General features: G+C 36.0%; 2 protein-coding genes across 7 annotated transcripts; one reads left to right on the top strand and one right to left on the bottom strand.

Moving 5' to 3' along the window:
* Positions 1-12294: 12294 nt before the first annotated feature.
* Positions 12295-21624, top strand: LOC133297900 (ABC transporter A family member 7-like). Of its 6 annotated transcripts, XM_061497132.1 has the most exons (19): positions 12295-12433; positions 12533-12802; positions 12845-12914; positions 13174-13253; positions 13427-13571; positions 14412-14531; positions 14608-14732; positions 16041-16199; positions 16466-16628; positions 16724-16849; positions 16965-17048; positions 17552-17913; positions 18372-18572; positions 18936-19045; positions 19144-19228; positions 19658-19786; positions 20166-20271; positions 20772-20860; positions 21157-21624. In XM_061497132.1, exons 1-19 carry the CDS (start codon positions 12350-12352, stop codon positions 21454-21456), a joined length of 2808 nt encoding a protein of 935 aa, XP_061353116.1. In that variant the 5' UTR covers positions 12295-12349; the 3' UTR covers positions 21457-21624. The 6 variants fall into 6 exon arrangements, with proteins under 6 accessions (XP_061353116.1, XP_061353118.1, XP_061353115.1 ...); XM_061497134.1 differs by having other exon boundaries at positions 12533-12914; positions 16466-16565; positions 16965-17031; positions 17550-17913; positions 18390-18572; XM_061497131.1 differs by having other exon boundaries at positions 12533-12914.
* Positions 21625-26279: 4655 nt separating this feature from the next.
* On the bottom strand, positions 26280-27867 carry LOC133297903 (uncharacterized). Its single transcript, XM_061497142.1, has 5 exons — positions 27696-27867; positions 27501-27550; positions 27284-27407; positions 27004-27102; positions 26280-26899 (listed from the first exon to the last, which is right to left on the bottom strand). Exons 1-5 carry the CDS (start codon positions 27865-27867, stop codon positions 26280-26282), a joined length of 1065 nt encoding a protein of 354 aa, XP_061353126.1.
* Positions 27868-65400: the final 37533 nt, after the last annotated feature.

The raw sequence follows: 65400 nt of genomic DNA, 5'->3' as shown, positions 1-65400 counted from the left end.
AATATTGATGTTTATAATTAAGTATTTACTATTTTTATATTTCTTTAGGTTATATTCTTTATAGTTTGTACTCATTAAATTAGTAATTCTTATTTTCTGCGAAGAAATGATTTTATAATTTTAATTATTAAAATATTGATTCTTAAATAACCAAATTTAAATAAGTATTAGTATTTAAAATAATAAAACTGAAAGATTAAAATTTAAAATTTAAAATGAACATGAAATTATAAAGCTTAATCATTTAATTTAAACACCTTACTTTTAACCATTTATTCACCTTGTTTATATTACTACATATTATAAACTTGTTTAAATTGTTGTCTTTTAAAGTAAAAAAATATTAATAAAAAAAATTTCTTAAAAAAATTACTTTTATCAAAATGTATTCTCAAACATGCTAATATACTATAGTCATTTGCCACTTTGATAAGATTTTTTCTTTGTTTGGTGTACCTCTGTCAAAAATATTAAATAAACCTAAAAAGGTTATTAATAAAGTTGTATTATTATTAACTCCAAAAAAAATTTTGATGAATGAATTTTTTTTTTTGATGAATGATTATTAACTCCAATTTATCATAAATATTATACACGAAAATATGTTTAATCATTTTTTAAATTATTTAAAATTATAAATCTATATATATATATATATATATATATATATATATATATATATATATATATATATATACTCCCTTCTTTTTTTAAAAAAAACTTTACACTTGGTATTAATAAGCGGGATAATAATAAATAATTTAGACATTTTAGCAAAGGAGAGTTTAATTTAATAAACTTATTTTTAGTGAAATCGAATATTTAATTATCCTTCACTTATGTTTAACAACATTAAAATATTTAAAAAATAAAGAAAGAAAAGGAGTGTTATAAGATTCAAGCTAGAAATATGTCAAGGGTACCACTCATCATAAACTAAATTAACATGTTAAAATAAAACTTATTGTTGATATTTAAATTCTTTTTATTCCATTTATTTTTTCAAATTAATAGTTTGATAATTACGTAAAATATGTATATCTCCTTTTTAGTTAACAATATCTTCTTTTTCAATTAATATATTTTTTATTTTGTTGTCAATTTTTGTCTTCTTAACACGACTAAGACACGCAGAGACAATTTGATTGCATGCTCTACAAAAGGACATTTTGGTCATTAGAACAGAAACGATGAAGGGCAAGTTAGTCACTCGAAGGCTAATAGGATTAGGACATTGGAAGTGCTGTGCTAACCAATCATGTTCCAATAATGCATGGGTTTTATTAGCATCATGTTACATAATCTAATAAAACTTTCTACACACATAATTAAGAGGTGGGGTCCATATGTTTTTTTTTTCTCTTTCATCATTTCACTTTTTCTCTCTTCTTTATTGTGAGAGTAGGAAACTTTTCTTATATCCTACAACATTATACTCATAAAATCCATAATATATATATGGGAGATGTAGCTCTCATGTCATTTGCAGATGGGAAAAAGTGCAGCAACATTTATTTTTCTCAGGATACGCGTGCGGATCCTGAATTTTTTTTTTTTAGGCCAGGATATGATCACGTATCCTAGTGTTAAAAATTTGCTGCAACTTTTCTCATCAGCAGTGAAAGGAGAACCGACGAACCCTATATATATATATATATATATATATATATATATATATATATATATATATATAGAGAGAGAGAGAGAGAACAATATCTATTCTTTAAAGGATTTAAGTTTGTATCATTTTAGATCATAACCGTTGATTTTTGTCTATCAACGGTTATAATTTATTCGGCCAAACTAAATGGCCAAATTTATTATTAATTAATTAATAATTTTAATCCAATAAATTATAACCGTTGATGGACAAAAATCAACGGTTAGAATCGAAAAGGATATAAGTTTATATCTTTTAAAAGGATAGATGTTATTCTCATATATATATATATATATATATATATATATATATATATATATATAGTCAATTTGTCCATGAATTCCAAAAACAAAAAACAAATATTAAAGTCAAAGATTTTGCGCGTTATTTACGGTGACGCGTTGTTCGATTGTTCAGATACTCCTCATACTGCTTAAAAATGCACATGCTCTGCTTACTTGCATCTTAAGCAAGTAATTGGATTTTACAAATGTTTAAATATTATATCGGTGGATAGATTTTAATAATTTTATAATAGAAACATATTTTCTCCTACTAATCACTTTTGGCATAAGTAAGTCTCACATTGAATTTTTTTTCTTTTTACTATTTTGTATATCCCACTTATGTCATGCTTTATTATTAGGAGAAAACAAATTTTCTTTAAAAGAAGAAAATGGTTGCCCTTTTATAATTTATCAAATAAGTACATATACTTTTATCATAATATCACTCGTTGACTTTTTAATTTAAAACTATAATTCTGTATTTTATCTTTTAAAATATACTTCTCATCCAGACAAATCTTTTAATGCATGTGTTAAGATATGTAGCTTAATTACTTTAATTACTTAGACAATATAAATAATAGGAATAGTATTTCTTATGTAGCAGATATTTATCTCCTACACAAATATTAAAGTATTTGGGATTATGTTTTCTTTTCACATTACTTCATGTAGGTTCTACATATTTTTATATATGTGTGGAGAATATTATATTTATAAATTTTTACAAATTATAATATGTTCTCTGGGGAGTATATTCCCAAGTGAGTTTACAAACTCTGTTTATAATTCTACGTCATTCCCATCTGTGGTGGATCAAAAAAATTTATTTATGTACACATATTTAGTAATAGGAATTCGGAAAAAATGTCACCAATTTCTTTTTTAACATAGAACGATTACAAAGAATAGGTCCACTAACAAATAATCATCATCTCTTTTTCAAAAGTTTATGTCCACACTTGTGGTCACTTACGCAAGTGCATGTTTGCCGTTGAGTCCCATGGTTAATAAAAAGTTCTCCGTATCGTTTCTTGAAGTATAGTAGCATGATTCAGAGAAAGATGTGTACTAATTTCAATATATTACTTAATGGCATTGGGATTTTTTTGCAAGTTCCAGGAAACGCAGCAGTTTTCTAAGTTTAAGGAGATTCTGTTATTTTCAAAACATTACTTATAAATAAATAAATCGAGTCAAGGGTCACGATTCGCATGTTTTCAAAATTTGAGACAATTTCCCCTAGGAGTACGGAAGTTGCGTGGCCTTTTCCATTCTTCCAAGATTATTACTTTTTTTATTTGCAATTATAGCCGATGTTTGAATTAGTTTATACCCAGGCAATTCATTTAGCTCCTTAATTAATTGATTAAAAGTAACTTATCAACTAAGATTTGATAATCTAAAAAAAAATAGTTAAGACTTTAAAAACTTGATAAAATTAGAATTCCATCTATGATTCTATTGTATATTCAGATTTACACCGGTCAAAATCACTTTGTGCATTTGAAGATCTTCAAAATGTGATGATGCACAGGCCAGAATTTTGATATATACTAAGTTAATAGATAAATAAGGCGAAGCATGAAAGACAGAAAGATACATATCAGTGTTGTTGATATCTGGACCGCACATTATGGGTCAAATTCACATCCCAAAAGGGGAAAAAGTTTGTAATTTTAAAGAATACAAGTTGTATTATTTTAATTTTCAACATCTAATATATAGTTATATTATGATTTTTTTTTTCGTCTTCTCAGTCATTTCAGCTGATGCGGAGAAATTTTTTTTTTCTTCATATTATAACTATATAATACCTATAATACATAGGATTTGGTGTTTGTCATTTTAAATGACATAAGTTATGTCATTTTAGGAGAGAGATAGACACAGAAAAATAAAAATCATGGGAGAGAGAAAGTGGATGATTTTTTTTAATTTAAAATTTAAATAATTTTTTTTCTGTGTCTGTCTCTCTTTTAAAAGGACAGAGTGTTATGACTTTTAAAATGACAAACATTTTTCCCAAATACATAATGTTAAAAACTAAACTGACACAATTTGTGTATTTTAAAAGAACATACACTTTTCACCAAAAAAAAAAACGAACATACACTTAACCCAAAAAAATATGATTTAGTTGATTCGATCAACTTATTTTTCCATGTAAATCATATATATAAAGTATAAACACACAATTTAAGGCAGTAAGAACTCTTCCCGTCACATATCTCGTGTTGCTTTTTAAAATAATTTTTTAAACTTTAAGCCACAATTACTACTATGAGCACGTTTCACGTGTTTTTATTAAGTTAAAAAATTTAAAAAAATAAAGTTACAAGTTATTTGATGATTATATTAAATTTTTAATTTAAAATTATTTTAAATCTCAAGTTAAAAATAAATTATTTGATAAAATAATTTTCATAAGTTCTGTTTCTAATTAAAATTATCATAAATTAAAGGATATTAAAAATCTCTATTACTTAGATAAACACAAATAAGTTAAGAAATAAAAGATGAAGGTTTTAAAGAAAATAAATTTAAGAACTCCACTCATAGTTTTTTTGTGGTGGAGACAGCAAAGAGGAAATAGATGGTGGAGAAACCTATCGTAACATCGCAGGCGCTGACGAGAGCGGGAGTGATCGTCGGTGCGAAATGGCATGGATAAGGAGCGGCTCCTGGCAGACTTCTAGGGACGGGAGTACATGAATGAATCGAATCAACATCCGAAAGAGAGAGATTTCAGACTGTGCTGGCATGAGACGGTACAATTGGGAATAACTTATAAGAATTAATTGGTACTATCTATACTAACAAGATGCATTTACTTTTCGGTAGCCCGAGACGGAAGAACTCTATAGTTAAGCGTGCTTGACTTAGGACAATTCTGGTATGGGTGGCCTCCTGAGAAGTTTTCCCGAGAAGTGTGCGAGTGAGGACAAAACACGCTGAAAAAATCTCATGTTAATGTGTGAGTACAATCGTTGATCATTGTAAGTTGCCAGACATTACACCAATTCTTTGGTGCACGTAAATTTTTGGAAACTCCACTTAGTTGCTTGTTTAATATAAATTATAATCTAAAAGACATATAAAAGATGAACCAAAAACAATCTAGCATGCAAAATATTCCTACGGGACGAACATTCTCTTAGGTAGTGTTTAGTTGGGGAGAAATTTTTTAATACTAGGAAAATGTAAATACTAGGTATCTGCAGGAAAAGTGAGTTAGATATGAAAGTTTTAAAAAAGTTGTTTGGTTGAGCAAAATTTTATCAGGAAAATTGAATTAAATTTCTGAATGTGTGTTTGGTTGAAGATAAATTATTGATGGGAAAACTTAATGAAATTACAAAACTATCCTTGTAAAAACACCTTGGTTTTATTACAACATTCGATAATGTGTCTCTGTCTTCATTTATCCGATTTCTCAGAGCAATCCCACCTGTTCAAGCGGCTCTCTCAACAGTGCAGAAACCAGTTTTTTGCTTGCCTTCATGATTTGCTAGGCAAAGCTCTTTGATGGGAAAATCTATCCAAAAGCTTCAACCAAACGTGGTTTCATCAGATACCCACATGCACTTAGCCAGCAAAATTTTGACTTCTCCCAAACCAAACACTACCTTAGTGACGTTCTCAACATTTTGGAGGGGAGGAAAAGTTCGAATGATTATCATTAGAGTAAAGGATAAAATTTGTAAATATAAATTTAGAATAAAAGTACGAGGAAGGCTATACTTACGATCTTTTTTTTTTTTACAATCTCTTACAACCATATCTTAACACCGTTAATTTTCGACAATCAACGGTTATGATTTTTGTAAATTAAACTCATTAATTAATTATTAATTCACAATGAATGATAATCGTTGATTGACAGAAATCAACGATATTAAGATATAGTTGTAAGAGATTGTAAAAAAAAAAGTCGTAAGTATAACTTTTTTCTAAAAATATAGCTGAAAAATAAATACGAGGATTCTGAAGAAGTTATTGTACATTAAAAAACAGTTCCTCACCTACCAAAAAAAAAACAGTTACTCCAAGAAACTTGGTCTAGTTGCGTTTTCAAAAAGATGTTCGTTTTCATTTCCGGCTTGACTAGTTGCGTTTTAAGTTCGTTATACGGTTCTGGAATTTAGTGCATAGCATGATTAATGGGACAATGAAAGTGTGTTTTTCTGGGAATTTTCTAGCCCCTTGGGAAAATAAGAAAATTGTGGATGTTTTCTCATAGCAAATAACTGTCATTCGATGCTTGAAAGCAACTCATATAGTTGACAAATTGCCTTGTGAAACAATAACTGCCACAAGTAAGACTAATAATGAATTCACTCTACTGGGTGAAAGTAGATTAAATTCGGGTCGTAGAGAGAACATACATGATGGAATTTGAGTCCGAAAACGGAACAACAACAAAAACAATTAGTAATCTAACTATTTATAATTTTTACTCATAATAAAATAAGGATAAAATGGGGGTCAAAGGTGAAAGTCGCCTTTTGTAGGCCATGAACATAAAAGAGAAAAAAATAAAATAAAAATTTGTGCGGAAGAAGCAATCGTTGCCCACCCTCTAACATGTTCAACACATGAATCATGCAATACACATATTAGGAGTTTCAAGTTGATATCTTTATTCGGATAAGTGTTCCTGATCAGATGTGTTCTTGATAAATTATTCAGACTTGAATAACACGAGTCCTCCGATGGAAATTCACACCACCTTGTTATCTTGCCCAATGTCCTTCAATGGAGGTTGTTAGACTTAACAGAAAAATAGAGTGAGTGGCGCCTTTGGTTATTCTAAGAGAGGGAGAGATAGTCGCCACATTGATGTGTGTTTTAGTGAAAAAAATTAGAGAAGAAGAGTTACGAAAAATAAGGAATAAGAGGATTATATATGTGGTGCCTCATTAACCTAAAACTAGGTCAAATCAGCGCTCTCATCAAATCTCAATCTTATTGGGTAATTTTCTTAATTTTATCCAATCAATGCAATTGATTGAATTCACCAATTTCAGCCAATTAATTTAATTAACTGGTTTCTTTTATTTTCTCCATCTTAATTAAATTAATTAGGTTACATCATGGATCAAGTCTAACTTAGCTCATAATGCCATCTACCTTCTCTTGGCTCAATATGTGGGCTTTACCAACTTAGGCTCATTATCACTTATTGGGCTCAAACTACATAAGCTAGAATTCAAGACAACTTAAAGATGTTTTTGTGTGTCCCATCAGGCCCAACATAGCCACTAGCATTAATGGGCTTGGGCTTATTAGGCTCAATCCATCTAATGACAACACAGAGCACTAGCAATACTTTGTTGTCCCAGAGCTAGTTGAGTTCATCGAATGACCCATGTGAATTGTCCTTTCATCTTGGTTATCTGTCCCATTGACCTAGGGCAAGGAAAACGTATCAACCCCTACGGTCTAGGGTTAGCTTTTTTTGAAACAGGGAATCCTCATTTACAGACTCTAAAGAGCGGGCCATTTCATTATTCCTTTACTATGCATAGATTTTCGAGTCCCGTAAATGTCATCCCGGTTTCACCGATCTATGAATAACCTAATCTCTCATAGAGATTGACGAATTCCTTCAGCTTGTCACACTAGCCCTGAGTCCTTAATGCATGCCCAAGAGTATACCTACTAGTCTCCATGTTTCAGGCAGACAAGGTATACAATCAAAGCAAGTCTTCCAGAGCACAGGGCTATATGACAACGTCAGGTTTAAGGAAAGACACACCTAAATAATAAGAGACATTACCTATTGATACTATCTGTGAGATTTCTTTGTAGTGTCTCTTTGTGGGTCAATTCAGTGCGAGCTATTCTCCAATAGGTCCTCCACGTGTCAACTAAGACATCTCCATGTCTGTAGCTCACGAGGATTCTACCTTGCATCTCCATACAAGTAGCTGAGTTGTAACGCCCGGCCGCTTCAAGAATCAACGACTATCCCCACATACTAACACGAGACTTTTCAGTGTGCTTTTTTCCTCACTTGCTCACTTCCCGGGAAAACTTTCCAGGAGGTCACCCATCCCAGAATTGCTCCAAGTCAAGCACGCTTAACTGTGGAGTTCTTCCGTTCCGGGCTACCGAAAAGCAGATGTATCTTGTTAGTATAGGTAGTACCAATTAATTCTTATAAGCTATCCCAAACTGTGCAATCTCATACCTGCACAGTCTTTGGAATCACTCTCTTTCCGGTGTCGATTCAATTCATTCATGCATGTAACCCCCCGCTGGAAGCCTGTTAGGAGTCGCTCCATGTCCGTGCCTCTTTACACCGGCGATCACTCCCCGCCCTCGTCAGCGCTCGGGATGTTACATGCCCACCAGCTTCCGCCTGGTTCGTCCTTGAACCACACCTTACTGGAAGAGAGGCCCTGCTCTGATACCACTTATAACGCCCGGCCGCTTCAAGAATCAACGACTATCCCCACGTACTAACACGAGACTTTTCAGTGTGCTTTTTTCCTCACTTGCACACTTCGCGAGAAAACTTCTCAGGAGGTCATCCATCCCAGAATTGCTCCAAGTCAAGCACGCTTCACTGTTTTGTTCTTCCGTTCCGGGCTACCGAAAAGCAGATGCATCTTGTTAGTATAGGTAGTACCAATTAATTCTTATAAGCTATCCCAAACTGTGCAGTCTCATACCTGCACAGTCTCTGGAATCACTCTCTTTCCAGTGTCGATTCAATTCATTCATGTAACCCCCCGCTGGAAGCCTGTCAGGAGCCGCTCCTTGTCTGTGCCTCTTTTGCACCGGCGATCACTCCCTGCCCTCGTCAGCGCTCAGGATGTTACATGAGTCGTGCTAGTCTTACCCGAGATCTCCAATGCTCATTCTCGGTATCTCTAGACTAGGAACATATTTCTGATAATGGACGTGTGGTGTCATTGAGCCCTCATGATCGTGATCACTATCACAGATCCTCAATGTGACACCCGTTTCATTCCAAGGGCTTTATCCAATTACTCATATTCAATATTTGAGACATGCAATATGAAATAAAGTAAAAAATGCTTTTATTCATAAAATTTATTTATAACAATAAAGAAATACATATTACACAGGTTCACCTGAGTCTCAAATTGTTTCTAGAATACCTATATAGCGAGCTAAGGGATACCATTGAAATTTACTAGGTGACAAACTAACAATGGATCAAATTCTGGACGTTAGAAGAATATTGTATTTGTGTCATAGCAATAAAGAAAAAGACAAAAAAATAAAAAATAATAATTTAATCACTTCGTTGGTTTTTACTAACAATGCCTTATGGACAAAATAATGGTCCTAGAAATTGCATTGTATGCGAGTCCCAAAGAGAAATAAGAAATAAAATAAAAATAAATAAATAAATAATAGTACAATTTATGTGAGTCCTAAAAAGAGATAAGAAAGACAAAATAAAAAAAATAAAAGTAACAATAATTTAATTATTTTATTCGTTTATTAACAATAACCTAAGGACAAAACAGGGTTAGAGAGGTGCTGTGGGATGCCATTGTACATTACTAAGTGACAATGGATCAAATTAGTGACATTATAAAAACAAATTTAATTAGTTTATTGGTTTTTACTTCACTTAAGGAATGTCATTGAATGCTTCACTTGATGCGTGTGTAAAAATCTTGTTCCTTATTTTTCTCTAATAATTTTACTTCACTTAATGTGTGTAGTAAAAAAATGAAGGGTGCAAATTTCCTGCAACGATTGCACAACTTTAGGCGCAGCAGACACAAGCAAGTGAGTCTCACTTGTTTTTTATTTTTTTAAAAAAAAATCAGAATTCGAAACCTATCCTAATGTTGCTGTAGAAGTTTTTTTTTTTTTTTTTGCAGTGACAAAAGAGCTATAAAACTCCAAAATAAAATATGTCAGATAATAATTTTATTTATTTATGTAAGAATTATAGTACTTAAATTCTTCACATAAATATTTCATTTTTGATACAATTTACTTTTGTTGTCAAAAAAAGAAGTATAATACATGAATATATTTATAATTGATATATATATATATATATATATATATATATATATATATATATATGTGGGTTTATCATCTATCATTTAACATGACCACAAAAAGTTTCCTACACACACAATATTTTGTGGGGTCCGCAGCAAAAAAAAAAAAAAACTTCAGTACGCAAAACGAACCTTTATAACATAACACAATCACTTTTCCTACAACATAACTCTTATAAAACCCTATATATATATATATATATATATATATATATATATATATATATATATATATATAAATACATGAATATATTTAATAACTATAATAAATAAATATTCATTTAAGCCCTTTGGTATGCATGCATGTGCGAGGTATCTACTATTATTTTAAAGTTTTATCATATATAGTTTTTTTTTTTTAAATAAAAAATTATTGAAGATGTGGAATTGATGTATCCTAAGCTTTGATGCACCAAAATATCAAGATCTCATTAGACCGTCATAATCCATCATTCCATTGGTCATGTAAGATGAGTAGATGAGGATATTATGATAAACAATGAATGAAATGACAAATGATTTCGCCGATTGATTTCGGGGTCGAACTGAAGGGGCCTAGGGACTGGGGTGCGCATTCGCCCCGTTTTTTAATTTGAGCTTTGATACATATTTTATGTGATAAGTATATTTTTTAAATTATGTATAGTATTATCCCTTGAAACAAAAATTGCTTTTATTTACAATTTTTTTTCTTTTATTTTAATGATTAATTTTAAAATATAAATAATTCTGTCCCACTTAACGATTGCCACTGATTGATTTAAATATTTTTATAGGATCTATATTAAAAATAAATATCAGGTACCAAAAGTTTGATTCAATTTATTTTTTATTTCATTAAACAACGGTGGCTACTCGTTATTACCAAATCGCTTATTTTATGTTCAAAATTTCCACATCGTTTACATAAGACATTTTGTTTTTGGTCAACAGATTTTAGGGTGATATTTATGTTTACGTGGTTAAGGAAAACACGCGGCAAGTAAAAATCAATGAGTTGACTTTTGGGCAAAATGGGAAAAACAGTCTTTTACGCCATTGATTATATTTTATTTATTTTTAACTGTTTTGTAGAATAATTAATAAAAAAAATATTTTTTTGTGAATTTTTCTATTTTAAAAGTTAAAAATCAAAAAATAAAGCAGAAATAACTGAAATATATTTTCTAATTTGATTCTAAAAATTAGAAAAAAGTTAAATTTTTTTGAATTATTTTCATAAAACAAGTATTATCAAAAAGAATTTTTTTTATTTTTGAAAATATAAAAAGATTGTTTTTAAAACAAGTATTGAAAAAAGATATTTATAAAACTGTTTTTAATCACGCCCTTAGTTATTGCTTTTTCGTGGAATGTTTCGTAAACTTTGTCGTCCGATTCAGGCATATCCACGCCGGCGTGAAAAATGGCACTATGGCAGGCAGTGTTTGAAATGAACTTTGGATAAAGTTAACAATTAAGGGCATTAATGGTATAAGACTTGATAGTATAAAGTCTGATTATAAATTTTAATACTATTTAATATTTGGCACAGTATTGTATAAAATAATATATTGTATATGATAATATCATCTAGTATTTGATAATGCATTGTATAATACTATATATGATAAAAATAAATATTTTTAATAAAAATATCCTTTAAAAAAATTTATATAATTCTACAAAAAATATCATATGATATTAATTTTTATAAAAATTTATTGATCAGTGTATCTAAAATTAAATCTAAAATATAAATTAATTTTTATAATTATAAATATTTAATATTTTAAATTTAATATATTTAAAAATTAATTTTTATTTTAATAGATTAATATTAAAATAATATATTAATTTTTGAGAATTACATTGGTCAACGATGTTAATACATCAATATCTTATCAGCCTTTATCCCTTACCCTTAGGCCGGATTAAGTTATACATCGTTCTGATGTATTAAGGGATTATGCTGTATAAGCTTATACTATACAATGGTCACACCAAATAACTGAAAATATCATAACGTATAGTATAAGCTTATACTCTCGTGCCTTATATGTCACACGAAAGAGGCTCTAACATCAACCTGAGAGAGGGGTATTATAGTCACTTGACCAGGGGCATAATCGGGAGACAAAATTTCAGCAACTTTGCCCAGTTAAGCTTAAGCCAAGTTCGCATTCACACCTGACAATCTCACCAATAATACCATTCTCGAAAATAAGTGGAAGTTGAGGGATGATTTGGTCACACCATAAAACACGTATATAAACACTGCACAGTTCCAAGTTTCAGAGAGGTGTATGTTATGTTAGTTAAGGTTGGAGCAGAGTGAGAAAAAGAATAAAAACACACAAGACATGGAAAATGGAAACACGCCCAATGAACCCGCTAGTTTCTGGACTCAAGCAAACGCTCTCCTTAGGAAGAATTTAACCTTCCAGGTAACTTTCATTCAACATTATTGAGTAAACATGTTTCTAATTTCTCATGCTTTGTGTGATGTATATTATTTATTTATATATGTATGATATTGTTTTCAGAAACGAAATGTGAAGACAACGATTAGGCTAATCATGTACCCGTTCTTGCTGTGTCTGTTGCTGGTTCTAATCCAAAAGCTGCTAGATATTCAATTGGACAAGGCTAAAAACAAGTGTGGATGCATTTGTAGCAAGACACAAGGGGACAATTGTATTGAGAAAGTGTGTGGTATTCAGTATTCGGATTTGGATCAAGTTGGAACATGTCCAATTCCTAACCCTCCTGAATGGCCTCCTCTGTTGCAAGTGCCTGCTCCACAATATCGTGCTGTGAGAACGGATTTTCTTCCCTTTTCTGATTTGCCAAACCAGTCTTGCAGGAACAATGGCTCGTGTCCTGTTACTATGTTCTTCACCGGCACTAACCAATCTTTTGGAGAAAGTATATAAATAAATATATTACCCTGCCCCTTAAATTAAAATGGTTAATGTTTCTCTTATTGTATTCTATACACAGAGTAGAGTAAGTGGGGCTCATGTGAGTCTTTTTCTCTCTTCTCTCTCACATGGACCCCGTACATTTTTATGTGTGTAGTAAATAAATTTTTTCTATAATAGGAGAAATATTAAATCCTAAATTAAACTGCTTCTTTTCATTTTTCTAATTTCTTACTTAACTGACATGTTTTCCTCTTTTACAGTTTTATCTGGGAATATGATCCCAAGTACCTTTACCATAAATAATTCCGATGTTATGGGTAGTCTGGCAACAAATGTCGTGGTGAGTTAATATTATTTAAATTATTTATCTCTTGTAAATGCCAGTGGCAATAATTTATTTATTTTTAATTTAATTTCGTTTTTTGGATATCAAAATATGACTCTGAAAATATTGTCTTACTCTATCGTATCTCTGTTAACTTGGATGGTGGTGCAACGATCAAAATGATATAGGGATCATCATCAAAGACACAGTACGACAATTTTCTGGAACCTGCTTTCTTTTCGGATCTTCCCATTTATTATCTACAAAGTCAGTGTACACAGAACTCTACATTCTCCATTCCTGTTCAGATATCAACCATTAGCAGCCAGCAAGGTATGGGACATCCTTGTATTGACAATGTTTCTTCTATGATGCTTATAGCTATTTTATAATGAAAGTTGACAATCAGTTTTGCAATTTCTATCTATTAATCAAGACGGCAATGTATTATTAAAATAATCAGATAACGAACTTGCATGCTTTGGATTTTTGTTTTCGATTTGTGTTTTGCTTTTGGATGGAATATGTAATTAAAACTAAATGACAACAAAATCAGAAGCACAAGATTGACTAGCAGTTACTCAGAATTGGCCTCCTCTGGATTAAGTCAAACACTGAGGCAAAGTTGTTTTCATTGTGTGTGCATTTGTTTTTTGTTTAGGGGGGAGGGGGGATACCATGAACTGAACTTTCTAGATTCACATGGCTATAGCCTATATGTCCTTATGGCTGTGCAAGATGGGTGCATGCTTGATGATGACAAGTTGACTAGTCATAGATGTTTTACTTTTTAAGTGAGGAGGTTTAGCTATAGGATCATTGTATTTTTCTAAATTAAACTGTTTGCCATGTTATTCATTAAGTGATACAAAACTTGGAACCATCAAAAGGGAGTATAAAAAAGTAAAAAACGTTATGCATAAGATTCTCTTGTTTACTTTGTCAAAAGGACATAATTGCGACCTTTTTTAAGCATTTGAAACACTTTAACAATGATAATAATCTTATGGCCATAAGTGCACCCACAAGTTAATTTGAATATGTTTGCATGGAGTAACCGGTCTTTTATGTACTGTTATGTTGTTGTTCTCTAGGTAGGTTGTGCTCAAGGCTTGCATATGATGTCTAAAATTTTTGTTACTAATTCAAGTTTTTGTTTTCCACCGGATCTAGAGGTAACATGTGCTCAGGGTTTACGTTTATGGCGTAATAGTTCTTCTGAGGTAAACAATGAGCTGTTTAAAGGTTATAGAAGGGGTAACACAGAGAAACAGATCGATGAGATAGCTGCAGGTAGATATATCATTATATTTCAATTTATATGAAGAGTGGAAGGAAATACTTATTGTATATATTATTCTTTTGACAGGTTATGATTTTCTAAATTCAAATGGAAATAGATATAATGTCAGCATATGGTACAACTCAACCTACAAAAATGACACAGGCTTTGCATCTATTGCGTTGGCGCGTATTCCTCGTTCTGTAAATCTGGTATACATCTAAACTTTGTTTTTAAATTGTGCTTCCTCCATGCCATTTCTCTAATAATTGATATAAACGTCGTGAAACAGGAAACTCTCAGTATAGAAAATAACTACATGCTACTTGCTTAGCCTGTGTTGTGAATATATAAAAAGAAGAAAAATAAAGTAAAATAAAATTATTTTGTTGAAATACTAAGTTGAAAGTCAAAAGACATGTTTATCAAAAAAAAAAAAAAAAAAAAAGTCAAAAGACATACATGAGTTGTTAGTGTTGGAATAGATTTTGAAGTAAATATTAATTTTTGGAGAAGAACGTGCTTAATCATTACTATGCGTAATTTGAACGAAAGAAGTGGAATTATAATCATGATGCCCATGTAGCATTTAATTGCTGTATTTTATACTTCAAAACTAATACTGTCATGTGGGTCCAGGAGGAAGCCCGTGGCAGGGGGCCACCACCAATGGGTGGGTGGATCAAATACACTAAGTGGGTCCGACACCACATCTCAACCCAAAATCTTAAAGCATTGGGTTTATGGATCCTTCCTCTTATATACTTTTCAATTAGCCCATTACTAACCAATGTGGGACTCATCACACTTGAGTATCTCAACAATCTCCCCCTCAAGTGTGAAACCCAACATTAATATGCTCCCCTCAACCGAGTACCCTAGGGCTCAAGTACTCAACCCGCCTCCTAACCAATCACCAGGCTAGCTCGAACCCAACTCGGCTTTGATACCATGTAAAGAACCAATTCAACCCAAAACCTTAAGGTTTTGGGTTGAATTGGTTTATTTACATGGTATCAGAGCTTCAATGACCACAAGATCACGGGTTCGATCCTCATCGCCCTCCACTTGTGGAATTAAATAAGCATAAAGTAAACCAAAAATTGGGCCTATGCAATAATCCTCGCTTCAAGCCAAAGGGCTCTTGTGAGATTATATTATTTTCTAACACACCCCCTCACATGAGAGCCCGCTGGACTTGGAACAATGCACAGATCCACCTCCCTGTGCTAAGAAACTCCACAAGACTTAATTGATTATTAATTAAATGGGGTGGTGAAGATCGAACCCGTGACACCAGAGCATCTGATCTGATACCATACAAAGAACTAATTCAACCGAAAAACTTAGGCTATTAAGTGAAAGGCTCTTTAGTGGTTTTATATTTTTCTAACACTAAGCTGATAAACGGTAGCAATTTCCCTTTATATACATATTCCCACTTTTCTTAATAAAATTTGGGTCTCTATTTTTGTGTACCTTATAATAGGGACTGACATCTATAGTCTATATGCTTGCAGGTATCTAATGCCTACCTTCAGTTTCTGCTGGGACCTGGTACCCAAATGTTGTTTGAGTTTGTAAAGGAAATGCCGAAACCTGAGACCCCAATTAAATTTGATTTGGCTTCTCTACTGGGGCCTCTCTTCTTTACATGGGTCATCCTGCAACTTTTCCCTGTAAGTATATAATATGTGAAGAAATATATTTGCAATGACTAAGTTGTTTTAGCAATAGAATTTAGTAGAAATGAGAGGAAAATAGTGACATTGATGAATGGGTTTGTGTTGGCTAAATTGTTATCACATGTAAACACTCTTTCTGGCTCACAGAACAATACATGATTCAAAATCAAAGGTCAACAATTTTATCTAATATCTATTGTGTCAACACAGAGGAATTTATTTTCTACATGTTTTTTGAACACGTGTGTTTATTGATGTAGATTATCCTGACATCGCTTGTTTATGAGAAGCAACAAAAATTAAGAATCATGATGAAAATGCATGGTCTTGGTGATGGGCCGTATTGGATGATTTCTTATGGTTATTTTCTTGCCTTATCTATTGTCTACATGCTGTGTTTTGTGATATTTGGCTCAGTCATAGGTAAGAATAAAAACCAGTGAACTGTTTTCTTTCTTCCTTGTTTTTTTTTGGCACTTTCCATCGTTTCTCTTTATTGTAACTGCTTTTTTCTTCAGGGTTAAAATTCTTCACAATGAATGACTACAGCATCCAATCCGTGTTTTATTTCATCTATATAAATTTACAAATATCGCTGGCATTTCTGTTGGCTTCCCTGTTTTCAAATGTTAAGACAGCAACAGGTTTGATGATAGCTGCCTCTATGTTGTCCATAATAATGGGTGTATCAACATTTTCTTTCTCGAATCTGATTACTTACGTGTTTTTTTTTTTGTTTTTTTGTTTTGTTTATTACAGTAGTTGCATATATAGGTGTGTTTGGAACTGGGCTCTTAGCTGGCTTTCTTTTCCAATTTTTTGTTCAAGATACATCGTTTCCAAGTAAGTCAAATGACTAAGAAATGATAACCATCCTGGGTCCTTCATATTGTTTTCCATATATGATTTGATCTGATTATTTTAAAGTACTATTACACAATTAGATAATTTTCTGCATCGATAGAATTGTTGTTGATGCTAATAACTATTGCAATAGTCATTAGAATAGTTTTTTCTGTTCTCAATAAATTTTTGCACATAGGACACTCACTTGGTACTTTATTAGCAATGTGGTGTTTCTCTGAATTGATACATAAGGATTAATGATATGAGTTGGCATTTAAGGTTGCATCAATAATTGAAGGGAATTCTGATGTATCACTATCAGATTCAGCAATTATTTGATTCTCTCTACTAACTGAAGAACGTACTAATATGATCATTGTGATTAGAATTTGTATCTACTTAGATTTCATTTCAGTAATCTTTATGTTTCATGTGCCAACATTTTTGCACTTTCTAACCTTTTCCTTCCTGCCTTTTGTTTGCCTATGAAATTTCATTAGGAGGGTGGATCATTGTTATGGAGTTGTATCCTGGGTTTGCTTTATATCGTGGGTTATATGAGTTTTCACAATCTTCATTCAATGGGAATGCTTTGGGGACTAATGGAATGCGGTGGAAAGATCTAAGTAATAGCACGAATGGCATGAAAGATGTCTTAATTATCATGTTCGTGGAGTGGGTATTGGTGCTTTTTTTGGCATATTACATGGATCAAGTTTTGTCATCTGGAAGTGGGAAAAGTCCTCTCTTTTTCTTGAAAGGATTTCAGAAAAAGCCTAGTTCATCTTTTAGGAAGCCTAGTATCCAAAGGCAGGGATCTAAAGTTTTTGTTCAGATGGAGAAACCAGATGTCAATCAAGAGGTGAATTTTTGTTGTATTGAATACATGTACTCATTATTATCTATCCGTCTACTGGTTTTAAAAATTAATGTCCATGGATAGGTTGATATCACCGACTGATTTTAGAAAATGATGTAATGATGCTGCCTCAGTAAGGATATAGAGAATGCTTGAATAACTTGGAACAGTTAGGTGACATTTTAATTAGGAATGGATTTCAATAGACAAACAAAAAAATTTCTTAGTCACAATCTTTTATTCTAAAACACTATGTATTGTTTCTAGGGAAAGAATGCATGATGAAGGTAAACTAAAAGTCAGACTTCCCTAGTTTGTACCTGTAGCATAAATCTAAACAGTATATTTTTTCTGGAAGACCTCTATGTTGCAAGGTTTTTTTTTGCAAATGTTGTTGTACTTAATGACGACTCGTAGTTGCAAGTATGATGTATTACTTTTTTTCTTCTTTTTCTCTTCAGAGAGAGAAGGTGGAACAGCTGCTACTTGAACCAACTATTAATCATGCAATTGTATGTGACAACCTGAGAAAGGTCTATCCGGGGAGGGATGGTAACCCAGAGAAATTTGCAGTGAAAGGGTTGTCCCTTGCTTTGCCTCAAGGGGAATGCTTTGGTATGCTTGGTCCCAATGGTGCTGGGAAGACTTCTTTTATCAACATGGTCAGTGAAAGTTGATTTTAATCAGCAATATATATTTTTGGAAAATTCCTTGCATTTCTTCCCCCACCCCTTCCTTTCCCCTAACAAAAATATAAGTAGGATCTGAAGTATCCATTCAGTTGCTCGCTCTCACATAAGAGGAAATAATGATTTCTAAAATTCCTTTAAATCTTACTTTTATCAATGAAAATTTGCAATTTGTTAATGCTTATTATAGATGTATGAATTTAACTAGTATGGACCTCTGATTGATTTACTTCACCGCGTTATGAAATTCTTTTAGAATTCCATGAAAATCTTGTGTTTTCTTTGACCGGTTTTATTTTCAATTCTTAAACCTTACCAGCTTGTATATGGTTACAGATGATTGGTCTCACAAAGCCAACCTCTGGTACAGCATATGTTCAAGGTCTTGACATAAGAACTGATATGGATGGAATATATACTAGCATGGGTGTATGCCCACAGCATGAGTAAGCTAGAATTTCCTCCAATTTTTATGTTTTTTCTATCTAATGTTAAATTCAAAAAACAGAAATTTTATATATATTTTTTTCTTCTATTATTTTAGCTTGCTGTGGGAAACCCTATCAGGAAGAGAGCACCTTCTCTTTTATGGCAGACTTAAAAATCTTAAGGGTTCAGCCTTAACACAAGTAAGTTAATTTGAGATTATAGCTGGAGAGAAGGTTTGGACCTGGAAAGTCTTGCATATTAGTGGTATCAATCAGAAAAATAGATTAGTAGCCAGTCTTATACCTACTTGTTTCTCCAATTGTTACTCTTTAGTGACAAATGCATTGGACAGTTGAAACTTTGACAATTACTATTTTAAAAAAGAAATTAGCATTGAACTATGTGTATGTCATTGTTAAAGGAAAATAAACAGCCTTTCCATGTCATAGAACATGATTATTCTCTTTCCCCGCTTAATTATTTATGGCATATTCTTCTGTTAAGAGGGTATGGATCTTTAGATGATAAGATGACAGTGTAGATAGAAATTAAACAACTTTCTCTCTAGCATTTACTTAGCAGACAGGAAAAGATTTTAGCAAAATTTAGCTCTCAATCTATTGCTGCAGGCAGTGGAAGAATCTTTGAAAAGTGTAAACCTTTTTCATGGAGGAGTTGCTGATAAAAAAACTGGAAAATACAGTGGAGGAATGAAGAGGAGGCTTAGTGTTGCTATTTCATTGATTGGAGATCCTCGAGTATGTTTTCTTCTCAAATCTATTTTTTTTCAAAAAAATTTCCTTATAATTCATGTTATGTTTTCTTATTCTTTATAAAGAACTAATTCAACCTAAAAGTTTAAGCTGTTAAGTGAGGGTTTTTTTAATGGTTTATATTATTCTCTAACATACTTCCTTATGCAAGAGCCATTTGGGCTTGAACCGTTGATAATGGACAGACCCAATTTTTTGTTTTACCTTTGTTTATTTAATTCCACTAGAAAGTGGGGAGGGGGAGGGTGAGGATCGAACTTGTGACTTCGTGGTCACTGAAGCTCTGATACCATGTAAAGGGTGAGAGTCTTTTTAATAGTTTATATTTTTCTCTAACATTCTGCAAGCGCTAAATTTTGGTAAGGTTGTTTATATGGATGAGCCAAGTACTGGATTAGACCCTGCTTCAAGAAACAACTTATGGAATGTTGTTAAGCGTGCAAAACAAGATCGTGCAATCATTCTCACCAGTACTCTCTCATTCTCTCCTATTATTTTGAAGCACATGTACATGTTATTGAATTAATTCATGAGTAAAGTACTTTTTGGATCCTCAACAAAAATCACAGGCTCATTTTAATCCTTTAAAAAAAAAAAGTTATCTCGTGGTCCATCCGAAATTCAAAATAGACCTAGTTAATCGAAATCGTGGTTCCTCTGAAATATCAAAAAAGACTAACGTTAGTACCTCAAAAGGACTAACATAGGTCTATTTTGAATTTTAGAGAGACTACAAGTCAATTTTTTTTCTAAGGGATTAAATTGGGTCCCATGATTTTTGTTGAGGACCCAAAATTTATTTTATTCTTAATTTATTATATCCATTATCTGCTTGGCGTATATGATTTAAATATATCAACTGGTTTATTTATTTGGTTTCATAACAACATGGATGTGTGGATGTGTTCTCTCTGTTTCTCTAGCTCTCTATATACGGATTGATAACTCTTGTTTGCAATACACCTTTCAGCACATTCAATGGAAGAGGCAGAAGTCCTATGTGATCGATTAGGAATATTTGCAGATGGTAGCATGCAGTGCATCGGAAATCCAAAGGAGGTAACATTGCTTAAATGACATGCTTTGTCAAAATCATTTGCAAAATAAAGCTTTTCACGGGTTTGGGTTGCCTATCCTTATTAAGCCCAACTTATAATTTTGGTCCACACAATTAATGGGCTAAGCCTATAAATTGTAGAAGACCTTTTAAGATTTTACTTTCATTCTTTGTTATATATGGTTCATATTCCTAGAATGGAACTTCAAAATCCTCACTGGTTATTCAGCTTGCACTTTCTATATTCGTTTATTTACTACCAAGTGAATTTTGTATACTTTTTGTTGGATTATCATAGCTGAAAGCCAGATATGGAGGAACTTATGTGTTCACGATTACAACATCTATGGATCATGAAAAGCATGTGGAGAACTTGGTGCAACAGCTCTCCTCAAATGCTAACAAGATATACCATATCTCTGGTACGCAAAAGTTTGAGCTGCCAAAAGAGGAGGTTAAAATAGCAAATGTATTCCTAGCTGTTGAAACTGCAAAGAGAAACTTCACGGTTTCTGCATGGGGTTTAGCTGATACCACATTGGAAGATGTCTTCATTAAGGTTGCACGTGGGGCTCAGGCATTTGACACCTTGTCATAAATAATTTCATACACATTATATTGCTAGTCTACATATACTATACAGGTTGAATTAATATTATTACGTGTAGCATCACGAGTTTGTATATAGTCATGTTTTTTTGTAGTTTACTTTGTAATATTCTTTTTACAACCCGCTTTCCTACCAAAATAAAATAAAACAAGATCTTAGCTTCTTTGTTGTAAGAAATTAGCAGACACTTAAAACTTTAGCGAAATATGGAAGTTTTCTGAGTGATTTTCTTATTCTGGATTTGCTTTGATAATGATATCAAGTATTGATATTATATAATTGTGGCTGTTCAACATTGATATATTGAGTGACTAATAGGTATGCAACTAGGAATACATGTTTAGTGATTTTCGATACCCTATTGGTTCTAATATAGGTATACACTTATATGTACGAAATTTAATAACCTATTCTGTTGTAGTGATAGAAATGTCCAGTCAGTGATTGGTATGTTACTATTGGATCTATATGCTTTTTCTCAGGCATCAATGAGAGAGATACTTTAGAGATCAGCGGATCACTGTGCACTATAAGAACGACATAGCCAAATGGTGGGGTGTGTGCACAGTGACAACTAAGAGAGAGAGTTTAGAATGTGTGTATCTTTTTGGCTTAAGCCTTTATTTATAGACGAGTTACTTGGAAGGAGTGTATTTCTGAGTATCTTAGGAATATTGGAGACCCAAGTCCAACTGCTTAGCGGTCAGGATAGGATCATCATTAATTTACTTGACTTTCCTTTTGTGTTATCCTTTATTGAACCTTCTAGAATATGGGGCCTTTATCAGGGCCATAACAGTTGCCCCCAGCCCGGTAGTCTGGTGGTCTAAGCTGTCAAGATGTAATAGCAGTGGTCCACGCATTTGATGTACTTGAATTCTTTTTCCGATAACTTTTTCTCTGGGTTGTAACCTTTCTTTGCTGACTTAATTGGGTCAGCGATTGCAGTTATTGTCTCTGATTGTGTTCAAGATCAACCGATTTATGAACTGGGTACTGAGTATGTTGATTCAGTATTTCTCCCTCAACTTTTTTTGCCGAGGTACAAGCTTGGGCTGACTGATCTTGCTTTTTGATCGCCTTGCCGAGATATCAACTTATGAAAGTTGTTGCTTTCCTCATTCTATTTTGATTGTTGCATTACTACGCTTGCCCCTCAGCTCGGTAGTCTTGGAGTCCAGACTTGTCGGGCTGTGTTGTTTTTGAACTTTGGTCATGTCTGGATTCTTTTTATTTGATCCTTCTATAGGTTGTCTTGTTTGTACTTCTGCACTACCCAATTTGGGCTAATCAGGGTGTTGGCCTTCTGGCCTTTCCCTTTAATCTAAGATCTTAAGCCGGTCCTTGCCTAGCATTTTGGACGAATAGTTGTGTCGGAATACTGCCTTACTTTGCACATTGCTTTTTCTTGATTTGGGGGCCTTTAGGCCAATTTTTAATTTGTAGTAGAGATTGTCGAGTTTGTTCCCGAACCTTTTTTGTTCGGGTAATTTGAATTTCCCTTGCATGTTTTATTTAATTTGATAGAGTCGAATTCTTGCTTTGATCTTGACTTAGCATCTTTATTGAAGCAATTTTCGTCGCTTGTAGTCGCTTTTGTATTTGACTTGTTTTGCTACAATGTTTAAGCTTTGAACCCGGCGATGTTCGCCATGAGTTTCTTCTTTGATTCTGACTCCTTTTATCAGCGGCATTAATTTGAATTGGCTTTTGCCTTCTTTCTTTTAAACTCAGCTTCTTGCCGATTTCTTCTGTTAGTGGATGCATCTTCAGTTTATTTAAGCCTGGCTCCTTTGCCGTTAACTAATGGTGGTATTATGTTCATCTCTTTTCTTAACCCACTTTTGCTTGGCTTTCAAAATTTGGACTTGGATTTTTTGGAATTCGGTCCCAGTATCTTAACTTCTTTTCACCTGAAGCTTTTAAGTCTGGTGAGACAGTGATTGAGGAGGAATGATATAGTTGTATCTAAGAATATGAATTTTATTTTAGCACATTAGTATGATAATTTGTATTTTTAATATTAAATTTATATGAAATTTTCTAAAATGTAATTTGTAAAAGAAAATTTTTAGGTAATAAGTGTAACGTCCCCATCCTAAGCCGGTTAGTTATCATACATAAGGTATTAAAGCGCAACATACTTAACATGCATAAATGGAAGACTTATTTCAAAACTTCACTGTTAACATACGTAACTTAGTGAGTTAACTTTTTCCTTTTCTTTTTCATTTGATGTATTGCATAACATAAATTTTTTTCCATATTAATCAAATTGTACCATCCTATACCAATACATAATTCTGTTTACTAACTTATCAATCTTTTAACCATAAGCAATGGTCCATGACCATCAGAGTATGATAACAAGTATCAACCCTGACAGAGTCGAACGAACATCATCTCCTCTCTAAATTGGACAGTTTGGGGATTAAATCCCACTCATATTTTACAATCAATGTCAATAAGAAAAGTCTAGTACAGTTGATGCATATTCAAATCATCCAACAGACGATATAAGACCCATTCATGGGCACAAACACTAATGGCTCTATGCCACTACATATCCTATTATATACATATCACGTATACATACATCTAACTGAATAACTACATGCATATATGCCCAAGACATCAAATGTACATATATGTGACCTCTAAGAGCTTAGGTCCTCCAATGGATTAGTCGATATATACATATGACCTCCAAGAGCTTGGGTCCTCCAGTGGAATAGTCAACATATCATGTACATATGACCTCGAGGAGCTTAGGTCCTCTAGTGGAATAGTCAACATACATATGTTCAATGACCATCAACAAGATCATACATATCACATCATATTATCATATATCTCTATATGAATGCATCTATACTAGGTATCAAACATACAATCTTACATTCTCCATACTATAGCCCCAATGGACTATGGTGGAGCATACATGGAGGAGAAGGTTCCTCAAACAAAGAGCTTATCTCATGAAGCTTAAAACAAGGCTTACTTGTGTCTCAAGAAAGCTATAACTCTTCCTCCAATGATTGATCTACAAGCTCAGAATCTCTAGGTACAACCCTAGAGTAGGAATCAATATCAAACATTTATTATATAGGTCAAATGCCAAGTATTATATACAAGACACTCACACTTGAATGATTCCTATATTTTCATATATGACATACCAATTGGTTTAATGTCATTACATCCTTATCATAATCTTGTTCCATACATTCACATGCCAATCATATGTCAAACAACAAGTCATTACTAATTTCTTCAAAACTTAACATATAGGACCCCGAAAGCTAGTTAGCTTAAAACCACTAACTCTAAGTAAGCATTTCTCACTTTACATAGACTTATCATGTCCTCAATATGACTTAGTAATCATAAATCCAAGTCCAATACAATTCCAACCCATTTAATTCTTTAAAGGTCGAAAATGACACATATAGGTGTGTTCATGACTTTCACTGAAGCTATCATTTGTTAAGAACCATTCCCTTCATCACTATATCACATATCCATCATCATCTTTTATTCAAATATCACTAAATACCTCATGTGTACCTATTTCATGATGAGGGCAGATTTGCCCTCATATGTGTTTAACACCTTTTCACGCTTTTCTTTCTTATATTTCTCACCACACATAACTCCAATAATTGTTAACCCAAGTACATTAATGCAAGGGTGGCAATTCATATTAATAGGTTTGCGACAAGATTTGATATGATTAGTGTTAACCCAAATAAAGATCCACTCAATTAGAACACGACTAACTTATTATTTTGTGTAGTTGACATAACATGACACAAATAACTAATCAATCTCGAATTTACGTGTTCTTGATATTGGCATGACCCGCTTATTATGTAACCTCTTTTCTTTTCTCTTACAACCACTTTCATGATTGTACGTTTAACTCCCTCTTATGATTATATTGAAATATTTTCTACTTCACATTATATTCCGTAAAACAAATACAAATTAACAATAAATAGTGCCATCAATACATTAATGCAAGGGTGGCAGACCATATTAATAGGTTTGGGACAAGATTTGATATGATTATGAATACACTTAACCCAAATAAAGATACACTCAATTAGAACACGACTAACTTATTTTGTATAGTTGATATAACATGACACAAATAACTAATCAATCCCAATTTTATTTGTTCTTGATATTGGCATGACTTGCTTATTATGTAAGTTGACACGAAATGACACAAAATGAATAATTTATTTGCTAAAGGTCGCTTTCTTCAATGAAAAATAAAAATCAAATAATAATAAACAATAGCATGACATAACACAACGCATATAATCCATTTTCAAAAAGTTAATTAACCACAAAAATGTTGTTCAACAATATTGCAAAGAACAACAATTAATGAAAGAGAAAATTTAATTTATTATATTTTTTAGAAGAAATTTATTTTCCTTTAACTTAGACTGAAGCATACTTTAATTTTTAAACTATTCAACGTGACTTTAATTTTTTGAAGTATAAGTAATAATAATGGGTTTTATAAGAGTTATGTTGTAGGAAAAATGATTGTGTAATGTTATAGAGATTCGTTTTGTATGCCATAGTTTTTTTTTTTTGCTTCAAAAAGTGTGGGCCCAACAAAATGTTGTGTGTGTAAGAAACTTTCTTATGTTATGTTAAATGATAAATGCAAATTCCAATAATAATATGGGAAAATGTTTTAGCAGAAATTTTATTCATATCATAATTAACTATAGAAAATGTAACATAGGAGGAATATTTATATGTGAAGTGAATCTATATTTTCAGGAATCCACTTAGCTAGCTGTGAATCTATAGACCATGTAGTGCTTATATGTCTCACCAGGATGCACAATCTGAGATGGGAAATTTTGGTGATTCACAGAATCAGGGAAACCCTGTGTCTCCAAGGCAATGCCACCGTACTTATGATAAATAGCTCCACCCTTACCTATGGTATCCTTCAACATGCCACTAGTATAGTATTGCACACCAGGTTGATTTGACCATAACTCTAGTTTCCTCCCAGAGACATTGTCTTTAACTATAGCAACCTTTCTAAAGTGTTCAGGGCTACCCTTATCAAGAACATAGTTTATGTCATATAGACCAGGAAGCTCATTAATTTGGCTACCTACTTCCTTTGGTTCAAGGAAATCATAAGGGGTACCCTTTACAGATTTGAGTTCACCGGTGGGGATAAGCTTATCATCCACTGGTGTGATCTGTGAGGCAAAAATCTGAACCATGTGTGAAAGAATGTCACCACTGTTATGGCCCCTTAAATTCCAGTAAGTATGCTGTGCTAGATTCACTGGGGTGGGTTTGTCTACTGGTGTGGCAATCATTTTCACACCCAATTTGTTTGTTCCCATGAGCATGTATGTCACAGAGACTTCAAGTTTTCCAGGGAAGCCTATAAATTTTTTATTCAGAGAGAAAATTAAATAAAATATTAATGATAAACACACACTCATACAACATTCAAATTATAATTAAACCTGTGGTTGAAGAGTGTACCTTGTTCATTATCAAAACTATCATAGGTGAATGTTATATGATTATCTTCCTTGTGGCTTTTTACTGTCCAAACAACATCGCTGAATCCTGAGGTGCCACCTGATATTTCACATGTACAAATTGTTTAAATTAACAGTTATAATTAATTCCATCAAAAATTTAAATAGAAAATGAAAGTGTACATAATCGAATGGTATATATATATATATATATATATATATATATTTGTGTGTTTGTGGAATAGCAGGAACAGCAATTATCATTTGATTAATTAACGTACCGTGAAGTGTGTTCCCATTATCATTTGCAGGCAATTTATAGGTTTTGCCATGTAAAGTGAACTGAGCTTTTCCAATTCTATTTGCCACACGTCCAATTAGGCCTCCAAAGTAACATGTATCATTCTGCAGTAAATTTCAAGGCTATGATGAGTTTGAGAAATTATTGGTTTATTTTGAATTAGGCGATTGAATCACAAAAGAATTGAAGTATCATACCTTGTATGAATCCATTGAATCGTAGCCAAGGGTAATGTCAGCTAAATTCCCTGGAGAGACAAATAAGATAGAAAAAGGTTTATGTGATTGTAGTTTAAATAGTATAAATTGTTGCAGGGACAATGACAGGGACAATGTTTATCAGCTAAATTCCCTAAACCAATAAATACACATAATTAAGAATATAAAACAAACCATGTTTATCGGGGACAATGACAGAGATAATTGTTGCACCATAGTTTGTCAAATTCAGCTTCATATTCCCTCTCTTGAGTTCATAAAACCCAATTTTCTTATCATTTTCATGTGCCTGAGCAAGGAGCACAAGCCCAAGGAAAAAATACGAAACCAGGTATGCCTTAAACATCATAGAAAGGAATTTTCAATAATAACTATCTAGTTTTTTTGGGAAAAGCTTTAACCATGGATTATATATATATATAGAGGGAGAGGGAGAGAGAGAAAAACAAAACAAAGAGATAAGAACAAAATTCTTGTTTAAGAAATCTTCATTTTAGGATAGAGTTTATGTAATAAGATTCTAGATTCTAGCCCCGTTAATTTGTTGCCGATTCTGTTAGCGTTAGGATAATATTGGCTAGCTCCTATCAAATGCTTTTGAAATAGTAAACGGGTGAAAGACCTCAAAATCCATTTATTTAGCTAACTTTGGCATTTAAAGTTCACATGATATTCGTCCCATTATAAAACTTTCCATATGAGAGAGTGGTGTCATTTATTTTATTTTTTTTGTAATAAAGAGGGGCAAAAGCCCCAAACAAAACAAAAATTACACGACGCGAGAACTTAAAAGATCTACAGAAGCATCCTGAAGAAGGAGCTCTAACAAAGGAGAAGGAGGAGAATGATAAACAATATGATTATTATCATCCTCAAAATGCCTAGAAGCAAACCAGTGAGCACATCTGTTATTTTCTCGAAAGGTGTGGACCCAACGAATATCCCAATCTTCAGCAAGCCATTTGTGAATACGGGAAACAACCTGAGAGTTTCTGTGATTGTTGCTCCCTTCTTGGATAGTGCTAAAAGCAATTTCTGAGTCACATTCCAACTCCACTCTCCTAGCACCAGTACCCCAGGCCAACTCTAAACCTTTGAGGATACCCCAGAGTTCTGCATCAAGAGGATTACAGAAACCTAATCTGAAAGAGAAACCACCCAGAAAAGCACCATTGTGATCTCTAGCAAGGCCTCCACAGCTAGCATGCTGCCTAGATAGGGAAGAAGCACCATTTGTGTTAATCTTCAACCGACCAGGTTCAGGACGACACCATTTAGTAGGTTGATGGGCATTAGGGAAGCTGCCAAGAATGCTTCTATTCTTACCTCTAGCTTCAATTAAATGCGCAATAAAATCAGAAATGACACGCTTATCATTGCTTGGCCTTCGAAAACTATCATCATGAATATGATGATTACGCCAATTCCAAAGATTCCAACAAGTAGTATAGAAAACATCTCTCCAATCAACATGAATTTGATAATTCCAACCCTTACTCACATTTTTGATGAGCCAAGGCTGTAGGTCTAATGTGAAGAAATCGTTGGTGACCCTTCTACCAAACCAATCTATCCACAATCTTTTGGCTTGAGAACAATCTCTAAGGACATGAATAAGAGTTTCTTCACTGTTTGGACAGTTAATGCAAAAATTAGGACCCCCACTCCATTTGCATGTACGACCCCTAACTGGAAGCTTATTAAGAAAAGCCAGCCACATCATAGTCTTGATTCTTTCTGGACCCTTCCAGTCCCAAAACTTCTTCCAGGGAACATTCCTTTGAGCATGTTGAAAATTCATCAAGTTCAAGTAGGCAACCTTAACTAAGGAAGATGACACATGATTCTGACACCAAACTAACCTATCCTCAGTATTATCTTCCAAAGCAACAGGAACACAAAACACCTTAGAGATTAGCTCATCAATTAAGAATTGCTTCAAATATCGAACATCCCAGGTACCATGCTGAAAGATCTCAGCAATGGTTCTATGCAATTCCAGATCAGGAATGTGATTAGGAGCTAAATTACAAAGATTATCATCCAGATTCAACCAATTATCCGCCCAGAATTTAATAGTCTCTCCATCACCCACCTCCCATCAAAGACCGGGTAAAAAACTGTTCCAACATTTAGAAAGGTCCCACCAAAGTTTAGAATCATAAGGCTTAGAGCTTATCTCACGCCTCAAATCTTTACCTCTGCCATACTTGGCTCTCAAAATCTTAACCCAAAGTTCCTCCTTGTCAGTTAAGATTTTCCAGGCCAACTTATGAATATAAGCCTCATTTTGAGTACGCAATCTGATAATACCAAGACCTCCCATTTCCTTCGGCTTATACATTGTGTCCCAAGCCACTAAATGAGCTTTATTAATACCCCAAATGAAGTTCCGTTGAAGTTATTCAATCTCATCACACACAGAAGTGGGAAGAAGACCATTCTGCATATGAAAAGAGGGAATAACACCAATCATTGATTTAGCCAGAGTGACTCTCCCCGCAAAAGATGAACTTTGACGCTTCCAGCCATCAAGTTTCTTACGAACCCGATCCATTAGATCAGCATAATTTGATTTCAAATTTCGCCCTTGCCTGATAAAAGAGCCCAGATATTTACCAATGCTACTAACTCTTTTGAACCCAAAGAGCGCAGAAATTGCATTTGCAGTTGCATCAGATGTATTGGAAGAGAAATAAATGGTAGACTTATGAACACTTATACTTTGACCAGACATTCTACAAAAAAGATCTAAACATTCCATTATTACCTGCATTTGTTGCACCGAAGCTTCAGAGAAAAGGACAATATCATCTGCAAAAATGAGATGGGAGACTGCTGGACCACCTCTACACACTCTGATCGGTTTCCACACACCACTGCCAGCCCTTTGAGCAATAAGATGCGATAACTTTTCAACACATAAGACAAAGATGTATGGGGATAATGGATCACCCTGTCGAATTCCACGTTCAGGAATAATAGTTTCCGTCAAGCCCCCATTCACAAGCACTTTGAAACTATTAGTTGTGATAGACGCCATAATGAATTCAACCATCCAAGACAGAAGCTGTATTTCAGAGATAACCTTACGAATAAACGACCAATTCAGCTTATCATATGCTTTCTCTAAATCAATTTTAATGGCCATAGTACCCATCTTACCTTTAAACTTTGTCATCGAATGGACAATCTCTTTAGCTGCAATAATGTTATTCTGCAAGTTTCTGTTTGGGACAAAGCTGGTTTGGTTATCAGAAACCAAAGCTTCCATTACTTCCTTCAGTCTACCCACTATAACTTTACTCGTGCCTTTATAAATCACATTACACAAGGAAATTGGCCTGAATTGAGAAACCAACGCAGGCTTATTAACCTTTGGGATAAGGGTAATAATCGTACCATTAATATCAGCAATGGTTTGCGGGTTTTCCAAATAAGCTAGGAAAGCATTCCAGACTTGATCACCTACCAGATTCCAGTTCTTTTGATAAAAAGCAGCTATGTACCCATCCTCCCCTGGGGCTTTTGAGCCTTTCATTGTGAAAAAAGCTTTTTTAACTTGCACAAAGTGGTGTCATTTATACTATCTGTGTAACACGTACTGGACACGTGAGAAAAAAGTGATAAGATTTTTTTTTCACATGTCATATATATATTAGAGAGATGTTATATTTACAATATCTTATAATTACGTTGTTGAATCAAATAAAATCAAGGGACATAACAAATATTTAATCTCTTTCTCTCTCTCTCTCTCTCAATATATATATATATATATATATATATATAGGTTCATTTTTTCTGTAGTGAATGCAGATAAGTTATTTGTATTAAGTCCAAAATAATGTTGTTTTGGGACTAAAATTAAGGTGTTTTGTAATTATAATTTATTCCAAGGTTATAATAGCCTTTATTATTATTATTTTTTAATCCTTCAATCCAAAACAACATCGTTTTGAAAATAAGTATAGATAACTTATATATAGTAAAAGATTATATTTATGTATATGGCTACGAAGCTTGGAAGCCCATCTAATAAAAACTCAACCGACAAGGAAAATAGTGCCACATCATCTCACAACTGCAAAAGAAAAATAATGCTAATGCCCCTAAGGCTTTGTTTGGGAGTTTAAAGGGAAGAGAAGGAAGGGGATACAAGGGGGAGAGAGGAAAAAGAAGGGAAAGAAATTGAAGGGTATTTTTTTTTTCCTTGTTTGGGAGTTAAGAAAATGGTAAAGGAGGAAAATTGAGGGTTCATGAGATATTTTTACCATTTTACCCTTTTTTTAAAATAATATAATTATAATATTTTATAAATTAAATTAAATTTAAAATTTCTAACAAAATTATTTATGTACTTTTCACAACACCAAAAAAGATCATATTTTTGATAAAAATTTTACGTTGCAAACGTCGAAAATTTCTTCACAAAATTATTTTTTTTGTCGGAATACTTTTAGTAGAAAAGCGACAAAATTTTTCAACCGATGAAAAATTTTACAAAAATAAATTTTCTATCGAAATTTAGTTTCCATCAGAAGTTTTGACGAAAATGATTTCCTCCATCAAATGTTTTAAACGAAAAAGAATTCCGTCAAAAATTTTGACGCAACGTTTTTCGTTCAAAATATCGATGGAAATGTGTTCTGACGAAAATTTTGACAGAAATTGTTTTGTCAAAAAGTTTGACGAAATTAATTCATTCGAAACTTTCGAAAAAATTTAGATTCTGTAAAGAATTTTGACAGAAAATTTTTTCCGTCAAAATTTTTTATCGAAATTTTTGGACAGAAATGTGTTCTGTTTAAAATTTTAATGGAAATGTTTTTTTATCAAAAAACTTTACGAAAATATTTTCCGTCGAAAATTTTTGATGGAAATGTGTTTCGTGAAAAATTTCGACAGAAATCTTTTTCGCTAAAAAGTTTAACGAAAATGTTTCCGTCGAAAACTTTCGGCAGAATTTAAATTCTGTTAAGAATTTTGATGAAATTTTTTTCGTCAACAATTTTTTATGGAAATGTGGTTCGTTGAAAATATTGATGGAAATATTTTTCGTCAAAAATTTTGCTTATATTTTTTTTATAAAATATTTTGGCAAAATATAGATTCCGTAAAGAATTTTGACAAAAAAAAAATTCCATCAAATTTTTTTAGAGAAATGTTTTTAGTCACATATTTTCAGGGAAATAGTTTTCGTCAAAAATTTTTGCGAAAATTTTTTATGGAAATGTTTTTAGTAAAAAAATTTGACGTAATTGTGTTACGTCGGAACTTTTCGATGGAAATGTGTTTCGTCAAAATTTTGGACCGAAATATTTTCGTTAAAAGTTTCGACGGTATTTAAATTCTATCAATAATTTGGACTTAATTTTTTTTCCGAACAAAATTTATGTTAGTGATTATGGGAAAATCTGGTTCTGTCTCTAATTTCGTCTTTAGTTTTGACGAATTTTTTTTTGACATATATGATTTTCATCAAAAATTTCATCACTATTTTTGACGAAATATTTTTCGTCAATAAATTCTGTCGGTATTTGAGACTTTTCTAATAATATCGCAGTTTTACGTAGTTTAAACATTTTAATGCTAAGGGTAGATAAGTAATTTTCAATATCCCCCCTCCTTAAACCCTCTAAATTTAGGGAACTTTAATTTTAAGAAGAATGAGGATTTTGGAGGGTTTAGTAAAAATCTCCAATTTCTTTCCCTCCTTTTTTTAAACTCACAAACAAGGGAAGGACTTACTAAATCCCTCTCTTTCCTTTTCTTCTCCTCCTAAAACCAACTCTCAAACAAAGCCTAATGCAAGTTTCTCGAATTGATTTTTTTTTTAGGGAATAGATATATTGACAAAGTAAATAGTTTACAAATGTTTACAAACAAATAGTTACCGTTAGATTAATTGATTAGTCGACGGTTGTGATCTAATTCCTCCATTTCTCAAAAAGTTTTCCTTTCACGTCACTACTTCACACCCTACCACACTTTCCAGCTCTCTTACCCTATCCGCTCGTCCTATCAAGCCTACGGTAGATTGTCGCCACCATCTGCCATCGCCGTCTCAGCCCTGTATGTGACCCACCATCGTTGCGCTAGCCCTTGTGCTCTTTTACTGCCGGTGGTCGATCTTGCTGTTGGCGTTTCCCACCTGCGCGTGGTTGTTGTCTCTGGTCGACCTTGTTGCCGCCACTACAGGACCTGTGAGTGAAGCAATTTTATTGGAGTTTTTCATCTGTTAACGTGGGTGATTCGCCATTTTTTTCCCTTTGATTTTTTTTTTCTTTTTTGGGGGTTATTCTTTTTTAGGTCTATTATTGAAAAGTTTTGATTTTTCCACCTGTTTCGAATTTAATAGGAATTTTTTGAAATGGGTTGAATTTATTATACTTATCTTTCACTTGTTTGTGTAAATTTTTAAATGGGTTGTGGTATTGGGGCTGAATCTGGAAAATTAATTGGAATTTCCCCTTGAGTTTTGATTTTACATAGCCGATGATCATTATCATCGCTATTTGGTAATGATGATCTGGTATCAGCTTCACAATTTACTATACTTTGACTATTATCATTGTCTCTCTTAACCATAGTCCTTGACACTTGACAGGAAGACATCAAGTTGATATCCTCTCCTTCCAGTAGTTGCAAAATGCAGCTGTTCCATTCATAGCAATGTTAAGGAAGACTGTCTTAATGCCTAAAACAGCTATGGCATTTACTATTGCAGCATTAGTGTAGATTCTTCACAATGACTTTGGTTATCTGGGATTTTGTTATTTATAATCACAATGATTTTAGCTATCAATTTATTGATTTTTTGGTTTTAGTAATTCTTTTCCTTTGGGAAGATTTCGATATCTGTCAAATTCTGGAAAATTATTAAATATCTTTATTTAATTAACTTACATGACCAAAAAAAACTAATTTATTATAAAAGATTTAAAATTAGTAAATATTTTAAAATAAATTTAAGAAATATTAAAAAGCTAATTAATTAAAATAATTAACAATACTAGTTTCATACAATTGCAGACTTCACCATCAATTGAAAATCAAGCTCATTGTTAAATTTATTTAAATTCAATTCTGCAGAGATTTTCCTCTTTATAACAAGGAAAAATAATAATAAAATGCCTTTACATAACATTAGTCATCTCATCCTTAGCTTATCTCTTTGGGACATAGAATTCCAAAACCATGTCAAAACTGTCATTGCAAGCTTAAAATATAACCCACAATATAAACAGTTTTGATGAATGTCTAACCAAATCGCCAAACCAACACCAAAAAGCAAATTCACCAAACTCATATGGAGGATACAAGCAAACACAACTGCCAAAGGAACTCCCACAATATAATAAGATCCTAGATTGACAACTGCACCAAGCTTCTGCCAACCACATCGTCTAGATGACGCGTATTCATAATCAAAGAATTAGCTAAGGTAAGTTTACATATGAAGATAAACATAAGGTTTCTTAATAAATGAAAAAAAGGTATTAGCTAAGTTATTAATTTTTTGATACTAATAAAATATAAGCAGTACATTTCAGCATGAAAGATTGATCTTCCTGTAGCCCTAAGTCCAAATGGTATCATCCAATACATACCAATTGTATTAAGGCTGGTGAGGAGAAAAGTATAGATGATACAAATTTACAATTAAGCAGAACAGGAACTTGACAACTTGACACAAAAAGACAAAAAAAACCAAGCATGACACAACTATCATACTTTACAATTAAGAGTCCATAAGTCCATTAACCACTACAAAAAGACAAAAAAAACACACTACGAAATAATGGTTACTAACATACATAATATCATACTTTCTTTTCCATAGCTTGACACCTATGAAGCACCGACTCCGACACGGCGCTTTCGATACGATACAATATGTTTCCGATACGATACAATACGTTTCCGATACGCGTATCAGATACGTTGGAAGTATCGGTGCTTCATAGCTTGACACAACTATTTGTAGTCTTCAACTTTTTTTTACACAAATATATAAAAACCAAGCATTCAATCTCTATGCCTCAAGTTAGTAGTTGTACTCATCATTTATACATTTGACTGAAAGCATGTGCCATAGGGTACAAAAAAATGATCATAATCATTGAATTCCACGGTAACATAGCACCCTAATCAATGAGTATCCAAGTTTTATTCTTTCTAATCAGAGCTTTACCAAATAAGGTAAATCTGCAATAACCAGAACCACAAAAAAGGTTGCCAAATGATGGAAATGGTAAGTAAAACATACCAGGTAGAGAAGCAAAACCAGGCACAAACTAGAGGTTGCTTCCAAATGAATATAAGAAGTGGTTCATTTGAGACAACTAATAGAGAGAGAGAAAGAAAGAAATAGTTCATAGCAGAGTGACTAACCAACCACACTAAAGCAGATGTTTGATCTCTTCGAAGATCAAGAGTCTACCGAAAGGTGAAGGAAGATAGTGATATATTTCAGGTTGTGTTCTCTGAAAATTAAACGACAATTATATCTTAGAAAAAAAATTGAATGAGAAACTTATGATTATTGAAGTACAAACTCTAGTGTTTGATTAACTTGAAGTTGCTAAAAGTAATTCAAATAAACAAGGCTTCGCCATTTTAAGGTTTAATGGCATCCATTCTGTTAAGACACAAACGAAATAATTGGTCGACTATAAAATCATGTAAATGCTAGACTACTAGTGAGCAGTTTTCATTATATTTCGTAGTCTTCAACAATAGACCTCAAAAAGAATAACCCCCAAAAAAGAAAAAAAAATCAAAGGGAAAAAAAATGGCGAATCACCCACGTTAACAGATGAAAAGCTCCAATAAAATTGCCTCACTCACAGGTCCTGTAATGGCGGCAACAAGGTCGACCGGAGACAACAACCACGCGCAAGTGGGAAACGCCAACAGCAAGATCGACCACCAGCAGTAAAAGAGCACAAGGGCTGGCGCAACGATGGTGGGTCACATACAGGGCTGAGACGGCGATGGCAGATGGTGGCGACAATCTACCGAAGGCTTGATAGGAGGAGCGGAGAGGGTAAGAGAGCTGGAAAGTGTGGTAGGGTGTGAAGTAGTGACGTGAAATGAAAACTTTTTGGGAAATGGAGGAATTAGATCACAACCGTCGACTAATCAATTAATCTAACAGTAACTATTTGTTTGTAAACATTTGTAAACTATTTACTTTGTCAATATATCTATTCCCTTTTTTTTAACTGAATTAAACAGGTTTAAATCAGTTCACTTCAAATAATCATATTGATAACCCAGCTTCAATCCTAAAGAAATGCTCACCACGGGACCCATCACTATAAACGTACACCGTGAAGACAAAATGAATGCATAACTCTTAGCACATTCAATGGCACATCTTCTGAAAGATCATGCTTCTTGTGGATGGCTTTATGAATCATGCTTCTTTTGATGGCCCGCAATTCTAGTCAAATATCTTATTACATGGAACGCCAAGCCAAGTCTGACTTCCTATAATGTTATAATTTCTTGAACAAAATGTAAAAGGCATTTCTGGTAACACTGAAGTGGCTTCACAACGCATACACAGGACAATGGTGATCATGTCGATCAGTTGATTGGCAATGGTAAGTGCAGAGCCATTAAGAATACATTGAAAAAAGCAAATGAGTTGGAGTCTTTGTTCAAAGACCACAATCGATAATGGCTTGGCGTCTTCTGTGTGATGATATGGCGATGCCAGCACAAAGCACATATTTATGCACACATGCAGGATGCTAAAATATGAAAGACGAGTTAATTCTATGTTTTCAACAACGAAAGGAATGACTTGGCATAGGCTACAAGTTCTGAGGGAAACACCCATATATCTCTATGCTATAGTCATGTTCAACAAAGACACTACTGATAGCCAGAAATATCTTCCGCGAGTCTAGATTGATCAGTCCGAGATAAAGATGGATTTCGAGCGATCATGATCCTGATAAAAGGATTGCACCCAGTCCGAGATGAAGATGGATTTGAAGCGGTCGTGATCCTGATGAAATGACTGCACCTAGTCTGAGATAAAGACGGCTTTGGAACAGTCGTGATCCTGATGAAAAGATTGCATCCGAGTCCAAGATGAAGACGGATTTGGAGCGATTGTGATTCTGATGAAAGGATTACACCCAGTCTGAGATAAAGATGGATTTGTAGTGGTCGTGATCGTGATAAAAGGATTTCACCCCAATCGTAGTTGAAAATGAATTTGGAGAACCTAATGAAAGTGATTATCAACTCAGATAGAAGATACTCGGCCCATGTGCTCGAGTTTAGAGAGTCTTCTACAATAGTATGGCAGCACAAGACAATGTAGTTGCGGCCTACTCGGCCATCAAGCAAATCTCAAAGAGAAAAAACTTGTCTCCCCAAACTTAAGACTATGATAGTTGAAGCTAAGTCATAATAAAATTCGATACGAGAGAAGCCAAACTCAAGTTAAAGAGGCAAAAACCACCTCCCCAAACTTAAGAGTGTGGCAGATGAAGCCAAGTCATAAGAAGAGCCAAGGCGAGAGAAGCCAGTCTCAAGTTAAAAAGGTAAAAATCGCCTCCCCAAACTTAAGATTATGGCAGATGAAGCCAAGTCAAAATAAAACCAAGGCGGAGTAAGTCGGGCTCAAAAGGAAAAGGGAAAAACCGCCTCCCTAAAATCTTTGGCAAAAAAAAGCCATATTACAATTAAAATAAGCCAAGGCAAAATAAGCTGGGCTCAAACTGAATAGGTGAAAACTGCCTCCACAAACTTAAAAACTTTGGTAAAAGAAGACAAGTTACAATAGGCCACAACAAAGTAAGCCGAGTTTAGCCAATGAAGGCCCACAACGACGTGTGCCGGCCAAACAACTCAATCCAAGTAACAGGCCACTGAGTTTGGACCCAACAAGTGACCCTAGAGACGTAAGAACTAGGGCCAAGGCATAATTTTCGGCCACGCAAATACTATATAGCATGATAAAACAAACTGAGTTCAAATATTCTACATAACAAAATGTTAAAAGAGGCCCAATGCCATGGGTCGAGCCCAAGTAACTTGAACAAAAGATGTATTACAAATAACAAAGCAAAATGGCCATATTTGACAAATAAAGATCGGAAATAAACTCGGCGATGTACTTTTCTCCCAAAAGTGGGCTCAAAGCCCCAACAAAAGGAAAAAGTAAAAAGATTACAAATAAGTCGACATTTCGACACACAACTACTCGTCCAAAATCCTAAACGTAGACGTTTCACAGCACCATCATTGCGCACAAAGTGTGACTTCCCTACCCGTACACGTCTAGGGGAAAGTACGTTTAATCGTATTAGAGCGCAAGATGAAGGAAACTCATTATTAATGATATATAAATAGGAATAATCGAAAGTGATGATAAATGAAATCCTGAAAAGCTGTTTACACTTGGAAAATCCTAGAAATTTGAAAACTTATCCAATTGACCTGAAATTTTAATAGAATAAAGTAGACCCTTGGGGATTTAAGTGATATAAGATTTGCCCCATTTGGGGATATATAGTTCTAGAACCAAATTTTTGAAAAACAACGGACAGAACCGTAACATGACAGCATTTGGTCACCTAGTGCCTATAATTGGTTCTAATTGGACTTATTTTGTTATAGTGCCAAGAAAATATGAAATTTTAGTTTAAAAGTACTTTAAAAAATCCTTGAAATGTAGCCTAAATAATCAGGTGAATTGGATGCATGAGGCCAAAGATGTGCAACATTTACGTTGGTTGTCTAGCCTAAAGTACGGAGTAGAGCAACCGACTCATATCTCGCACTAGTCTCTAGGTGTTTGTTCAATTGATCTAATATTTTAGATAAATAAAGTGAACTTATCTAGCTCTAATATGGAATTAGAACCACATGGTTTGAAGGTCTCTAGGTTGAGATACACGTCCGAAAAGTTGGTTGTCCAAAACAGTAATCTATATCAGCATTCAGCAACCGAAACATTCAATCAACTTCCTAGGTGAACTGCAACCACCAGGAACTCCCAAACAAGCCAAAATTATACATAATTATAGTTTAATGAGTCAGCTTTTTATTGCCCCGGTTGCACTAAATTATGATATTCCTAACTACAGTTATGCATCCATTTACAAAGGTTACCAGGTCTGAAAACATTGCAATACATTTCCTGCTATCATTTCAATATTTCTTATACCAGTTCCCAAATTGCATGAACAATTATTGTTTAGGTTTAAACCAGAATTTTGCTGAATTAAATACATGTATATAGTTCAGGTTTCCTTAGTTTCCCATCCATTAACATATGCTTATATATAATTCCCTTCAAATGAGCATTCATTCACAATCAAAATTTTCAAGAGAACACTTATATCTAATACACATCAGATCAAGACATTTCTATATACCATAGAACCACATAGAGAGTGCACCACAGCTATTGTTTAACCATGGTTACAAGTTTTAGTCACTAAACAGATTTATAAGGCTTCAACATAATTAATATACACATCTAGAAATTCGGTTACAATCCATAGTGATATAACTGGCCACTTCATTAAACATATAAATAGACAACACATTTCATTCTTTATGCCGAAAACACTGGTGAGATAAACTCAATAAATGGCAACCATCCACTCGACATGCATCAAAACACATGGTGCAACTCAAGGCTTCAAATGTACATATATATATGCAGCAAATCAGCAACATAAAGACATTGGGGACCATACTCAATCCATTAGTGTTTAACATAAAGCTATGGGGGCCACTCAACCAATGGTAGTTTCCAATTCACAACACTATACACATACATATTCATATACACAAGGTCACACAATGGCATTCAATGCAATCAGATAAGATTACACACTTACATGGACGCTGGAAATTCAGTTAGAAGTTACTTTTCCTTTGGTATTTCCTTGGGGCCGCCACTTCCATCTGGACATTAATATAATGTTATTTTAGCTAAGAAGGTTATTTAGATACTTCAAGGTATCCGAAGTTTAGCACTTTTATTCAGTTATTTTATACTGATTTTACCTAGTTCCAACAAAATTTTAGACAGTGTAATTCGATTTTTCTATTACCAACCTATTGAGCAATTTACCAAACATCTACCATGCATGTAAAGATATCCCAAGGTTCTTTACATGGTATTAGAGCTTGAGTGACTACAAGGTCACAAGTTCGATCATCACTGTCCCCCACTTTAAGGTGGAATTAAAATAAAAGCACAAAAAGGTAAACCAAAAATTGGGCCTGTGCATAATCCCACGCTTCAAGCCCAAAGGGCTCTCGTGTGAGGGGGCATGTTGAGAAGTCCCACATTGGTTGTATGAGCAACTAATGTGGAGTTTATAAGGCCTTGCGCACTCTCACCTTTTGAGCTAGCTTTTGGGGTGGTGTATCCCAAGGTTCTTTACAAAAGATTTGGAGTTCTAACAGCCCTATGTAGATTATTTGGCCATTGCCAGCTGCCATGCAACATAGTTCTAACTCTCAAGCACCTAAATGCCTTTCAACAGGATTTACCCCACTGAAAACTCAGCCCAAAAGAATTTTATGAAATAACCAAACGTGATAACACTATTGGATTCCACTTTTTCCTATACATGCAACTGAATTAAAGTCTAGGAGTCTTAAATTCAATCTTAATGGCCAAAAGGTACAGAGGAAAAAGAAATTTTTTCCAGAACCTACCGTTTAGCTTTTTTGAAACAAGGAAGACTCTAACTCTCCACCTCTGGGATGAATGCCAACCCTTTGTTAAGATGTTTCATATGAGGATATGAGGAGCAGGAAGTTATTGTTGAGATATGTAGTCTCACATTGATTGTGTGGGCAACTAATGTGAAGTTTATAAGGCCTTGGGCACTTCCACCCTTTGAGCTAGCTTTTGGGGTGGTGTATCCCAAGATTCTTAACATGGTATCAGAGCTTGAGTGACTACAAGGTCACGAGTTCGATCCTCTCCGCCCCCCACTTTAAAGTGGAATTAAAATAAAAAGCACAAAAAGGTAAACCAAAAATTGGGCCTGTGCAATATCCACACTTCAAGCCCTTTGGGCTCTCGTGTGAGGGACGTGTTGAGATATATAGTCCCACATTGATTGTGTGAGCAACCAATGTGGCTTTTATAAGGCCTTAGGCACTCCCACCCCTTGAGCTAGCTTTTGGGGTGGTGACCTCAAGGTTCTTAACATGGTATCAGAGCGTTCGAAATCTCACCGCCTCCCATTTTCTTTGTAGTGGAATTTCCACATGTAGGTGGGCTTGTATGTTGTCTACCCTTCAAGCCCAGTGGGCTCTCGTGTGAGGAAGCATGTTGAGAAATATAGTCCCACATTGGTTGTGGGGGCAACTAATGTGAAGTTTATAAGGCCTTGGGCACTCCCACCCTTTGAGCTAGCTTTTGGGGTGGTGTATCCCAAGGTTCTTTACAATTATTTTCGAATATGCAAGAGAGATTACAGCTTGATGCTCCAATGAAAATTGAAAGACAAAGAGAGGATGTAGGAAACACCAAGGGAATTGGTCACTTTGGTGAGGGGAATGGGTCTCGATCAAGGGAGGAGAAAAGGAGAGAATGGACTCGTTGCATGCAATGGTGGTTGGTTGTGCGTTGTGCGTACTAACCGTGAGAAGAATAAGGAAGAAGATGGAATTAAATGCTGGGTCACAGTGGATAGAATGAGGATTAGATGACTAAATCTTACATTTAACTTTAATGAGAAAAAGTCTGTTCTACCCCTTGTTATAATAAGGGAAACATGAAAGGAATCAGGGCATTTAAGTCATATTCAGTCATTTGGATGAAATATGTAAGATTGGGATTTTTCTTTAATGTAGCGACTAATTAGACAGTGATTCCCGTTACAAAGTACTCTTTATGTTGATGGAATCGGGATATCACACAAAGCGCAAGGGTGGAACACGTCCTCCAACACACTCCTTACCAATCAGGGTGGGACACGTGTAAAGGTGTCCCAGTCAGAAAGAGATTTAGGAAGGCCAAAAGTCGTCATCCGGAATGACCCCAATAAGTCGGTTCACAAAACCTGGTCCAAAATGAGGAGGCCAAAAAGATCATAAAGTAGCGTGTAAGGCCAGAGGACCAACACCCTGGTCATCCCAAACAGGGTAGCGTAGAAGCGTGGATAAGGCAATCTACAGAAAAACTAGCCACTCAATAACTATACCTCTACGAAGAAAGCCAGAACAGGAGAAGCACAAGCAAAATTGTAAGTAACCTGGCACATGTGATGAAGGTCCAACACGGAACTCAGATCTCACTGCACTGATAAGAAGTCGATCACAAAAGAAAGGAATGCAAGGCGGCCTAAAAACACCTAGCAAACGCTAGCTAAGGATGGACCCATACTTGGTCGAGATATGAGAAAAGTACCATAGCTCTCCTATATAGCTATATGGGATCCTCACTGAATAGATCTGAACATAACCAACATGAGTTAAAGAACATTATGGCCTGAATGCTCAGACTGCCGGACCGTGAGGGCACGTGTAGGAATTTAATCGTCAAAATGGAACAAGGAAGTGCAAGAGATTTCAGGCCAACACAACCCTAGCAACCCAGTCCAAGGAAGTCGGCTAAGATATAAATGCTAGAAGGCATGAAAAAAGTAACGAAACCTGAAAAACAAGGATTAGATCACGAGAAAGGCGGTCTAAAGAAAGATCTGCCACTCCCAACCAAGACCTCAGCCAAAAGGTAGGGGGAAGAATACTAGAGCTGCATTTTAGTACTCGACTTAGGAAACCCGACACAAAAATTCAAAAGCCAAGATAAAATTAGAGTCATGAAGAACAATAAGAAAGTTGCTCAGTGTGAACGATGAAGTCCTCGAAGAATGGAACTCGGCAGGTCTAGCTTCGAACTCGGCCATAGACGCTAGCCAAAAGTACCTTGTCGGTTAAACCAGCAAGAAAGGTTTCAACCCAGAAATAGGGTAGATAGCTCCGGCATTATGGACTCAAAACACAATACAACCTGGTAACCTGGACACCCAAACTACTGGGTTTGGGGAGGCAAGAGAAAAGTCCCTCCAATCCCAGTTAAGACCTCGACCAAAACGTTCGAGGGAGGAATGCCGAAGCATCATTCCCGGTACCCGGCATGGGAAGCTAGTACAACAGATTCAAAAGCCAACTCAAGACTCACTAGGCAAGGCGAAACTAAAAGTACTTAGCCCAAACCAAGATGTGACAGGGTCCCAATAACAAAAATTGGAAAGTCTGACCTCAAACACGGTCAGAGGCAATAACTGCAAATGTTGACCCAATTAAGTCAACCAATAATGGCTTAAACCAAGAAGATGGTTGTCAAAGAGAAAAGACAACATCAGCATCACATATATGACAATAGTTACAACCTGACAGCCCAGACACAGTGGTCGAGAAGTTCTGCAACTTGGCAGTGACCGCTCCGTGTGAGAGTGTACTTCTCGGATTGGAAGCATCTGATGTGGTGAACGAGCTGTTTGAAAAGATTAAAGAGGCACAAGTTCAGAGAGAGTGTCTGGATTATGTGAAAAACCAAGACGGTGTGTCTTGGATTGATGATGGATTGCTTTTGTTTCAGCAGAGGATTGTAGTTCCTCGAGGCCCGTTGACAGAGGAGGTTATGGCAGAAGGCCATAAGGTTCAGTTTTCTATCCACCCTGGTGCTACTAAGATGTATCAAGACTTGAAGAAGAACTTCTGGTGGCCGGGCATGAAGAAAGATGTTGCTATCTTTGTGTCCAAGTGTTTGGTTTGCCAGAAGGTGAAGATTGAGCATCAGAGACCATCTGGTGAACTTCAACCTCTTGAAGTACCACAGTGGAAGTGGGAAGGTATTTCCATGGACTTTGTGGTGGGATTGCCGAAGACTCAGGCGGGTTGTGACTCTATTTGGGTCATTGTGGACAGACTGACGAAGTGCCCATTTTCTTCCAGTGAAGGTGAGCTTCACTACAGAGCAGTTGGCCAAGCTTTATGTCCGCGAGATTGTGAGGCTTCACGGGGTGCCCGAGAGTATCATTAGTGATAGGGACCCGAAGTTCACATCTCGGTTCTGGGAGGCGCTGCAGGAGGCTTTTGGTACGCAGTTGAGATTGAGTACCGCCTATCACCCTCAGACTGATGGACATACTGAGAGGACCATCCAGACCTTGGAGGACATGTTGCGAGCTTGCACGTTGAAGCAGGGCTCGGCATGGGATAGGTACCTTCCGTTGGTTGAGTTTTCTTACAACAACAGCTTTCATGCTAGCCTGGGCATGGCGCCCTACGAAGCACTGTATGGTAGGAGGTGTCGGACTCCTACTTGTTGGTCTGAGGTTGGGGATAAGGAGCTTTTTGGCTTGGAATTTTTCCAGGATACCACCTTGCAGATCCAGATGATCCGTGAAAAAGTTGAAGCAGGCGCAGAATCGCCAGAATGATGTGGTGCAACCGGATGATGTGGAGGTTCGGGAGTACATAGCAGATCCGTCGCACGTGGTGCAACCGGATGATGTGGAGGTTCGGGAGAACCTAAAGACTCCTGTCGGACCACTCAGAATTCTCGATCGTGGCGAGAAGCAGCTGAGGAGCAAGATCATTCCTATGGTCAAGGTGCAGTGGACCGGAAGGACTCCTGAGGAGTGTACTTGGGAGCGTGAGGACGAGCTTCTCCGGCAGTACCCCGAGTTTCGACCAGGTATGTTTCTGATTTTGAGGTCAAAATCCTAAAAAGGTGGGGTGAATGTAAGAACTTGCACCGTTAATTAAGGTATTTAATTAATTAATTATGCAAAAATAAGAAATGATTCCATAATTGACCCTAATAATTATTTATGAGGCTTAATAATCATAATAAGTGATTAAGAATGCTGAAAGTCGCTTTTCGGAAGAAAAGTGCAGATACCGGTTCTGCTAGTCGGTATAAATGTGTACCGAAAAAGTATCCCGGAAAATTAAAGTAGGTGCATGATAATTACTAGAATAACATGTAGGACTTGTAAAACGAGTTTCAAGTCCAAATAATGAGAACTGGTGCTAGAAACCGGTACTGGCTTTGAAAAGCGCGTACCGGAAAGGTGCTCAGAAAAATATAAGAAAAATATGATAATTCTTAGAAAATTATGTAGTTTCAGAATCCAAAGTTTGGGATTAAAATGCTAAGCGTAGAAATTAAAGTTAATACTGTGTGTATAAGTGTGTTTGGGCTATAAATACTCCCATTATGGGCACAAAACCCTAGGATCAGATTTCTCTACGTGACTCTTTTGCTGATTCTCTCCAGCCTTCTCTTCTCTCTTGAAAGTCTTGGCCTTTGCTCATGAAAAGGGACCAAGAAGCCATCTTTGATGTGAGTCTTCTTCTTAAGAGTTGTAAACAATAAGCTTGAGAGCATTGTGAGGGGGTGGTGGAGCTTTTTGAGTTGATGCTTGCTGTTTGTGGGATGTTTTTGGGGCTGTTTGTTCTGAGTTTGGGTTGTGTAGCCTTGTTCTTGGCTTCTTGAGCTTCAAGAAGCCACCTTTTGGCATAAAGGGACAAGCTTGAAGTGTATTTTCGTAGCCTTGTGAAGTCAGAGCTGTGGGAGCTTCTAGTGAGCTCCAAGAGCACCTCCCTCTGCTGTTTTTGAGCTGTGGTATGATCACCAACCTTTAACTTGAGTTTTAAGGCTTAAAAATGGTACCTTGATGCACCTAATGACTAAAAGATGATAACTTGTTGTTGGGTAATGTTGAACACGCCTAGAAATGCATGATTAGGTGTTTAAAATCGGTAAAATGGAACCTTTAAGGGATATCTTCACAAAAATGCAGAAACTGCATTCTGTCGTGAAATATCTGGATATCTGCCCGTGGAATATCCGGATATTGGATATCCGGATATGATATCCGGATATGTGTATTCGGATGTGGGGTTTTGGGATATCTGGATATTGTATATCTGGATATTGTATATCCGGATATGTGAATCTGTATATCCGGATATATCATATCCGGATATGGAAAGTGAGATATCCGGATATGGTCCCGAGGAGTATCCAGATATTCTGGGATTTCGCAGAACAGTAGCTGTGTTGTGCATACAGTAGGCTATTGGGGGTTTGCAGACCCTAGATTGATGAAGTTGACCTTCTGTTTTTAATGGACTAAGCCAGAATCATGGGATTAAGGGCTTGTGGCTTTGTTAGAAGCTTTAAGACTTGAAAACGTAATGAAAAGATGTTGTCTTTAATTGTATGCATATGGTACATGTTTATTGATTTATATTTGGTCCATATCAGATTGTAATCTGCTGTGATTGGACTTTGAGCTTGTGGCATTGGATAGCTAGCTTATAGGTAAGCTTTCGTGTCCTCGGTTTAGCCATGTTGTGGTTCCACCATGTCCCATGTGGATATGGTATATGCATGTTGTGTTACATGCTTTTGATGTTTTGGAAATGCTGTTGAGCTATTATATGTTAGTGCCTTGTTGATATGCATGGAGGTGTTCCACCTATACGGTAAGCCTGAGTATGTAGAACATACAAGAGGGTGAGACTGTGGGTGAGGTGCAAGCGGTGTTCCTTGTACTACATGTAGGGAATAGATGTATTCCTACATTTCTCTGGCCAGTAGATAGTGATTACACACATGCCATAGATATCTGTTGCACTACATAGTTTTGGAACTGATAATGATATAAATGCTTTTTGAACTTATATTGCACATGTAAGTGAGCTTGGGGTGGAAGATCCTTGAGGACCCCTTGTCTTACTGAGATTTCTAGTTTAGAGATCTCACCCCACGTTTGGGGAATGCTTATTTCAGGGTCAGGTAATGTTGAGACCTCAGGCGGCAGGAGGCCGGAGCTGAGTTAGATTGCGGTTATATTATGCTACCATGATTGGATGCTGGATTTGCATGCTGTTTATATGCTTATAGCTTCAGTTATGATTTTGGAGTTTCATGTTGAGCTTGTTGTTTACTATGTTTATTTGGTGAGCATGGGGATTGTCCATGATACATAGTATTATTATGTCTTGGTTATGTCTTGAGTCTTTTGGAGTTGTAATAATGTACCAGGATATTGTCCGGATTACTTGAGATAATGTTGTGATTTAGATACACATTTTATCTATATATTGAGGTATTTCAGTAGATGTCTTATTGCAATTTACATACAGGCGATATATTATGAAATTGATTAAGTAATCAAGCTGGTAATTGATAATGACGTCATAATTGAAAAGAAAAAGAATATTCCGCATTTTTAATTAAGCACCGCTTAATACAATATAATGTTAATATTCCGGGTATACACGGGGTGTTACAAAATGCGTATCGACAAAGAACTCGGAAAATTATAAAAAGTGTGTATATGTCACTAGAATAATATATAGGACTTGTAAAACAAGTTTCAAGTTAAAATGATGAGAACTGGTGCCAGAACTGATACTGGCTATGGAAAGGCGCGTACCGAAAAGGTGCTGCGAAAAATAAAATAAAAATAGGATAAATCTTAGAAAAATGAGTAGGATCAGATTCCAAAGTTTGGGATTAAAATGCTAAGCGTAGCAATTAGCGCTAATACAGTGCGATTAATCTTAATTCGGGTAAAAATTGCCATGACAGATTTTTAGGTCAGATTTATCATTATCTACGTGCCTCCTTTCTGAGTGTGTGCTCTCCACGGCTGGCCACCTCCATTTCCTTCATGAAATAGCCCAAGTTGTCACCTTTTTGCTGGGTTCTTCCCTCTTTATCATGGTAAACACATAGTGGAGTGTTTTGTGAGTGAGGAGAGTGCATCATTTCTGAGTTTTGTCAATGCCTTGTGAGGTGTTGAGGGGATGACCTTGTGGTTTGAGTGTGAGAGCCATTGTCATGGCATGGTGAGTTTCAAAGTGTGATCTTTGAAGAGAAAGAACCAACCTTTGTGTGTCAAATTCGTGGTAGTCCAAGTCAGAACCTTTGGGAGCTTCAAGTGAGCTCCAAGAGCCTTCCTTTCCTGAGTTTGAAGCTTGGGTAAGTTGTTGAACCTTTGATCATGAGTTTTAAGGGTTAAAGGATGAGTCTTGGCTTTTTTAATGGGTTAAACAAGTAGCCAACTAGTATATGAACCTAAATGAACTTAAAGAAGCATGCTTTAACGTGTTGTAGTGTTAAAAATGGAACCTTGAAGGGATATCTTCGCGAAAATGCAAAACTGCATTCTTTCGCGAAATATCCAGATATATTGATATCCAGATATGGATATCCGGATATGGGTTTCTGGATATCCGGATATGGGTTTCCGGATATGTTCCCGAGAAATATCCGGTTATTGATATCCGGATATGTCCCCGAGGAATATCCGGATATTCTGGGTTTTCGATGAACAGTGGCTGCACTGTTCATACAGAATGATATTTATGGGTTTGTGGACCCATTGTGGGTTATGTTGAACATCTGTAATAATAAACTAAGTCAGAATCTAAGTGATTAAGGGCTTGTGGCTTTGTGAGGAGCCTAAAGACGTAAAACTTAAGAGAAAGGCGTTGTCTTTTTGAGTATGCTTATAGAGTATGAATATTAATGTTATAATTGGTCTAAACAGATTGTGATCTTGCTGTTTGTGTACTTTGAGATTGTGTGGACTCTTGGATTGGATAGTTAGCTTAAGATGTAAGCTTTCGTGTCCTCGGTTTAGCCATTGTTGGTTCCACCATGTCCCTTGGGGGTATGGTTATATGCATGATGTTGTTTTCATGATATATTGGTTTGTGAAATGATGTTAAGCTGTTATATGCAAGTGCCTTTATGATATGCATGTGAAGTTTCACCTATATGGTAAGCCTGAGTATGTGGTACATACAATAGGGTGAGGCTGTGGGCGAGGTGCAAGCGATGTTCCTTGTACTAACTATAGGTAATAGACGTATTCCTGCATTTATCTGGCCAGTAGAATAATTTTGACACACATGGCATGAATATCTGTTGCACTGTATAGTTTTGGAACTTATACTGATAAATGCTTTTGAACTTATATTGCACATGTAAGTGAGTTTGGGGTGAAAGATCCTTGAGGACCCCTTGTCTTACTGAGATTTCTTGTTTAGAGATCTCACCCCACGTTTGGGGCGCTTATTTCAGGATTAGGTAACTTGGGGGCTGATACCTCTGGCGGCAGGAGGCCAGAGCTTAGTTGATGATATTACTGTTTTTATGCTGTCATGGTTGGTAGCTGGATATATCTGCTAATGTTATGTTTTTAGCTTGCTTTCATTATGTTGCGGCTGTTGAGACTGCTGTTGGGCTTGTTCTTTATTTGGGTGAGCATGGGGTTTGTCCATGCCACTTGGATTTATGTTATGTTTAAGTTAACTGAGATGTATAAACGATCAGGGTTGTCCGGTCTACGTGTTGTAGTTCCGTGACTAGAGACATATTTATGTTGTTTAATTCAATGAGGTATTTCAGTTAGCTGTCTTTTGCAATTTACATACAGGAAATGTTTTATTAAATGATTAAGTAAGAAAGTTGGTAATGATTAATGACATCATAATTGAAAAGAAAAAGATATTCTACATTTTCAATTAAGTGCAGCTTAATACGATGATATGATAACATACCGGATATATACGGGGTGTTACATTTTATGGTATCAGAGCAATGGTTCGGGGGAAAAGCCTGTATGTATTGCAATAACTAGGATGCTTGGTTGTCTCTGTCTTGTGTGTTTTCTCCGTTGAGTATTATTGTGATGATGGATATGTGATAACACTGCATGGGTCTGATCAACTCATGATATGTGTAACTTGTGCAAAGTCATGGTAATACCCAAGAGAACCCGCGAGACTGTTGAGGGTCAACCCGACCCAATCCTGACTGCATTGGCTGAGATGCAGGAGGCCACTAGATTGGCCAACGTGGCAATGATGGACGCCGCCAGGGAAGCGAACCAGAAGGCCACAGAGGATGCTCTTGAGGTGAATCGGCTGGCGAACATGACCATGATGCGAGTCATGTTGGAGGAGATGAGGGTTGGTCCTGCTGTTGGCCAGTTCCCTCCGCCACCACCTCCACCGCCACCACTACCGCCTCTACCTAGTGTTCAGGTTGAGAGCCTGAGTCACATTGGTAGTGCTACTCATGTCACTGGGGTGTTGGAACCCTACTTTGAGCCTGTTGAGGATCGTGACGTGATCGACCGTCAGCTGAAGTCTTTCCGAAAGCATAAGCCACCTTCCTTTGATGGGTCTTATGACCTATTGCTGCGGCGAGATGGCTATAGGCGTTAGACAAGATCTTCCGGGTCATGCAGTGCATAGACCCGCAGAAGCTGATGTTTGCAACCTACATGTTGGAGGGCGATGCCCATGAGTGGTGGACGAACACCTCTCATGCTTTTGAGATACAGGGTCATGTTATGACATGGCCATTCTTCGAGGATTGCTTTCTGGGTCGATACTTCCCGTATGATGCGCAGGAGAGGAAGCAGGGGGAGTTCAAGAAGTTGGTTCAGGGCTCGTTGTCGGTTGACGAGTATCGTGCCAAGTTTAATGAGCTTGTGAAGTTTGCACGCTTTTGGATGGAGAGACCTACTCCGATCTTCTTGGCTGCTAAGTTCCGCAGGGGACTTAATGAGGATATTGCTGGTTACCTCGTTGGTTCTGCTTCGAGACACTGGTGCAGCAGTGCTGGGACATCGAGGATTTCTGCAACTCGAGTAAGGCTAAGAAGGCCAAGATTGAGGAGACAAAGGGGACTGGTAGTTCCACTTCCACTTCCTGGAGAGACAGGAAGTTCGGTCCGAAAGGAAAAGGAAAACAGATTGCGACTAGGAAGGCGCCTGGTTAGTTCAAGAGGATGACTTCTACACAGCAGGGAAGTTTTGCTAGGCCTCCTTCCACTCCGAGATGTTCGGGGTGCGGAAAGGAGCATGTGGGACGTTGTGCTTCGGGGCAGTTGGTATGCTATAAGTGTGGCAACACTTTTCCAGAGATTACCCGTCTTTGACGGCGAAGGCTGCAGCTGTGCAGGAAGTTCCTTTGCAGATGGTTCCCTTGACATCTACTTCGACACCTGTAGTGCCACCTGCTACTGGACGTGTGTACACGTTGGATTGCCAGCAGTCGGATAGAGCTCCGAACTGTAACACCCCGTATATATCCGGTAATGTTATCATAATATTGTATTAAGCTGCGCTTAATTAAAATGCGGAATTACTTTTTCTTTTCAATCTTGATGCCATTAACATTACCAACTTGCTTAATAATCAATTAATAAAACATCTCCTGTATGTAATTGCAATAAAACAGCTAACTGAAATACCTCATAACATAGATAATATAAGTGTCGCTCTAGTCGCGGAACTACAACAATGTAGACCGGACCATCTAACAGCTTATACAACTCCAATCTAAAAAAAATACTAACAGAGAGTGTCATGGACAATCCCCATGCTCACTCAAATAAGGCAACATGCCCAACATCCGTCTCAACAACAACATATCATAAATAGCGGAAAACATAAACAGCATCCAAATCCAGTCATGCTAACATAAAGCAGTAAAACATAATCAGCTAAGCTCCGGCCTCCTGCCGGCTGAGGCATCAGTACCATACTACCTGACCCTGAAATAAGCATTCCCCAAACAAGGGGTAAGATCTCTAATCTTCCACCCCAAGCTCACTTACATTTGCAATATAAGTTCAAAAGCAGTTTATCATTTATCATTTCTAAAACAATGCAATGCAACAGATAATCATGCCATGTGTGTCAATACTAATCTACTGGCCAGAGACAGTGCATGTATACGTCTATCACCTACACACCGTGCAAGTACCACTTGCATTCACCCCGGTACACCGTCTTGTATGGCGCTACATACTCAGGCTTCCCGTCAAGATGAAACAACACATGCATATTAAAAGCCATTACATGTAAAGTTCAATCAACATATCAAATATCCAAAAGCATGTACACAACATGCATAAACCATACCCCCATGGGACATGGTGGAACCACAACATGGCTAAACCGAGGACACGAAAGCTTACATTGCAAGCTAACTCCAAAAGCCAAGAGTCCACAGCTCAAAGTCCAAACACAGCAGATTCACAATCTGTTATGGACCAATACTAAATCAATAACATGTACCACATGCATACAAATTAAAGACAATGCCTTTTCATTACGCTTTACGTCTTAAGGCTCCATACCAAGCCATAAGTCCTTAATCACAACGATTCTGACTTAGTTCATTAATTACAGAAGTTCCACTTCAGCAATCTAGGGTCCGCAAACCCCCAATAGCCTACTATACACACAGCACAACTACTGTTCTACGAAATCCCAAAATATCCGGATATTCCTCGGGACCATATCCGGATATGCAATATCCGGATATCTTACTGGACATATCCGGATATGCAATATCCGGATATCCAGAATCCCATATCCAGATATCTATTATCCGGATACTCAAAACCCATATCCGGATATCACATATCCGGATATTGTTCGGGCACATATCCAGATATTTCACGACAGAATGCAGAAACTACATTTCGTGAAGATATCCTTCCAAGGTTGGGTTTTTACCGATTTTAAACACCTAAACATACATTTCTAGGTGTGTTTGACATTACCCAACATTAAGTTATCATCTTTTAACCTTTACATGCATCAAGGTTCCATTTTTACACACTTAAACTCAAGTTCAAGGTTGAAGATCATACCACAAGCTTAAACTCAGCAAGAATGACCCAAAGAGCTCACCAAAAACCCTTCCAAGTATTGTTTCTACAGGTACACGAAAATGGACCAACAAGATGAGTCCTTTCCTCACCAAGGAAGCTACTTAGAGCTCTAAACCACTAAGAACAAGATGAATCTCCTCCAAATTCTCCAACTCAGAACCAGAACCTCACAATAAACTCAGAAAGATGACTCTTTTCTGCTCACAAGACTCACACTCAAGTATTTCCCATTCACCCAAGGTGTTTTGGTGAAGAAACCAAGCAAAAAGGTGATTACTTGGTCAAGAAATGGAGAAGAAGGCCTTTGGACACTATTCTGATCAGCCACCCTCACCCAAGCCACGTACATGCAGTAGTTATTTAGGGTTTTGTGCCCAAGTGTGCCTATTTATAGCCCAAACACACTTAAACACACAGTATTAACTTTAATTGCTACGCTTAGAATTTTAATCCCAAACTTTGGATTCTTAACCTACTCAATTTTACAAGAATTATCATATTTTTCTTATAATTTTCTGAGCACCTTTCCGGTACGCGCTTTTCAAGCCAGTACCGGTTTCTAGCACCAGTTCTCATTATCTGGACTTGAAACTCGTTTTACAAGTCCTACATATTATTCAAGTAATTATCATGCACTTATTATAATTTTCCGGGATACTTTTTCGGCACGCATTTATACCGACTAGCAGAACCGGTATCTGCACTTTTCTTTCGAAAAACAACTTTCAGCATTATTACTCACTTACTATAATTATTAAAGCCTCATAATAATTATTAGGGTCAATTATGGAATCATTTCCTTATTTTGCATAATTTATTAATTAAATTCCTTAATTAACGGTGCGGGTTCTTACATGAACCTTGTCAGAGGTACTGTGTCTTTTGGTGATTCATCTGTTGATGTCTTATTTGATTCTGTGGCTACGCATTCTTTTGTTGCAACCCCGATTGCTTTGGGGATTGAGTTGCCCATTGTCTGTGCTTTCTCCACCGTTGCGGGTGACTACCGCCACCGGAGAAAAGTGTGATGCTACCACTGTACATCGAGATGTCGTGTTTCAGTGGGATGGCCGTGACTTCTCGGTAGATTTGAAAGGATTGCCGATGGCTAATTTGGAAACCATCCTTGGCATGGATTGGTTATCCAAGTATTGTGTTATGATTGATTGTTGTGTCTAGCGAGTGGTGATGTCTCCGTGTGATTCCACAGCCAGTTCCTCGCCTTTTATTGCTACGGGCTAGGAGAGCCTTGTGAGCAGGGAAATTGGTTATGTCATGTTGGGAGGTTTGGTGAGTGGGACACAGAAGGATATCACTGGCATTCCTGTGGTGAGGGAATTCCTCGAAGTATTTCCGGAGGAGATTCCTGAGTTTCTGCCTCAGAGGGAGATAGAGTTCTCTATTGAATCGCTTCCTGGTGTGGGGATTGTTATTAGCTCCATACCAGATGTCGCCACTAGAGTTGGCTAAGTTGAAGTAGCGTTCTGAGGGTCTTTCGGCGAAAGACTTCATCCGACCGAGCGTGTCTCCATGGGAAGCACCAGTCATGTTGTTATTGAGGCAAGATGCCTTACGCCATTACTTAATCGCGATGGTGCTCTGTTTGAGAATGTGAAATTCTCTTCAGAGAAACTGAGTGTGTGACACTTGGAATTTGTGGCAAAGGCCACGCGTGAATTTTGTATATACGAGGCAGTGGATGTACAATTTGTTTATGAGTTGAGTGGTCTCCATGACTCTAGAATCTTATGTTGATTATTGATATGCTTCTTAAGTAGTTCGCATTTTGACATCATGGATAGTGTTAAGCATGAAATGGGTACGATAGATTGTTGTAATGTATCAATGTCATTTCACCTGTAATTGAGTTTCAATTTTGCAGATGCCATGGAGATTGAGGTATACTGTGTTTATAGTATTTGAACTATTATGTTATTAAGATTTAAAATTTTGCAGGTGTACGTGAACTAAGGTACGTTACTATGTGAATTAGCATGTTAACTAACATGTATGGGTTGAAATGATTATGAATTCTCATTGTGAAATGAATATGAAATTATTTGGAAAATAATGATTTATCGAATTGTAAGACTAGTCGGTGTTAGAGTCATGGGATAGGACCAAACTCACTCAATTTTTGTGTGGATTTTAGAGTTGTGGGGTTAGGTCACCTCTATTGAGAGAGTGATTGGTGATCCCAGAGAATTGAATGACATTTTTGATGTCATTGTGAAACTTCGAGTTTCGTCGGTGACCTCTTTGTTGGGGGTGCACTTCTCGAGATGGAGACTGTGAGAGTCAAGATTGAGCTCATGGAGAAGATCCAAGAGGCGCAAGTGCAGAGAGAGTGCTTGGACAACGTGAAGAATCAAGACGATGTGCCTTGGAATGAGGATGGACTTCTGTTGTTTCAGAAGCGGATTGTGGTTCCTCGAGGTCATTTGACCGAAGAGGTTATGGCAGAGGCCCATAAGGGCTAGTTTACTGTCCACCCTGGTGCGACGAAGATGTATCAAGACTTGAAGCGTAATTTCTGGTGGTCGGGTATGAAAGAGGACATAGTTGTGTATGTGTCCAAGTGTTTGTTTTGCCAGAAGGTGAAGATAGAACACCAGAAGTCGTCTGGTAAGCTTCAACCTCTTGAGATTTCGAAATGGAAATGGGAGAGAATTTCCATGAACTTCGTTATGGGTTTGCCGAAGACTCAGGTTGGCTGCGACTCTTTATGGGTCATTGTGGATAGATTGAAAAAGTCTGCCCACTTTATTCCGGTAAAGGTGAGCTTCTCTTCAGAGTAGTTGGCCTAACTATGTGTTCGCGAGATCGTGAGACTTCACGGGGTGCCCGAGAGTATCTTCTGTGATAGGGACCCGAAGTTCACATCTCGGTTCTGGAAGGCGCTGCAGGAAGCTTTAAGAACTCAGTTAAGACTGAGTACAACCTATCACCCTCAGACTGACGGTCAGACTGAGCGGACTATCCAGACCTTGGAGGACATGTTGCGGGCTTGCACATTGGAGCAGGGCTCGGCATGGGATAGGTACCTTTCGTTGGTTGAGTTTTCGTATAACAACAGTTTCCAAGCTAGCTTGGGCATGGCACCCTACGAGGCGTTGTATGGTAGGAGGTGTCAGACTCCTACTTGCTGGTCTGAGGTTGGAGATAAGCAGTTGTTTGGCTTGGACTTTGTCCAAGATACCACCCTACAGATTCAGATGATCCGTGAGAAACTGAAGCAGGCGCAGAATCGCCAGAAGAGTTACTACGATGTCAAGCATCGTCAACTGGAGTTCAATAAGGGTGAGCACGTGTTTGTGAGACTTTCACCTGTCACCGTTGTTGGACGGGAATTCGGAGTGAGGAAGCTGAGCACGCGGTTTATTGGGCCATACCTGATCCTTGGTAGAGTAGGACCTGTTGCCTACCGGTTTGCCTTGCCTTCGAACTTGGCCAACATCCACGACGTGTTTCACGTGTCTCAACTTCGCAAGTATGTAGCGGATCCTTCGCACGTGGTGCAACCGGACATTGTGGAGGTTCGGGAGAACTTGAGATCTCCCGTCGTACCACTCAAGATTTCTCGATCGTGGCGAGAAGCAGCTGAGGAGCAAGATCATTTCGATGGTCAAAATACGATGAACGAGACGAGTTCCGGAAGGGTAATTCTGGGAGCGAGAGGATGAGCTTTTCCGACAGTATCCCGCGCTTCGAGACATGTATGTTTCTGATTTTGAGGACAAAATCCAAAAAGGTGGGGTGAATGTAAGAACTCGCATCGGTAATTAAGGAAATTAATTGATTAATTATGTGAAATTAAGAAATAATTTTTATAATTGACCCTAATAATTATTATGAGGCTTAAATAATTATGGTAATTGAATAATAATGCTGAAAGTCGCTTTTCGGACAAAAAGTGCAGATACCGGTTCTGCTACTCGATATAAATGCATACCGACGAAGCATCCCGGAAAATTATAAAAAGTGTGTATATGTCACTAGAATAATATATAGGACTTTAAAAACAAGTTTCAAGTTAAAATGATGAGAACTGGTGCCAGAACTGATACTAGCTATGTAAAAGCGCGTACCGGAAAGATGCTGGGAAAAATAAAATAAAAATATGATAAATCTTAAAAAAATGAGTAGGATTAGATTCCAAAGTTTGGGATTAAAATGCTAAGCGTAGAAATTAGCGCTAATACAGTGCGATTATCTTAATTCGAGTATAAATAGCCATGGCACAGATTTTTAGGACAAATTTATCATTCTCTACGTGCCTCCTTTCTGAGTGTGTGCTCTCCATGGCTGGCCACCTCCATTTCCTTCATGAAATAGCCCAAGTTGTCACCTTTTTGTTTGGTTCTTCCCTCTTTATCATGGTAAACACATAGTGGAGTGTTTTGTGAGTGAGGAGAGTGCATCATTTCTGAAATTTGTCACTGCCTTATGAGGTGTTGAGGGGCTGACCTTGTGGTTTGAGTGTGAGAGCTATTGTCATGGCATGGTGAGCTTCAAAGTGTGACCTTTGAAGAGAAAGAACCAACCTTTGTGTGTCAAATTCGTGGTTGTCCAAGTCAGAACCTTTGGGAGCTTCAAGTGAGCTCCAAGAGCCTTCCTTTCCTAAGTTTGAAGCTTGGGTAAGTTGTTGAACCTTTGATCGTGAGTTTTAAGGGTTAAAGGATGAGTCTTGGTATATTTAATGGGTTAAACAAGTAGCCAACTGGTATATGAACCTAAATGAACTTAAAGATGCATGCTTTAACGTGTTGTAGTGTTAAAAATGGAACCTTGAAGGGATATCTTCGCGAAAATGCAAAACTGCTTTCTGTCGCGAAATATCCTCAAAATATCCAGATATTGATATACAGATAGCGATATCCGGATATGGGTTTCTGGATATCCGGATATGGATATTCGGATATGGGGTGTGGAAATATCCGGATATTGATATCCGAATATGTCCCCGAGAAATATCCGGATATTCTTGGTTTTCGATGAACAATGGCTGCACTGTTCATACAAAATGATATTTATGGGTTTGTAGACCCATTGTTGGTTATGTTGAACATCTGTAATAATAAACTAAGTCAGAATCTAAGTGATTAAGGGCTTGTGGCTTTGTGAGGAGCCTAAAGACGTAAAACGTAAGATAAAGGCGTTGTCTTTTTGAGTATGCTTATAGAGTATGAATATTAATGTTATAATTGGTCTAAACAGATTGTGATCTTGCTGTTTGTGGACTTTGAGATTGTGTGGACTCTTGGATTGGATAGTTAGCTTAAGATGTAAGCTTTCGTGTCCTCGGTTTAGCCATTGTTGGTTCCACCATGTCCCTTGGGGGTATGGTTATATGCATGATGTTGTTTTCATGATATATTGGTTTGTGAAATGATGTTAAGCTGTTATATGCAAGTGCCTTTATGATATGCATGTGAAGTTTCACCTATATGGTAAGCCTGAGTATGTGGTACATACAATAGGGTGAGGCTGTGGGCGAGGTGCAAGCGATGTTCCTTGTACTAACTATTGGTAATAGACGTATTCCTGCATTTCTCTGGCCAGTAGAATAGTTTTGACACACATGACATGAATATCTGTTGCACTGCATAGTTTTGGAACTTATACTGATAAATGCTTTTGAACTTATATTGCACATGTAAGTGAGTTTGGGGTGAAAGATCCTTGAGGACCCCTTGTCTTACTGAGATTTCTTGTTTAGAGATTGTAACATCCCACGTAATTAGGAAAATACACAAAATACCTTAAGAATAAGAATGCACGTGTGGAAAATTAAATTTGATATATATATATATATATATGTGTGTGTGTGTGTATTGTTTGTTGGCTTTCGAATTTATTGAGAACTAGCATAGGATTAAAACTAAGATTAGGGAATTATTGAATTATAGTATTAAGTGAGGATTTATTTTAGGCATAAGAAACATTAATTATAAAGTATAGAAATGCATAATTGTGTCGTAGAAAATAAAAGAAAATACGATGTTACTTAAGGACACACTTGGATTGAAAATGTTATTGGGTTAATGTCTTATTGAGTGTCATTGTGGACTGTATTTTTAGCTTCTAAATGTTAAAGGGCCGCAGCCTTAGAGCCTTGGGAAGGATCCTTAGTGCAGCCCAATTCCATGTACCTTTATCTCAACAAGTTCCTTAGAAATCCATCTCATCAGCCGTTGATTGGAAGCTATCCATTTATGGCAAAACTTTATCCTTATTTCTCCATCCATGTGCGCTAGGATAGGACAAAAAGGCATCAGAAAATTCTGAACCAGCTCACTTTTAAAGACTAAAGTCAAGCACTCCACCTCCCTCCTCACATGCGCTTGGAAGAAGCATAAAGGGCTGACGTTGCTTGCTGAAATCTCCTTTACTTTTCAGCCTTATTTCACTAAAATGGCCACAAAGCGTTATCCTTCCACCTTGTGCGCATTGGGTATCGTTTTGATCAGAAAATTCTGATCAAAGTGTCATTATTATGACACAAGGCTGCACACTCTCTTACATCCTCTCCCTTATGCATAGCCTTTGCAAAAGCAACCATGTTGCTTGTAAGACTAACTATAAACCTCGCTTTATTTCATGCATCCAATGGTTGATAAGTGGTCAGCCTTGCATGCAATTTTATTGGCTCAAACATGTCACACCTTATCCCCATTTGTGCGCTCCAAATGAGGGAAGTCTTCAGTAAATTTTCTGATGGCTTAGCACCATTTAAAACAACACTTAAACCCCATTCCCTCATCCTCCAAAACGCTAAACAAAGAACAAAGTGTCCCAATCCCTCAACCTACCAAAACCGTGACCTTATGTCTTCAAGAGAAGAAGTGTAGCTATCATCTAGTTCTCCTTTCCTTTTCTTCTTGAAACCGTAAGCCCTTGAAGGAGGAGCAATGATAGAACTCATCCTATTCCTTTCCTCTTCTGGTTGAAAGCTCCTAAGTAAGGGGTTAACTTTTCCTCTCATTTCCTTCGTCTCACACAAGACTCTCATGAGACTATTCTTTGTTGCATGCGTGGACCTTATTTTGGTGAAGCCTATCCTTCCTTTGAGCGTTGCTAGGTGGACGCTGGAGCAGTAGGAAGTGGAAGCTACTTCTATTTTCTTTTACAAGTCGAACCCTTGGTGGTGAACAAGAAACCGTAAGTGATCTTCTATTCTTTTGGGTAGCTTTGTCTTCGGTTTTAGAGCATCAATGGAGGGCTGGTTATTTTTATGTTTAGTTCACCTTGTTGTACCTTGAACTTAACTCAAAAAGCTCTAGATATAAACCTAAGAATGATCATACAAATTAATAAGTGGTACTGTTTACATGTTATATATATATATATGTACCTAGACTTCTTATGAAGCTAAGTATGTGGACAACACCTTATCCCCTCTTACATCGCATCAAGTAGGGTTAGTAAGTCTTAAAATAATTTATATTCTTGAGAAAAGGTTGCTGTATACTTTTGTTCTGCTCACTGTTTTGCGATGAAATGAATTAGACCACAAGTATATTTATTTTGTGAGAAGATGTTGCCGTACAAGGATCTTTTGCTCACTGTTTTATTATAAAGTTGTCACTGTTTTGCTGAAGAAATGCACACTGTTTTGCTTAAAATCCCTCACTGTTTCGCTGTAAAAATTCTGGACAGCATGTTTCTTTTATTTTTCTTGAAAACGTTGCTGAAGAATGGTTTTTATGCTCACTGTTTGCTGGAAAATTTGGTAGCACAACTCACTGTTTTCAGCGCACTGTATGGAGTATAGGTGTGTGAAAAACACTCACTACTTTATTAGAAAAATGTCCACTATTTTATTAGAAAGAGGTCCACTGTTTTATTAGAAAACGTCCACTGTTTTATTGGAAAAATGGTTTCTATTTGCTCACTGTTTTACATAAAAAAAAACGTTCACCGTTTTTACTGAAACACGCTACTGTATTTTATGCAATTAAAGTTAGAAATCTTCTGTAAGAGAAACATGAAAACCGGTTCTGCCTTAGAGGAATTATTAAAAGAATTCCCTACTGTTTAAAATGAACAAAGGTTAATTTAGAGTTAAAAATAATTTTTAGAAAAAGAACCTTAGGGCCGAATGCTATAGGAATTTTTAAGCTTGGGAATTTGATGAATAAATTGAATGTACACTGATTGATTATACTGTAAATTAGGTACGAAAAATCCTTGAGAAGTTGGACTATATCACTGTTTGTTGGTAACTTAAATTTCGACGTACGAGGTATGTGTAGGCGGTATTACCTTCTGTGACTATTGGCTAGTGTATGGAATTGTGATGTGTTGCTCACATTTGTTCTATGTATGTTATGATGATGATGAGCCAATGGTAAGAATATGAAAGGATGATATGATATATGCATGCATTTTACATCATAATACATTTTTCTGTTGGGTGCGATTGCATAACATGGCATGTATACTTGATTCATGACATCTTGAATATATATATATTTGTATTGAGGACATGTGACTGAGCATGCATCATATAGGCATGCCTGGTACCAGGAGAGGGGACACTTGGCTTCAGTCCGCATAGGTTCCACAGTGGGATTCACCTTCATGGGAGCCATTAGGAATACCCACTGTGATGCTACGCGCACGACGGTGCTATGAGCGTAAAGGAAAAAGGGCGTTATATACGCGTTATGATATATGATGAAAAGGATTAAATGTTTGAAGTGACTATTTATGATTTTGTGCCTAGTTAATATTGTTGCATTATGGTTTTGTTGCCACACTACTGGGATTTTCTCTCACCCCTTTGGGGCTGCTATTTTTACAAAATGGCAGGAGGACGTAAAAGCTTTTGAGGACTTGGATATTTGCTGTTGGCTTCTACTGTTTGGGCATGCTGCTATTGATGTGATATTTTATGGATGACTGTATGAAATTGAGAAGCTTGTATTACTGTGAACTATGATTTTATTATTGCATTACGATTTTATGACCAGCAAGTATTTTGGAAACAGATGTTGAAACGTTTGCGAAAAGGATTTTGACATGTTATCTAAATGCTGAGTTTTGAAAAGTCTTTGCGAGCACTTTGTAAGTTGTCGTACTGGGGCTACGGACCTCCGATTTTCTTATAATTTATATGCACGCGTAGCCCCAGGTGTCTAGTTTCATTATATATAAACCTTGCAAAGAAATTCTGAAAGATCGATTTATTATGAAATTTTACCAGCCAGGACATTTGTGATATTTCCACTACTTTCTCTCTTATTTTGCGAGTTATGTTTCGAGGGGCATACGAACTCCAAATCACTATTATTTTATATGAACGTGAAGCCCCAGATGTCTAGTTTCCAGATTACAAAGAATATATTTTTGAATCGTTGAACTGGATTTTATACGAATTTTTAAAGACAGCAAGGTCTATCAGGAAATTTATATTTTTAATAAGTTTAAGAAATTTTGTGTACTCTGATTTTTGTAATTAACCAGATCCCCTCTTTAGTTTTAATTGGCAATGTAAAAGCGAAATTTTTTTTCTCTAAAATACTATTAAAGAACTCTAATTCCGCTTAGCAAACAACTCTCTTGGAGGCCTACAAGAGAGGGTGTTACACTAATTGGTATCAGAGCAGTTTTGATTCAAGGTGGCTGTGTTTGATGAATTGTTTGTTGTTTGTGCCTGGTTGTTGAATGGTTGTTGTTTGAATATGTTGGTTGTTGGTATAATTTGTTGAATTATTACTGTTTGAATATAACTGTGAATTGGTTGTTTGGCTGTAGGTTAGAAATATACTGTTCCGCTGCTGATGTTAGAATATAATTATTGAAAGGTTGTTGGCTGCTTGATATTATGTTATGTGCGTGATGGTACTTGTTGTGTCCGGTGTTTAACATGGTTATGCACACTGCAATGCTAGGGGTGAGCCTGATCAACTCACTGCCACGTATGGTGTGTGTGCACAGTCATGGTGACCTCGGGTACGCTGGTGCTTGAAATGCTATGTGTGAAATGTTAAATTGCTACTCACATTAGACACTGATTAAGAATCTGACTTTTAGGAATGCCATATGTACAGATTTGATGTGAATATTTTGTGATGTTTTAAGTCATGAATGATAGCATGCCATCTTTAAATAACGATTACTGATACTTATTTATTTTATTCATGACGTGTTCTTGTGTGCGTGTATTATATTGCTGGATAATAGAAACAATTATTCTTTTCCCTAATTCCGTCAGGCTCCATAACTGAATAGTATAACGGTGATATAACTTTGATCATATAGGTAGTTGACTAGTACTAAGGAGACTTGTTGTTTGACCTTAAAAACCGTATGGAGACAGATTCGTGTAGGGATAGCTCATTTATTTAAGTAGATCCAGTTAATACCCTTAGAAAGTAGAGTTGGAACTAATTAAGGCTTAGACATGTGGGTCTGCTATTTTTACAAATCTCCTAATGGGGAATTGGCACTAGACATCATTCTTGAGAAAGAAGCTGTTAAACAAAGTGGTGATGTGTAGGGTAGAGTACCTGACTCATGTCTCTGTGTACTTCTTGTGAGTGATACTTGTTATTTTAATTCATACATGTTGGATTACTCTTGCCTGATTTTGATCACTGTTAGATCGCATATGGTTTATTGTCTCTGATAATAGTAACAGATTTTATGTGGTGATTGTTTGAATTTATCAGTTTAGATTTTAACATTGTATTAGGAACTGAATGTATAACTTATGAAATGTTAGCTGAATTGAATTTAGAACATAGTGGACTGAACAGGTAAATTGTGATTAAATGGAGTTGCACATTATTTGGCTTGTCTCAAATGTGTTGGCAAATTGACATTGTGTTAAAATTTATGTTCGAGTAAGCATCAGAAGGTTCTAACTGGATTCTATGAATTTTGTTAACCATGTATGGGTGTGAATGATCTGCACTAATGATACGATTGGATTAAGTAGGGATGTTAGAAAGTAACTGTCTATGAACTTTGACTGTTGTGAGCTCCTACCTGTTAATTTCATGGAAATTATGGATTTGAAAATGTGATGTTGTTGTTGTGCATGGGACTTTAAGTTGGTTTGTTTTATGGGCACTATAATATCCATTTGGTTAAATCAGTTCGATGCTTATGATGAATAATTACATTTAAAATAGTTGACCACTTGGTCACGTGTAAATCTTTAGTTATTTGATTTTTATCTTCTTGCTGCGTGAATTACAACTGAATCTATTGGACATTTCATTATCTCTGATCCGTGATCGAATCTGTTTTATGTACATGTTGTTAAAATAGCACTTGAATTATTCTTGGTCTCCTTTAATTAGTCAAAGTAAAATGAGAGAAAGCATATTTTAACCAAATACCATATGCCTGGCATGTATGCTGTTCGAAACTATTTTGTACATTTTGGTTTATGTTATAACGCAAACAACTAAGTGATGTTCATTGTTTCTCATTGTACTACGCCATATTAGATTCTCAAAAGAACACTATATTTTGCCATGAATATTAACCCTTAACTTGCATCTATTCACTCTATGCTTTGATTAAATGAGTAACAGAAAACAGTAGATCTATGACCTCCTGGTTCTATATTAAATTCTGGAATAAAGTACTGTTTTGATTTAGTTGCATATGTGCTTCAACTTCTAAATCTAAAATGAATATGGATCTCTTTTACCTTCTGTCCATATTTGTTAAGAACTGCTAAATTTTTATACATGTCCTTCGGATTAATGTTAATCCAAACCCTTTTGTTATACCTATATGTTTTGAACGTCTAATATAAGAACTGAGTGTATGATGTGAGCCTTGAACTTAGCTTAAACATTCTGATCTTGGTTAACTGCTGTGTAATCAAAATAATATTTAACCTGTGAATAAAATACGCTGTTGTAGATTCTATGTTTAAAAAGTTTGCTAATTATTTTGTGTACTTCATGATATATTATTGCTATGTTCTCATTGAATAGGTGTATTGTTGCTTGGAAGAATGTGATTAATTATTTTCTTAAGGAACTTGAGAATTGATGTTTTTCTTGCATAAGGTCTTATACTGTAATTTCTAATTGTCCCGTTTAAATGCAGAATGAACTGTAATTGAAACTTTGAATATAATTAATTGTGAACGTGATTTATGAAGGCTTGGTCTATTTTGGTGGT

Source organism: Gastrolobium bilobum, unplaced genomic scaffold, assembly GCF_033153095.1.
Source record: "Gastrolobium bilobum isolate Gb01-03AN ecotype WA unplaced genomic scaffold, APGP_CSIRO_Gbil_v1 utg3829, whole genome shotgun sequence".
Taxonomy (NCBI): domain Eukaryota; kingdom Viridiplantae; phylum Streptophyta; class Magnoliopsida; order Fabales; family Fabaceae; genus Gastrolobium; species Gastrolobium bilobum.
The sequence above is the reverse complement of the archived record's forward strand: the minus strand, read 5'-3'. Positions and strand labels throughout refer to the sequence as shown.

Bases quoted from the DNA above. Each gene is read 5' to 3' on its own strand.
- LOC133297900 (XM_061497131.1), top strand. From the start codon at position 12,350: ATGGAAAATGGAAACACGCCCAATGAACCCGCTAGTTTCTGGACTCAA. The intron at 14,733-16,040 runs GTATACATCTAA...ATATGCTTGCAG, and splicing joins TTCCTCGTTCTGTAAATCTG to GTATCTAATGCCTACCTTCA. The intron at 19,046-19,143 runs GTAAGCTAGAAT...CTATTATTTTAG, and splicing joins GGTGTATGCCCACAGCATGA to CTTGCTGTGGGAAACCCTAT.
- LOC133297903 (XM_061497142.1), bottom strand. From the start codon at position 27,867: ATGTTTAAGGCATACCTGGTTTCGTATTTTTTCCTTGGGCTTGTGCTC. The intron at 27,551-27,695 runs GTTTGTTTTATA...TTGTCTCTCCAG, and splicing joins CATTGTCCCCGATAAACATG to GGAATTTAGCTGACATTACC. The intron at 27,103-27,283 runs GTACGTTAATTA...GTGAAATATCAG, and splicing joins TAATGGGAACACACTTCACG to GTGGCACCTCAGGATTCAGC.